Source organism: Cinclus cinclus, chromosome 31 (genome assembly GCF_963662255.1).
Source record: "Cinclus cinclus chromosome 31, bCinCin1.1, whole genome shotgun sequence".
NCBI classification, from domain to species: domain Eukaryota; kingdom Metazoa; phylum Chordata; class Aves; order Passeriformes; family Cinclidae; genus Cinclus; species Cinclus cinclus.
In genome coordinates this window covers 2,383,112-2,444,059 of record NC_085076.1, presented here as the reverse complement: position 1 = coordinate 2,444,059, position 60,948 = coordinate 2,383,112, and the positions used below count along the sequence as shown (strand labels likewise).

At 48.9% G+C, this 60,948-nt stretch overlaps 6 protein-coding genes across 6 annotated transcripts; 2 read left to right on the top strand and 4 right to left on the bottom strand.

The window, feature by feature from the left end:
- The first annotated feature begins 3,487 nt into the window (after positions 1-3,487).
- On the top strand, positions 3,488-4,036 carry LOC134055135 (scale keratin-like). Its single transcript, XM_062511265.1, has one exon. It carries the CDS (start codon positions 3,488-3,490, stop codon positions 4,034-4,036), a length of 549 nt encoding a protein of 182 aa, XP_062367249.1.
- A 1,215-nt stretch (positions 4,037-5,251) lies between these two features.
- LOC134055371 (beta-keratin-related protein-like) lies at positions 5,252-5,866 on the bottom strand. Its single transcript, XM_062511693.1, has 2 exons — positions 5,581-5,866; positions 5,252-5,484 (listed from the first exon to the last, which is right to left on the bottom strand). The coding sequence occupies exons 1-2, from the start codon at positions 5,864-5,866 to the stop codon at positions 5,252-5,254; spliced, it is 519 nt and encodes a 172-aa protein (XP_062367677.1).
- A 20,189-nt stretch (positions 5,867-26,055) lies between these two features.
- Positions 26,056-28,334, bottom strand: LOC134055133 (uncharacterized). Its single transcript, XM_062511264.1, has 3 exons — positions 28,262-28,334; positions 27,736-27,986; positions 26,056-27,585 (listed from the first exon to the last, which is right to left on the bottom strand). The coding sequence occupies exons 1-3, from the start codon at positions 28,332-28,334 to the stop codon at positions 26,056-26,058; spliced, it is 1,854 nt and encodes a 617-aa protein (XP_062367248.1).
- A 12,620-nt stretch (positions 28,335-40,954) lies between these two features.
- On the top strand, positions 40,955-42,534 carry LOC134055132 (uncharacterized). Its single transcript, XM_062511263.1, has 2 exons — positions 40,955-41,558; positions 41,979-42,534. Exons 1-2 carry the CDS (start codon positions 41,290-41,292, stop codon positions 42,532-42,534), a joined length of 825 nt encoding a protein of 274 aa, XP_062367247.1. The 5' UTR covers positions 40,955-41,289.
- Positions 42,535-48,354: 5,820 nt separating this feature from the next.
- LOC134055197 (proline-rich protein 9-like) lies at positions 48,355-49,088 on the bottom strand. The gene has a single exon (XM_062511357.1). It carries the CDS (start codon positions 49,019-49,021, stop codon positions 48,413-48,415), a length of 609 nt encoding a protein of 202 aa, XP_062367341.1. The 5' UTR covers positions 49,022-49,088; the 3' UTR covers positions 48,355-48,412.
- Positions 49,089-51,932: 2,844 nt separating this feature from the next.
- On the bottom strand, positions 51,933-58,236 carry LOC134055131 (keratin-associated protein 16-1-like). The gene is made up of 3 exons (XM_062511262.1): positions 56,813-58,236; positions 54,723-56,188; positions 51,933-52,104 (listed from the first exon to the last, which is right to left on the bottom strand). Exons 1-3 carry the CDS (start codon positions 57,752-57,754, stop codon positions 51,933-51,935), a joined length of 2,580 nt encoding a protein of 859 aa, XP_062367246.1. The 5' UTR covers positions 57,755-58,236.
- Between the last annotated feature and the right edge of the window lie 2,712 nt (positions 58,237-60,948).

Here is a 60,948-nt window from a genome sequence, read left to right as displayed (position 1 = left end):
GGGCTGCACTGGCAAACTCCGTGCCAGGCCTTTCAAGACGTTCTTTTTTTTCCTTCTCTTGGCACAGTGGAAAGAAGGAGCTGGCACTGAAGGGTGATTAACAGAAGCTGTTGCTAATTATGGACGAAGGGGGAATGCAGGGCCCAGTTCCCAGAATTCCTGAGCAAGGATGGCTCCCATTTATGCGTTGTTTTCTTTTCCTCCAAAAAGCCGGTCCCAGCTGCAGATCTGGAAGTTTTATCTCCTGGGCTCACGGGTCTTTGGCTGCCTCAGTATCCCAGGTAGGATCCATGGCTGCTGCTGAGGTAGCAGCCCCCTGGGGAGGAACCCCCACATCCAAAGGAGCCCCTCTTCTGTAACATGCCCCCAGAAGAACCCCCACATCTATTGGAGCCCCCAGATCCATAGGAGCCCCCAGACCCATAGGAGCCCCCAGATCCATGGGAACCCCCAGATCCATAGGAGCCCCCTGACCCATAGGAGCCCCCAGATCCATAGGAACCCCCAGACCCATAGGAACCCCCAGATCCATAGGAGCCCCCAGACCCATAGGAACCCCTAGATCCATAGGAGCCCCCAGACCCATAGGAACCCCCAATTCTTGACAGGCCACGAGAGGAGCCTCTCATCCCCGAGACAGGCTGGGGTATGGAGGATGCCACGATGCTTTCCTGGGGGCAGGAGCTCAGGATGGGTCCGGGGAAGGTGATCCACACGGGTGGGGCGTAGACAAGGGCCGTGGAGTCCCCACATGAGGTCACGCAGGGACCAAGGCCTCTGCTGTAGGCACAGGGCTCGGGACACGCCACCTCACAGCCGGGCAGGCACCGGGAGCTGATGCAGTTCATGGTTCTCAGGGTTGGAGCAGGAGCTGGGGAAGAAAAGATGGAGTCAGGAAATGCCGTGGGTCACATGCATGGGACAGCAAATGAGGTCCTTGTCCTTCCTGCTCACGGGATATCCCTGAGGTTGGAAAACAGCTCTGAGAGGATTGAGTCCAGCATGGGATCAATCCCCACCTGGACACCCAGAGTTCCAGAAATTCCTTGGACACCTCCAGGGATGGACACTTCACACCTCCCCGAGCACCTTCCAAGGTCTGGCTGTTCTTTCCAGGAGGGATTTTCCCAAATTTCCCACCCCGAGCCTCCCACGGCGCTGTTCGAGGCCGTTCCCTCTTCTCCTGTCCCCGTTCCCCGGGATCAGATCCCAAATCCCCCCTGGGAAATCCCAAAATCCCCCCTGGACCCCCCTTTGCTCCAGGCTGAGTCTCCTCTAGCTCCCTCAGGATTTTCCAGACCCTTCTCCAGCTGCTCCAGCCACTCAATGAGCCCCTTCCTGAGTTGGGAGAACTGGACACAGGACTGAGGTGTGGCTTCACCTCCTCCCTCAAATCCTCTTGTCCTGGGACACCATTTCTCCCTCCCCTGTGGAAGACACCTAGGACTCGGGTTTTAGGTAAATTTTAGCTTTAAATTTGCACCTCAAGCTTTGAAAGCCACAAGAAAAATTCAAATAACTCCTAAAATTCTATCTCCAAATATCAAACTGATTTCTTCCAAGCGACTGCAGCGAGACTCCAAGGAAAAGCAGGATTTCACTGCCACATCTCTCAGCTAAAATCCCCAAAATCAAGGAACGAGTCCTTGTTTCAAACTGTGGCTACAGAAAATGAGAGAGAGCAAAGATCAGCTTAAATCCAACTCACCTGGAGTAGCTGGAGAAGTCAGGAGAAGGTTTGAGGAGACTCCTGAGATGTTCCTGCTTTTATACCTCTTTGGAGGCAGCTCCTGGGTTATGAAGCATCCCATAAAATCTCTCACCCTTCCCAAATTCTGATTATTTTTCCTCTGTGTGACTCCTCTAACGCCTGTAATTATTTTCATAGTTTCCAATTAGCAAATCAACCCTCGACATATACAGACTGAGTCTCATATCATAAATTTGGCTTTTTCATTGTGTGGGAATTTTACAGCCAGGTTCCTGTGCAATATGCCGGGGATGACTGGATTTACAATGGAACCTGACCCCTGCCTGTTATTTTTCATTAATGATTTAAGTGAGGCCTGGACAGATCAACCCTGCAAGTCTGCAGTAAAGAACAGCTTGGGTTGATGATGAGATAATTTTGAACGTCAAACCCGTTTGTGAAGAATTCCAGGAGGAGTTTCCTCATGGAAGAGGCTGACCAGGGGGGGTTTGGAGTTGACATCCCTGGAGGTGTCCGAGGAACAACAGGACATTGGTCTGGGTGGCCAGATGGTGGTGGGTCAAATGTTGGACTTGATGACCTTGGAGGGGTTTTCCAGCCAAGATGATTCCAAGGTTGCAGGTTTGGGATCCACCTTGGAGCACAAGATGATCTTGGGCTGTGCCCTCACAGTGGCACCGGTGACATCCCGGGGACAACGCTGAGCTCAGCATCCTCAAAATGAGTTTTGATTAAAATTACTCAGAGGTTTCAGGGCTTAGAGGACCTCGTGCGTCACTTCAACCCCTTTGGAACGTGTTTCGCTGCCTCATCCCCTCAACCCGTGGATGCGGGAAGGGTTGCAAAGAGCCCTGACCCCCATCGGAGATCGGGTGATTCCGTTTGGGAGGGATTGGCCCCAAATCTGAGGCTTACAGCCCAATTGTGTGAGTGACACGTGGGGAGCCACCTTCCTGCGAGTCACTGAAGGAAAATAAACACAGAGATCAACTCCTGTTTCCTTTGGAACCAGAATGATGCCGAAAGGATTTTTTGCCATGAAGTTTGAGACAAAAGGAGACTTTTGGGTGTTGGGTTTGTGTCACTCAAAGCAGGGCTGGAAATGATCAGTAATTATGAGATGAAATGAAAACAGTGGTGAGGCTTAAGAGGATCTTTTTCTTTGTAAGTGACAAGAATTAAGTAAATGATGGGTGACGTCACATCTTCCTTATTGTCTAAAAACAGGATAAAAGGGGAGAGATCTGAGAAATCTTCCATTCTTGCAGCTCCAGTGATTTATTCCCTCCAAGACAACGAGGTAAGTCTGAATTCATTGTACTCCTCAGTACTTTAAAATTTCTCCTGTTTTATCTTGCAAAATTCTGGCAGCTTTGCAAAGTCTGAGGGAGAGAAGAGTGGATTTAGAAAAGCAGGGGGAAAGGGAAGAGCAGAGCAAGGAAGATTTTCCTCCAGGACTTTCTGAAGGCAAATCTTCCTGTAGATCTGCTTGGAAAGGGAATTAATGGGACTTTTAAGGGCAAAGAATTGTTTAAGGGTCAGATAGCTCGGCCCCAGAGAGAAGGCGAATTTTTTTTTTTTTTTGAGAGATCCAGAAGAAAAAGAGATGTGGTGCTAGGAAGGAAATAGCAGAAAAAAATGGGGATCTGTGAGGAAGGGTTGAACTGGGAGCAGCTGGAGAAAGACAAAGCACAACTAGTTCATACTGGGAACCCGTGGCTGCTCCCTTGACCTGCACATTTCCTTTCTCAGCTTGATCCCAAACCCCAAGGGATGATGTCGAACGCGGGCTCCGAGTACCTGCAAGGCTGCGAGGTGACCTGTTCCCAGCCCTGTGCCTACAGCAGGAGCCTGGAGCCCTGTGTTGCATCCTGCGGAGATTCCAGAGCTGTGGTGTTCCCTCCTCCCATCGTCCTCACCTTCCCGGGCCCCACTCTCAGCACCTGCTCCCAGGAGAGCGTTGTGGGAGCGTCCTACCCCTCGGTTCTCGGTGCTCCAAACGTCTCCGATGAGTCCCATGGGATGGGGGGCTCCTTTGGGCCTGGGGGCATGGCAGGGGCAGGAGGCTCCTTTGGATCCGGGGGCTCCTTTGGCTACGGAGGCTCCTCAGGGATCACCTTTGGGCGTGGGGGTTCCTTTGGTTCTGGAATGCAGAATTCCCGCGGGCCCTGTGGGTATGGAAGTGCACTGGGGGCAAAGGGTTCCTTTGGATCCGGGGGTTCCTTTGGCTATGGAGGCTCCTCGGGAATGGGGGGCTCCTGTTATGGCCTGAGGTCCCGCGGCAGCCGCCGTGGATCCTGCCTGGGGAGCTGGGCCTCATCCTAAGGACAAACAACCTTGAAGATGAAAGCCTAGGATCCAGATCCACGGCCAGGCCTGGAATTCCAAGGCAGCTCCCTGGAATCCAAGCCCACGTCTCCTCCTGTTGTGCCTCATCTTCGCTCAAACGTAGTTCCGTGTGATGATTTCTCTCCTGGAACTCTTTAATTAATCTTGTCCCGTGTCCTTTCTGGTGGAGTGGAAATGTTTCAGAATTCCAGGTGGAATCCTGGAAATTTCTTTCTGTAAAGGCTTTGGCTTCACCTTGTGAAGTGGCTTTTGTCACCCATGGGGATGGCCTGGTTGCCCTTGGACCTCCAGTGAATTTCTCTGTTTTATTCTATTTCATTTACTTCAAGCCCTAATAAAAACCTTTCTGAATTGCATTGGCAGCTCCCTTGTTTTCCTTTCTACAGAATCCCAGGATCATTTAGTCTGGAAAAGACCTCCAAGGTCATCAAGTCCAACCTTTGATTCCCCACAAAATGAGGTCACTCCTCAAAGCATCTCAATCCCCCATTACCCTAGCTCCAATGGTAAACTGGTTTTAACTGGGAGCTCCAGTCCCTCCCTGGAGGTTTTTCCAACCTATTGGAAATTATTCTGTGTTATTTATTGGATAATGTGGAAGAGATCAGAAAGGGAAAAGAGTTTACTAAGGAATTTCAGACTAATTATATTTGCATTAAAGCGGAATTAATTCCCCCCTGACGAGAATTAATTACTGCACAAGGATTCCCTTCCTTCAGACTGGTTTGTAACTGAAACTGTGATGAAATAAAAGCCAGAACCCGGGGCTGTGATGCAACAGGGCTTTAATACAAACAAAAAGTGGGATGAGGCAGTGCAGAGACAAAGATCGGAATCTCCATGTCAGAATTCCCATTTCAGCATTCCCAGTTCAGCATTCCCAGTTCAGCCTGGACTCCAGTCCAGCAGTGATTCCAAAACATTCTTTTTCCAGCCAGACACTTTCACAGCCAAGTCCATGACTGGTTTGACTCTTCAGGCTCAGGGAGTACAAAACACAACAGGAGCGAGGGACAAAGGGAGGGAGGGAAGGAACATTGGGATCCTAAGCCTTGGATAAAGCACAACGAGATTCAAACAACCCCGGCTCCGACCGCGTCAGCTGGAGCAGAGACCGCTTGGAATTTTTAGCTGTCAACTATTACTTTGCATCCTATTTTTTTCCTTTGGACATCCCTCAGCTTTAAAGGGTTAAAAAGGCCCGTAGTTCCCGTAGCGATACCTGTAGTACCCTCGGGAAAAATAGGGATAATAATTCCTACCGTAGCCTGAGAAATAGGAGCCGCGGTAGAGGCTCCCCAGCCGGGACATCCCACCCCCGCAGGAGCTGCCCGAGCCCATCCCGTAGGAGCCACCTCCCCCACAGGAGGAGCCCATTCCTCCCCCGCAGGAGCCCATTCCTCCCCCTCCAGATCCCATCCCACCTCCAGATCCCATCCCACCTCCAGATCCCATCCCACCTCCTCCAGATCCCATCCCTCCACCTCCAGATCCCATCCCACCTCCAGATCCCATCCCACCTCCTCCAGATCCCATCCCTCCACCTCCAGACCCCATCCCACCCCCTCCAGATCCCATTCCCCCGCCGATTTCAGGGATGGACGACCCAACGATGCTCTCCGTAGGGCAGGAGCTGATGATGGGCCCCGGGAATGTCACGACCACAGGTGGGGCGTAGACGATGGCTCGGGAATCTCCGCAAGCGGTGACACAGGGCTCGCTGCAGGCATCAACGTAGGGCTGACCACACGTCACCTCGCAAGGCGAAGCACAGCGGGCACTGAGCAGTTGCCCATAGGAGGACATCGTTCCAAATCTGACCTGGAAGGAGGAGAAGATCCCAGCCCAGTGAAGGCACAGCCAGAAGGTTGGAAGGATGGGGAAGAATTCCTCAGTTCTGGAGTTTTCTGTGTGTTTAATTCTTTAATTGCTGCCTTTTAGAGGCAAAAAAAAAAAAAAAAAAAAAAAAAAAAAAGCCCCCAGACTTCTCTGTGAGAGAAGGAATCCGGATGACAAAAAATGCTTTTTGTCCCTAAATTCTTAGGGATGAGACTGAGATATCCAGTGGGAAATGGGAGGTGTACGGGAGATGATTCCCTTCGGGATTTGCTGGAAAGGGAGCTGGGTTATGGGAACGGGGATTTGGTGGGTGGCGTTTGGATGGGCAGGTGCAGATGTCTGGGATTCAATCATCTGAATAAATGAGTTTGTGGTTAAAAAAATTAAAATAATCATTTTTTAAAAAATCATCATTCCCAATCTGCTTTTCCATACATTGAACCAATCAAGGGAAACGAACTGTGGGGAAGTTCTTTTAATTGTGTCTCCACTCCTCTCTAGTGCTCCATGGAATCATGGAATGGACCTTAAAGATCCAGTTCTGAGCCCTGGCAGGGGCAGGGACCCTTTCCACAGACCCCAAACCCCATCCAGTCTGGCCTTGGACAATTCCAGGGATGGGGCAGCCGCAGCTTCTCTGGGAATTCCATTCCAGGGCCTCCCCAGGCTCACGGGGAAGGATTTATCCCTAAAATCCCATCTAAACCTCCTGCCCAGCAGTGTGAACCCATTCCCCCTTTTCCCAGCACTCCATCCCTTGGATATTCTCTCCCCATGTTCCTTTTGGCTCCTTGAAGTCCTGGAAGGTCACAATTGGGTCACCCCCAAAGCTTCTCTGTATTTTTGTCCTGTCTGTATTCCCAGAATGAATTCTGGGAAGAACCTCCCTGTCCTTCTCCCACATCATTCCCTTCCCAGCTCCTTTTGGGAATCAATCCCACCCTGACCACAGGTTTGGAATGACCCTTCTCCATAAATAAATGCTCAATTCCTAAAAATTCCTCCCATCAACATTTTTACCACTCCCATTCCTTTCTCCCCCTTTTTTTATCCACCTAAATCCCAAACCCCACTTCCCACGCAAAGCGGGCTCGGAGAATAAACGCTACCCTAATTTAGGATAGGATATAAAACCTCCGATCAAAGATCCCCATAAACCAAATTACCTCTAATTAGGAGCTGATTCAGTTAAATCCGACTTACCCAGTCAGCGAGGAGAGCGAGTCAGCAGAGACAGCTCCAGGGCCACCAGGCAGGAGCACTTTTATATCCTGTCATGGAGAAAGGAAATTGGGATCCACCTTGACGCAACCCCCTTGTGAAACGGAATGTTTTCCCTGCTCCTGCCTCCCCTTGTCGCAACTGTTTTGATAACGCCTTAGGATTAGGAGATAATTCCCAGTCCCACACAGGGCGCTGCAGGTGCTTCACCCTTCCTGGGCCTTTTTTGGGAATCCCACCATCCACTGAGGGGGATTTTCCCTAAAATATTCATTTTGTCTGTCTGTGGTCACTTTGTGTTCACCCCGTGGGTTTCTATGGAATTTCTGACTTGGGATGTAAATCCCCAGGCCCACATGGGGTTCCCAGGTGCTTCACCCTTCCAGGGCCTTTGCTGGAAATCTCTCCATCCATTGATGGGCATTTTCCCTAAAACGGTTGGATTTTCCCCTAAAATATTTTTGTTGTCACTTTGCGTTCACTCCATGGGTTTTTTTAATGGAATTTCTGCTCTTGGAGCTGTCCTTTGGGCAGCTAATTTCCTTTTCACATTCCAAGTAGGACGTTTGAGGTACCAAAGCAATTCCTGGACAAGAATTTCATCAGAAATTCAGCTAAAAACAAACAAAAAAAAAAAAAAGAAAAAAAAAAGGCCCCTTCCCAGGATTTTATAGCATTTTATATTTTATCAGGAATTTTATAAATTCCTCATCTCAAGGGTCATCCCTTTCAGAATAAACACCAAAAAATTTGCTAAAAATAGGGAAGAAATTGAAATTTCCTTTGGGGGATATGTTTTTGAGTGGCCAAGATGATGAGAGGAATTTAGTTTAGGATTACAAGACTCAGAGAAAACATCACCTGAAGTCCAGTCCCACAAACTCAGCTAAAATAAATCCCCAAGGCCTGGAAAATGCAGATAATGTGATTCCCAAACCCACATTTACATGAAAAAAAAAAAGAAAAAAAACCTCTTCCTCCTCAGTTGTGGTGAATTATTAAAATGAAAGGAAAACACAAAGCCAAAGCACCAAATAAATGATTTTATTTACATTTCATGGCTCTGGAATCAGTCTAATGAGCAGAGGAGACACACGAGCAGCACAGAACAGTCTGACTCACTTAATTTGTGGCAATTAAAAGCTTCTATTAATTACAGTGATTGACAGCTGAGGCAATTCCAAGAGTTACCAAACCAAATATTTGAGAAAAGTCCGTAAGAACCTTGTCCCATTGTCTTGGAAGTTTTTCCAATGGAGAGAAAATTGGTTTAAAACAGAAAACTGCCCAAAAATCCCTGAGGTTTGGTTTCTGGAATTGGGAAGCTTTAATGGGATCTTTTCCTTTGCGTAATTACACGGCCCTGGTATTCCATGGAGATCCTTCCAAAAAAAAAAAAAAAAAAAATCAGATCCCAATTACAAACCCCTGGCACAGACCCAAAACTCCTTTCACAAACCTTGAACCTGCCTCAGATCAAAGAGTTCCTTAGGAGATAAGAGAAAGAGATAAACTCCCTTCCCAGCTGGAAGAGAAATCCTTCTGGAAATAGAAAATAAAACGAACAAACAAACAAACAAACAAAAACCCAACAAGGATTATGGCTTTTTCTACAAAGGATTTGCGTGGGAGGAGGGGGGGAAATAAAAAAAATAAAAGAACCCAACGTATTTTTTTACATTAAAAAAAAAAAAAAATTAAACAGCAGCATTTTGTGCCAAGGAACTCCAGACTCACCTCAAACCAGCCAGCTCGAGATTTATCCAGAAGATTTCTCATCCTGTTTTTTCCTGGCACGCTGTTGTTGTTGTTGTTGTTGTTGTTTTTTTCGTGGCTGGTAAATTGATTTTCTGGCTTTAGGAATTCCAGGGCTCTGCTCTGATCCTTCCCGGCTGCTTTGCATACGGAGATGAAATCAGAGGAAGCTGCTGCAGCTGCTTTGCTCTTCCCTATAATTTTCCAAATTGGGTTCCAAGGCCGCTTGGCAGAGAGGAAATCATCGGTGTCATTATCTCAGATCGGAGCAGAACACCTCAACCCTCATTTTCCCCCACATTTTATCAGGGCAATTCCAGGCTCGGAAAGGAACAACTGACAACAGCGGGCAGGAAAATAAACAGGCTAAAAAAAAAAAAAAAAAAAAAAAAAAAAAGTGGGAATTATGCCTGGTTTGAATCCTGGAATCTCAGTTTTGGAGCAGTTCCTGAGGTGTCCCATGGAATCCGACCTCCAAATAAAGCGATGGTATTTTGGGATGTTTTTTCATTGGATAATTGTGAGATTGAAGGGGAAATGTGGGATTCAATTAAATCACAACCAACTGCTCATTAATTATTTGTGTTTTCAGTGCCACTTAATTGCTCAGACCAGAGCAGGACCTCAGTCCTGTTCATTTCTGATAATTTATGTTAATTCACGTCCACTTATGTTCATTTCTGATAATTTATGTCCATTTCTGTTTGAATCCATAAAAAAATCAAGTATTTGGCAGCCTCCCATTTCCTACTGGACATCTCACCCTTGAGAATTTAAGGGAAAACACATTTTTACTTGGATTTCCTCTCTCATGGAGAGGTCTGGGGAGTTTTTTTTAACCTCCAGCACCACGAAAGGTAGCCATTAAAGAATTAAACACACAAATAACTCTGGAACTGAGGAATTCTTCCCCAGCACCCAACGAGATTTGCTGGCAGCTCGGGAATAATGACAGCACCCCAAATTCCTGGGAATCTTTCATCTTGGAAACAAAACAGAGTTAATGGTCTTTAATTCCCCGGATAAAACTCCTTGTGGGAACGTAGAATTGCAGCCCCGGGGTGGTGGGGGAAGCCTGGAGTTCCTGGGTGTAATTTGGGTCTGCCTAAAAGCTGGGCCAGGTATCCCTCTGGGGCCACCACTCAAATAAATGACTTCTCCAGGTCAGGGTGACCTCCAGAATCTTGGAATATCCCAGAGTGGAAGGGAACCCCAAGGACCATCCCCATGAGTCCCCAAAGTTTTATTTGGGTTGGTTTTTTGAGATGCTGGCTCAACTGGTGCCCCCAGGAGTGGGCAAGGCTGGAGAGGGAGCTCAGGTAAGGCTCAGCCCAACCCCAAACACACAGAAGATTGAGGAGAAGGAGATTTTGACCTTCACTGAGGAGCTGGAGAGCGGCCAGGGATGGGAATGGGGTTGGATCAGCTGGAGAAGGGAATGGAGAATCCTGAGGGGTTCTCAGCCTGGAGAAAACAGGGATCCAGGGGGAATTTTGGGATCTTCCATGGGGAATTTGGGAACTGATTCCAGGGAATGGCACAGGACAAGAGGGAATGGCCTTGAGCTCTGCCAGGTTGGGAATTTTGGGAGAATTCCTCCTGGAAAGGGTAGCCAGGCCTCAGAAGGAGCTCTGGGAGGTTTGGAATGCTCATCCCTGGAGGTGTCCGAGGAATCCCTGGAATTCTGAGCGTCCAGGTGGGAAGCAGGCACAGCTTGGACTGGACCTTGGAATTCTGTCCCAGCCTCCGGGATCCTGGGATTCCAAAGAGCTGCAGGATCTGCTCCTCGGCAGGTGGGTGCTCATGGCTGAACTTTGGGGTTATTTGGGGCATCTGAGAAGTTCCACCCTTGCAAATAATTAATTTTAATACTTCATTAACGCCTGTGGGATGAGCCAATGCCACGGAGCAAATTCTCATTCCTGCATCACCCCATGGCTCACCAAGGCGTGGTGCTAAGATCCAATTTAATCATCCATTAATGAGAAAGATATTAATTAAATCTTCATTTGCCTTTGTTGCCTCATTAAAGCTGCTCATCTCAGCAAGAAAATCTGGCAGCTTCCTCTGAGTTCCTTCAAGGATTAAACCTGGAGCTGGTGGCACAAAATCCCATAAAATTAATTTATAGTTGGATTTATGGAGGGAAAAGGAAATTTTCCCAGGGGAAAAAAAAAAAAAAAAAAGAGCAGAGTTTTGTTATCCAGAGGAAATATCAGAATTGTTTCCAGCTGGGATTATTTGTACAGCGCTGATTAGTCCAGCTCAACAAGGCCAAAGGTTCAGTTTGAATAAAAATAATCTGTGAGAAATTCCAGTGCTCTCCTTGCTCCTGGAATTGAGCAGGAATTGTGGTTATGGGGAAATGGAGATGGATTCAAGCTGAAAAAGGGGAAATTTAAGTTGGGTTTAGGGCAGGAATTGTTCCCTGTGCGGGTGGGGAGGCCCTGGAATGGATTTCCCAGAGAAGCTTTGGCTGCCCCATCCCCAGAATTGTCTAAGGCCAGGTTGGAGCATCCTGGGATAATAGAAAAGAGATTATTTTTTTGAATGAAGTGATTTTTTAGCACCTTCCCAACCCAAACCATTCCACGATTTTGGGATTCTTAGGCCTGAAAAGAGATTTAAGGAGGAAAAGCAGCCCCATCCCTTCCCCAGGGCCTGGGCCCAGCCTTGATCTCCCTGACCTCATCCCGAATTTTGCTGCAGTGCAATATTGGGAATATAATGACAGGTTATCGGGAATAACCCGATTAACACCTGGGTGTGCCCCAGCCTCAGATCCTCCCTCCCCTGGATGGAGAATCCTTGGGCAGGTTGGGTCACTCTTGGACACCACTTTTTCCTTCCTAAAGGAGAAATTTATTGGGCCGGGAGAGGGGAAAGAGAAAGGAGGAGGAGTTGTGGGATGGGATATAGGAAAGGGAAGGATGGATCTGGATCATCCTGGAGGGCCCTTCCATCCCAAACTCTCCTGGGATTCCCTGAAAATCGGCCAAGCTCTCCATGCAAGGCCATAAAAAATACGGGAATGCTGGGAGAGAAACAGGTGGGATGGGTTTGTGGGAGGCTGGAAAAGGGGGGGGGAAAAGCAGGGGAAAAAAGGCGAATTGGCAGGAAAAAATCCTGGATTTCATGATGCAGTTTTGGTTTCCAGGCTAATAATAATAATAATAATAATAATAATAATAATAATAATAATAATAATAACCTTATGCAGATGAGTGGAGAATATTGAAGGTTGTTTGAAAGACAGATGGGGAAAAAGAAATATGGAATGAACCCAAACAGGATCTGTGGGGTTGAGGCAGAGCAAAAAATTTGGATCAGCTGGACCCAAAAAAGGATCAGATTGATCCAAGAAAGGATCAGATCGATCTGAAAGGAATCCAGCTCAGTTCTTGCTGGAGAAGCAGGTGGTTCTTCTCCAAAAAGCCTCAGTGAGGAGGTTCCAGAGGGAATTTTGAGATCTTCCAGGGGGGATTTGAGATCTGATCCCAGGGAATGGCCTCAAGCTCTGCCAGGGGAGGCTCTGTGTGGGAAATTTGGGAAAATCTCTTCTGGAAAAGGGGAAAAAAATCCCCTTGGAATGGGCTTAGGGAGGTTTGGAGAGGCCACCCCTGGAGGTGTCCGAGGAATCCCTGGACATTGATCTGGGATCGGTCACAACTTGGACTCAACCTCGGAGATCTTTTCCAACTTCAGCAATTCTGGGATCTTCCTTTTTAAAAAGCCAAAAAAACAACAACCTAAAAGAACTAAAAAAAAAAAAAAAAAAAAGAATAATTCCAATTCCTCCTCTTCCCGAGCCTGGAAACTGGAAATTTTCCAACTCCTGGAACTGGATGGGGTGGAGCCCATGAGTCAATCCTGAGGTCTTGGGGTCCACCCTGCCCGTGACCTCGTTGCCGGAATTTTTTTTCCCAACCTTTTCCTCCAAGAGCCAAACAAGAAACGCGGGATCCGTGAGGCTCAGGGGCTGATCCTACAAGATATCGGGATCGTTACATCACCGTTGGGATCGTTACGGGGAAAGTGGGGCACACGTAAATGGGACGGACAAAAGGATTTATGGGAGCTCCCGAAATGCAAAGGGAAATATTTTCAACGTGGACGGGGAGGGAATGTTTGAGGGGGTTGTTCCAGCAGGAAGAGGTCTGCAGGGATTTGGGATTGTGGAAAAAAGTTCTTGTTTTGATGCCCAGGTGAGGTGGGTGGGCACGGGGAAAGTGAAATTAAAAAAAAAATAATAATAAAAAAAAAAAGCACGGAGAAAGCGCCCTCAGAGGTTGGAATTCTTCCTTCCGGAGAGTTTAACGCCCCTGAAAAATTTTGCACGATCCTTTGTCCCTCTGAAGGGAACCCCTGGATTTGGGCTGGTCCCAGAAGGAGGAGTCCACCCTGAGGCTGGTGAGGAATTCCAAAATTCCAATCGTTCAAGCACAGCGCTCAGACCTCCCCCAGCCCCCCCCACCACCCCCCGAAAAAAAAAAAAACATTCAGGGATTTGGAATTTATCCAGATTTCCCATTAAGGAGAATTTCCCTGGAAAAGAAAATCAGGAAACCACTGTGATAATGCAGAATAATTTTAATGGCAAAGGAAAGAAGGAGGAAAATAAAATAAAATAAAATAAAATAAAATAAAATAAAATAAAATAAAATAAAATGTAAAGGGTACAGGGGACCAGGTGAAGATTCTTCACTTTTATCCTGGAATTTTGGAATGGTTTTGGTGGGATCATCTATGGGCAAAGGACATCTCCCACCAACCCAAGTTATTCCAAACCCATCCAAACCAGCTCTGGACACTTCCAAGATGCAAAATTCACATTTTTGTGGCCAAACTTTCCCACTGGGTTAATTTTGTATAAAAAAAAAATCATTTCCACAACTATTTTTTCCCTTTTTATTAAAATTAAATATAAGGAGATTGGTTTATTCCCCTTCCTGGCTTTCCTGTGGTGAAAGTGAAAGCTGGGAAACAGTGACGGGATCGTGTTCGTGTTTATCCCAAGGAAAAGGGAATTTCCTGGTGAGTAATTCCCATAAAAGCTAAGCCAGGCTTAATTAGGCCTGGTAGGGAAAGGCTTTGTCAGATCTGACCACATCCGGGGTTTTCCCCAATCCCAATTCCTCTGGAAAACCAGGGGGAAAAAAACCCCAACAAATTGATCCCACAAACCAAGAGTCAGGTTGTCCCAAAATTTGGAGAAAATGGAATTTAACGGCTTTGTTCTTCCGCTTGGGAATGTCTGAGGGGTGGGGGACAAAACCCAACTTAAAAAAAAAACCTCAAACTGCTTAAACTGAACTTAAATTCCCAAATCTGCTTCGGACGAGCCTTTGGATCAGGCTCGGATCCTCATCACACTTCCAAGGCCTCTTTTTCTTCCTTTGCCGCATCCGCGTTTTCCGTTCCCGGCTTTTCCGGCTCTGGAGTTGGCACCTGGCTCCCGTTCCCGAGCGGCTGCCGGCTCCCGCAGCCGCTCCTCCGGCAGGGATGGATCCAACGGGAATTAAAGATGTAGGAGCAGCGCGACGCTCGCCGGGGGCCGGATTTTGGGATGAAAAGCCCGGAACGTGGGATTTGAGGTCCGTGGGACCGCAGGGAGCTTCCCGCTGTTCCCTCCGGCATTCCCAAGGATCCCAAGGCCATTCCCGAAGATCCCGGGATCATTCCCGAAAATCCCAGCACGGCCTCCTGCGGGTCCACCCCGAGGATGGGCCTGGAGGTGAATTTTGGGATGAACTCTCCGTTACGCGGGATTTGAGCTCCGCGGGATCTCAGGGAGCTTCCCGCTGTTCCCTCCGGCATTCCCGAGGATTCCGAGACCATTCCCGAGGATTCCGAGACCATTCCCGAGGATCCCAGCACGGTCTCCTGAGGGCAGGTGCTGAGGATGGGGCCCGGGAAGGTGATGGCCACGGGAGGAGGGAAGATGATGACGCGGGAAGCGCCGCAGGAAACGACGCAGGGTTGGCTGGAGCCGGAGGCCGCCGGCCGAGGGAATTCCGAGCACATCTGGGAGAAACCAGGCAGAACCTGCAGCTGGAGCGGATTTTTAATTCAATATTTTTGATTTTATTTATTAATTTTTTTAAATTTCTTTTTTTTTTTTTTAATTATTTAATTTTCATTGTTGCTTTCAATTTTCATCCTGGTTTATAATCTTATTTTTTTTTTAATTCCATTTTTAATTTTTTTTTTTTTTTTGCAAAAATTCTATTTAGTTTTCATTTTTATTCTTAAAATCTCATTTGTCTTCTAATTTTATTTTTTTAAAAATTAGATTTAATTTTCATGGTTATCTCAAAAATTCTAACCAGTTCTTAAATACAATTTTTTAAAAATTCTGTTCAATTTTTTAGTGTCATTTAAAAAGAAATTGCTCACATTTAATGTTACTTGTACATTTTAATTTAATTTTTTTTAAATTTGGCCTTTTAAATTTTTATTTAATTTGCAACGCTATTTTTTAAAAAAAAAAAATATTTAATTTTTATTTTAATTTTTTTTCCCCCACCCAGCTCAACCTTCCCAGGAAACCACACCCTGGCTTTATCCACACCAGGATTCCAGGATTTTCCATCCCACCCCTTCCCAATTTGTTTATCTCCGCATGCCCAGCCCTCACTGGGATAATTACCTGCAGCAGAGGGTAATTAACCTGATTAATTATTAATTCCAAAGCCTGGGATCCCTCCTGGAGCACTCCCTTCACCCTGACAGCTCCGAAATCCGCGGAATTCTAGAAAAAATCCTTTCTCCGGATCAGATTTTTTTTCCCCCTGGAGCCTGAATCCACATTCTTGTGGAATTTATTCCAGGATATTAATTCCAGGATATCTCCCGGGATTTACCTGTGGGGTGAGGGCAGTTCCCGACAAAAATTCCTGAAATTTTTATCCCTGGAGGAATCAGGGCTCTTCCAGAGGCTCCTTCGGAGGTAGGTGTTGGGTTAATCCATCAAATTCCTGTTTTTTCTCCAAAGATTCTGCTGGAAAATCCCAGGGGGATCCCATTATTTGTCTCACAGGGATTCCCATGGAGATCAAATTCTCTTTTTGGAGAATTCCCGAAGTTTTTGGGTGGGAAAACAGCAGAATTGGAGTTTCTTTTTCCCAAAAGTGGGGTTTTGCTCCATAGAAATTCCCTTGGCCAGTTGGAAATTGGGGAGAAAGAACTTTTTAGGGAAAATGGACTCAGTTTGGATAATTCGGGCAGGAAAATAAGGAGGAAAAAAAAAATATTTTCCTCTCTTTTTATCCCATAGGAAAAAAAAAATATATAATTGAAAAATAATACAATTTTGGAAGGTAAAAATGAGAAAATCCCATGTTTCCTCTGATTTTTTAAAATGGAAAAATACGGATAAAAGGTTGCTGAGCATCCTGACCTTTAAAATCCCAAAACATTTCATGATTTTTATCACAAACTCCTCCGAATCCCGACGGAATTAAAATTAAAGCGACTCCTGTTGCTATTGGCAGTTAATTGGCAAAAACAACATTCCAGCAGGATTTCTGGGGATTTTAACGAGAATTCCATTTTCAAGGCTGGACTCACCCCGGGTATCCACCAAAACCATCCCCAGCATGGAATCTCGCTGGGAATTTTTGGAGCCACGGAATCCCCGTGAAACCCAAACTATTTATTTCGCTTTCCCCAAATTCCGGAACGGGAGGGAGAGGAACTCACCGAAATTCCAGGAAAGAATCGCCGGGAATGTCCGGGGGAGCCCCAAATCCCAGGAGTTTTATAAGAACTCCCAAACTTCCAGGAAGCTGAGGCACCCTTTGGGCGCGAGGTTTTAATTGCCCTCCCCTCATGTGTAATAATCTTAATTACTGGCAATTATTTTGGGCTTGTTTACCCGCGTTGTTCCCTTTTCCATGGGAATTCCTGGTGGGTTTTTGCAGGAAAAGTGAATTCTGGAGGGGATTTTGTCATTTCTGGCTGGATTTTCCAACCCTGGGATGAGAAGGGAATTCAGTCTCATTCCAACCCTTTCCCTCTTCCTGCTATCCCAGCTGGCTCCAAGCCTCATCCCAATTTTTCCTCGTGTTAAAAATTCCTAGAGGGAGGCTTAAATACGAGAAAAAAAAAAGAAATTTAATCAATCCAGTGGAAGCTGAAAAAAATTATGGATTTCCTGGAGTTTTGCTGATTTCTCCAAGGATTTGGGTGGAAATTCAGAACTGAGAGAATCCCAGAATTCCAGAATGGATATTTCACCGGATTCACTGGGGTTTTTTTATGGAATTCTTTGGCTATTTTATGGAATTTTCTGGGGAATCTGGGGATTCTTCAGGCGGGAAAGGGATCCCGTTCAAACCTGGATTTTCGGAATATCCCCACTAAGGGAAATCCCGACATTCCCTGGACAATCTGTTCCAGTGGAAATTCCTGGGATCTAACCCCTGCCCCTGGAAAATTCCCCCAGGCTGAGCTGGGGCTCCTCCCGAGCTGCTTTTGGGGTGATTTTTGAGGAGAAATCTATTATTTTACTTCATGAAAATGCAAAATACCCGGAGCTGGGCTGGAGAGCAACATCCTGTTTATTTGTGGAAGAGGCACTTCCATCCAGGTGGAACATTCCAGGGCTGCTCCGAGCCCCGAGGTTTTTTTGGTTTTTCTTTTTTTTTTTTTTTTTCTGGGATAATTTGTTATTTATATTACAAATTTGTTATTTATATTTATATATTTATATTACTTTGCATGCATAAATCACCCGCGAATATTTCCTGATGTGTTTTGACATCCCCCTCGTTGTGTGGGAACCTCGTTATCAGGATTATCCTGACCCGAAAAACAATTCCAGAGTTTTCCAAAGTATTTGGGGTTTGGATTCCTCCTTCCCAAGAGAGGTCCATCCCATCGAGCTCTGTTATTGCAGATTTCTGGGAATACGAGGGAAATGTTATTTAATGTCCTTCGCTAATTCCAAATTATCGTGGATCTCTTGGAGGGTCCTGAACCAATCCCTGCTCGGAGCCTTCCTCCTTAAAAACAGCCAAAATCTCCGGAAAAAATCGGAATTTTTATTCAGATGCCGCTTCACCTGCAGAGCATCCAACCCCTCCCGGAGTGGGAACTCATTTTAACCTCCCGGTTTTTCACCGTGCGAGGAAAAACCCGGCAAAAATTCCCCTCGGAATTCTGGAAGTGAGAACTTTGGGGATGGGATTTTTGATTTTTTTTTTTGGGATGGGGACGGAATTCCCTGCGCAGTTCGCCGCTGTCGCCACCAGGCGGCGGCACCGCCGCGAGGCGCTCTTGGGTTTCCAATTTTATTTTTTTTTATTTTATTTTTTTTTTTATTTTATTTTTTTCCCCCAGGTCTCGTGAATTTTCCAAGGGAAAATCGTACCCGGAAAACCTCGGGATGAGGGAGGGAAAGGGGAGGAAAGAGAGCCCGAGGATCGTCCTCGTGTGGACACGCTGGAATTATGGCAAAATTTCGCGGCTGCTTCGAGACCCCGGGTTTTTATTTTGTCCTCTCAACACGGCTCCATTATCAGCAGCAAATCCACAGAATCAGATTTTTACAATTAAACCTTTTCCTGCTGATCCATCCCCTCTTCCTCATTTTTTCCCCTCTTCCTTCTGGGAGGAAAAGCGAAGGAAATTGAGAATATTCAGCCTGGAGAAGCTTTGGGGTGACCCGGCAGGGACTGCAGGGAACATGAGGAGAGAATTTTTTTTTTTTTTTCCCCCCAAGGACCTGGAGTGCCAGGGAAAGGGGGAATTGGGTTCAGATTGTCAGGGGAAAACTTTAATTTGGATACTGGGAAGGAACATCATCCCCTCCCCACAGTAAATTCGCGGTAGTGAGCCCAGCCCTAAAATTGTGAATATTTTCTTTATTTTACACAAAAGGAGTGGTGTGACCACAGGGAAAGGTCGGGTTTTTTTGTCGGTTTGGGTTTTTTTTCAGGAGTAGGAATTAGAAACTCTTTTAAAAGACGGAAAATAAATCAGGCAGGGAGCATGAATCAGCCGCAACCTGAGTTTAATGCGAGTGGCACAACCAGAGTAGAATTGACCCCACAACAATAAAAACAGGGCGCAAAACGTTGTCACCGAGGCGCTCAGTTGAGGTTCCGAGAGGGTCAGAGCTCCTCAACCTCACCCCGACACCTTCCCGCTGCTGGAAAATCCGAATTTGGGGTCAAATAAAACGGGGGGGGGGTCGTCGTTCTGTGAGCTTAACGTGGGCACGATACGGGTTAGAACCAGGCTTGGGGGGCAGGACAGGGAATGGAGGGGGGATCACCCCAACACTGGGCTCAAAGGAGCAGGGAATCGCCCCAAACTTCGGCTCAAAGGAGGGGGGGGGGGAAATCACCCCAAACTTTGGTTCAGTGAGGGGGATCACCCCAAATTTCGGCTCCAATGAGGGGGTAATCCCCCCCAGTTCTGGGCTCCATCCCCCGCGGGATCCCCAGCTGTCCCCTCCTCTCCCTCACCAGAGCCACCTGGACGCGCTGCGACTTTTTTTGGGGTGACCGGAGCGCTTGGCCGGGGCCGGGGTCAGGCGGGAGGGGCGCGGGGTCCCGCGGGGACGATGCTGGTGACCACAGCGGGACTTGCTCAGGTTCTGTGCGGAGCAGCTCTTGCCCTTGGCCACCTCCCTGAGCTGGGGACACTCCTTGGTGCCCTTGGCCACCTCCCTGAGCTGGGGACACTCCTTGGTGGCCTTGGCCACTTCCCTGAGCTGGGGACACTCCTTGGTGCCCTTGGCCACTTCCCTGAGCTGGGGACACTCCTTGGTGCCCTTGGCCACCTCCCTGAGCTGGGGACACTCCTTGGTGCCACCGCTGCTCAAGCGCTGCTCCGAGCACGAGCAGGTGACCAATTCCTGCGTCGGGTACCCCTTGGAGCACCTGTGAGGGGCCAGGTACTCCTGCAGGAAGGAACGAGCCACGCTCTGCTGCGGGGGACACTCGGTGACCCCTCGGAGAGGCAACGAGTAGCCACCGGTCATCTCCGGGCACCGCCAGGTGCACTTGGCTACCTTGTGCGAGCGGCACTCGCCCCTGCAGGATGCCGAGGAGGAGCAGCGGATGCCGCACGGGGGAAAGCGCAGCCGGCCGGGCTCGGGGCAGCGCGGAGCGCAGGGTGGGAGGCTCCTGGCCACGCGTTTCTTGTCGCCACGAGGGCTCTCGGTAGCCGGCAGGGGCCGGTGGCCACCGGAACACCTGAGTCCGGGCTCAGGGAGAGGCAGCAGCCGCGTGGTCTCGCAGGGCTCGGGGCAGAGCAGGAGACATTTCTGCACCAGAGGCTGGCACGGCAGCAGCGACAGCGCGGGGGCACCTTGGGGACAGCTCTGCCAGCGTGGCACGGGGCTCTTGGTGATGCTCAGGGGGTGGCAAGTGTTGGCGAAGGGCTGGGAGTGAGGGGGGCAAGGAAGGAGCAGCTCGGGGATGAATTTGGGAGCCGGCAGGAGGAGCGGAGGGCAGCGCTCGCCGGGGTAGTGCATGATGGTGGAGAGGGGAGGGTAGGGGGGCGTCAAACCTGCGAAAACAGCGGAAAAAACAAAAAAAAAAAGAAAAAAAAAAGAAATTTTTTTTGTTGTTTTGTGTTTTTTTTTTTTTTGTTTTTTTTTTTTTTTTTTTTTTGGTGATTCAGCTCCCAAACTCGCCCGTCACGCCCCGCTCCCCTCGCGGCCCCGTGATTCAACCCGGGGTGTGTTTGGGAGGGGAGAGAAAATTCTGTCCGAATTTCCGGATTGTTGCTCTGAAAAGGTTACAGAAAAAAAAAAAAAAAAAAAAAAAATCCGGAATTTCAGCCGGGGGTTGGTTCGGGCCACTCCTCGAACCGCAGAGCTCGCCCGTGACTCGACGAGCACCTCCCTGGGTCGCCCTTTTCAAGTTGAGCTCCCCTGCGAGATGAAAGAGGAGCCCAAAAAATGACGGGCTTGGCTACCTGGTAACAGCCGGGGTTGGCCACAAACCGCGCCGAGGGGCAGGAGGGGTTTGGGGCTCTCCGGATCCCACAGGGATTTGGGGTCTGGAATGGGGCAGGGCTCCCTGTCAGGCCAAATCCCGGCTTTTTTAGGAACTGCAGGATTGATTTATGTATATATAAATATATCCTGCTGCGTACATTTAGTGGAGGGAAGGCAAAAATCAAATTGAAATCCCAGCCAGATAAATGGATTAAATATTCCAGAATCCCAGATTTGGGATTGGAAGGGAGTTCCTGCCAGGGAGGTGTCACCGGGCTGGGAACGGCTCCAGCTTCTCTGATTTTTGGGAGAATTGCACCCAATAAATCAGATCCACTTTTCTCCTCCGGAAAAGTCTCCCTTTTCCTTGGAAATCGCATGGAAAACCATCCCACTCCTGAAAAAAACCTCCACTTTTAAGGAGATTTCCCAGGTTTAAACAGGATTATTTTGGCTAAAATTAGTTTCAAGCCTGTATTTTTTTTTTCTGAGAGTAAAGCATGGGATTTTTTTTTTTTTTTAAACTACATTTTAGGTACTGGGGGAAAAAAAAAAAAATCAAATTCTACATTTTCTGAGCACCCCGAATTCTGATTATTCCAGGATTTAAAGTTTCCTCCTCCCAAATCCTAAAGCAGGACAGAGTCACGTGTCCGGCTCATTAAGAAAACTCGTTATCTCCACAATTAAAACAATAATTGTCAATAAAAACAGCGCCGGGAAAACAATGGCAGCAATTATCGCAAAGGCTGAAGCTCATTAGTACAATGCGCCTCTTAATTAGGGGGATTATTTGCTCCTCCCACTCATTTTTAGGGGGTTTAGCCGGGAATTTTTAGGAATCGGGGATTTTTCCAGTCTGGAATTCTGTCGGCTCCTCGCTGTGAAGGAGGGGAAAAAGAAAAAAAAAAAAAAAAAGAAAAAAAACCCAAAATTGATTGTTGAAAATTCCATGGAATTCCTGCGCTTCCTTCGGGGGAGCTGCCTGGGCTCTTCCAATCCCACACCCCATTCCCACCGGGATCCCACCCTTCATGGAGCCAAATCCTACAGGGAAAAAAAAAAAAAAAAAAAAAAAAGGCAGGAAAACCCCCTCAAAAAATCCCACTCCTGCCTCACGAGAGGAAAGGTTTAAAAAACTCCTAAAACCAGGAATTAATTTTTTTTTTTTTTTTTTTAAGTAGTTAAAGTTCTCCTCAGCGCCTTCATGGGATGTTTTTCCCGTTTTTCTTCAGCGCAGCTCCAGCTGGAAGAGCCGCGCATCCCAAATAAAAAATAAAACAAAACAAAACAAAACAAAAAAAAAAAATAGAGGGTGGAGGAGAATTTGGGAATAAAAAGCGGGATTTTGGGAGTTCCTTTGGACTTACCCAGGTCATGAGGGAGAAGAGCTGGAGAGAAGTGTCCGGGAAAGGCCCGGCCTGGGTCGGGTTTTTATGGAGCTCGGGAATGCCCCAGGGAATTGGGGAGGTTGGGTTTGGCCTGGGTGATGCTTTAATTGCGCCCCAAATCCCAAATCCCGGCCACGTGCAGCTCCGGCTCCCAGGGATGTCCTGGATCTCCAGGATCCAAAAGGTTGGACCAGCAAAAAAAACAAAACAAACAAACAAAAAAATACCAAACCCAAAAACAAACAAACAAACAAACAAAAAACACAAAAAACCCACCGCAAAACAAAACAAAAAAACCTGGAAAACCAAGGATGCTCAGAGCTCTTCCCGAAATTCCAGCCTAAACAGCGGTCTTCGCTCCCCCTCCAAAAATATAAAAATAAAATAAATGGCGGTGGAGCCCCGAAAAAAAAAAAAATAAAATAAATGGTGATGGAGCAGCAAAAAAAATAAAAAAATAAATAAAAATCCTTAAAATAAATCGAGGTGGAGCCCAGCCAAGGGAATGAAGAAGGAATTCCTCATTCCCATGGGAGCTCCGGGCAGGAATCCCTTTGAAAATCCATCCAGGAAGGACTCGGGCATCCCATAATTAGTGGGACACGCGGGTTCCTTCCCGAGAATCCAGGGAAGACAGGAGGGATCATTAGGAGCCCTGGGGACAGCTCCCAAAAATTCGCTGTCACACAAAGGGGGCCGGTGCTGCCCTTTTTTGGCTCATCCCAAAAAAAAAAAAAAAAAAAAAAAACAACACCAAAATTCCCATTTCCTGCTCCGTGCCTCCCTCTGTTCCCCGTTTATCCCACCAAAAAAAAAAAAAAAAAAAAAAAAAAAAGAAAAACAAACAAACAAAACAAACAAAACAAAACCAAAAAACCCAGGGAAAACCGGGAAGGATTTTCTGTTCCCTGTTTATCCCATGGGAAAAAAAAAAAAAAAAAAAAAAAAAAAAAAAAAAAAAAAAAAAAACCAGGGAAAATTGGGAATGCAAGTTTTGGGAGAGTCAATTCTGCACGAGGGAAGAGCCTGGAATTCTTCTTTTTTTTTATATATATATATTTTTGGGTTTGGTTTTTTTTTTTTTTTTTCGTCCCTGGAATATTTTTTTTTTTTTTAAATCTTTTTAATATGAATCCGACACTCTTGAGTTGCAGGGATTCAGGTGAGATGCCTGAAAAAGGGGGGAATTATCATGGAATTGTCATGGAATGTCCTTCTTGGAAGGGATCAAATCCAGCTCCAGGCCCTGCTCAGAATTCCCAAAATCCCACCCGGCTCCTGGGAAATTTTTTCTGGGACCTTGGGAATGTCACCATTCCATTGGTCAGCGCCAGGGCTTGAAAATTCCAAAAATTTGGAGCATTTTGAGTATTGGAATGTTGAAATATTGGAATATTTCGAGTACTTGAACATTGGAATATTGGAATTTTGTAGTATTTGGATATCTGAATATTTGAATATTGGAGTTTTGAGGTGTTTCAATATTAAATTATTTGAGTATTGGAATATTGGATTTTTTTTTTAAATATTTGGATATTTGAATGTCGGAATATTTGAGTATTGGAATATTGCAATATTAGAATTTTGGAATTTTGGAATATTGGAATATTCGGAATATTGAGCTCCAAATTGCGGCCCACAACCCAAATTCCCATGTTTATTTCCTGCTTTCCCAGGAGCACGGAGCCCACCCCGTGATTTCCATTTAAATTCCCCAGCTTCCCCTGGCTCCAGAGGAAATAAATCCCAGGGACACGGCTCCGGTTTTCCCAACCGGATCCCAAAATTCCGAGGGCTCCAGGGAGGAACCCGAAGGCAAATTCCCGACTCTAGCCCCGGATTCCTCTCACTTTTATGGATTTTCCCTCCCCTGAACAACAACAGCAACATCAACAAGGAACTTTTAAACTCCTTAAATTCCCTGACCTAAATTTTCAGGGATAAACAAGCGTCGGAGCGTGGATTAAGCCGGGTTTTATGGGAATTCCTTGGGAAGCTCGGGATCAAGGAGAGCTGCTAATTCCTGGTTGTGAGCGTTAAGGTGGTGACCTGGCATTAAAAACGTCCTTAATTAGCACCCAAATGTCCTTAATGAACATTTGCGAGGCCCTTTCATCTCCAGGAGGCTCCTGGGATATTGAGGAGGGATCATTATTCCAAATTAAACACTGGGGAAACTGAGGCACGGCTGAGTCAGGGCCGTCCTAAACATCCCCAAACCCCGGTGAACCCAAAAAAAAAAAAAAAAATCTGGAATCCTCCCAGGAGGATTTTCTGGAAGATTCTGAGGAGGGGGGGTGGGGGGTGGGGGGAGGGGGGGAAGCCAAGAGGCCGTCCCGGAGATGGGACAAAAAAGGTTATGGAAGGGCTGGGAAAATTGGGGATGTTTGGAATATTTGGAATATTGGGAATGTGGAGACCTCAGAGTCCCTGCCAGGATCTCCAGGGAAGATGGAGAGGGATTTTTCCTCAGGAACTGCAGGGACAGGACACAGGGAATGGGGTCAGGGGCACAGAGCGGGAATTTGGGTGGGATTTTGGGCAGGAATTGTTCCCTGGGAGGAATTCCTGGCCCAGGGAATTCCATGGATTTCCCATCTCTGGAAGTGTCTCAGGCCAGGTCAGATCCACCTGGCAGAGTGGGAGGTGTCCCTTGGATCTTCCGGGATCTTCAAGGTCCTTCCAACCCAAACCTCTCCAGGATTCCCCGGGCTGCTTTGGATGGGATATTTGGGATAAATCCTTCCCTGGCCCAGGTGATTCCATGGATTCCCCATCCCTGGAAGTGCCAAATTCCAGCCTGGAGCCGCCTGGGATAGGGGGAGGTCTCTGCCCATGGAATGGGATGGTTTTGGCATCCATGAAACTCAGATTATTCCAGGATTTTATCCCGATTTTCCATGGATCCAACAAGTCCTGGCAACCCAAAACATTCTATTAAAGAAATATTTCACATTAAGTAAAGATGTTGAGTTAAAGAAATACAATAATAACAACTATTTATAGTATCATTAGCAAAATAATAATAACAATGTTAAACAAACATTTTTAAATTATAAAAGAAGAAATTGTTTTTAAAATTTTAATTTATTTTTTAAAATAAAAACTCACCAAGAGGCGGAAACCCAAGATTTTAATCCAAGGTCAGACAAGAATTTTTATTTAAATTTATATATGTATGTAAAATGCTTGTATATTTCTGTAAATAAAATTTCTTTTCAGTGCACATCCAGTCCCGAATGTTCCGGAAAACTCCGAGCTTTTTGGGATCCAGCTCAACCAGAACATTCCATCCAGATTCTGGGAATAAACCTGGAGCTGGGATCTGGCCCGGTCCTCTCAAAGACCTGGGCTCCTCAGATCATTCTATTCTTTCTTCTATTATTTTTTACTTTTTTTATTTTTATTTTTATTTTTATTTTTATTTTTATTTTTATTTTTATTTTTATTTTTATTTTTATTTTTATTTTTATTTTTATTTATTTTTATTTATTTTTATTTTTACTTGCTTAAAAGTCATGATTTCTTGAGCTGGGATCTGGATCAGTCCTCTCAACGATCTGGACTCCTCAGATCTTTCTATTCCTTCTTTTCTAATTATTATTTTATTATTATTTTCATTTTTATTGCCTGAAAAACACAATTTCTTGGAATTCTCTCGGAACTCAATCCCATGACACCAACACCTTGCAGCAGATCAAGGAAGGATCCAGCGGCACCTGGAATGTCACCACGGGAAGGGAGGGAAGCGTCGGAAAAACCGGGATCACGCGGGTGGGAACAGGAGGAGATAAAGAAATCCCGATTTCCCGGGGATTGTCCTCGTCACGCTCCTGTCACCAGGGCCACCTGGGGGCCGAGCAGTATTTCTTGGAGTGGCTGGAGATCTTCACCCCTCCAGGCTGCTGGGGGACAGCCTTGGTGGCACTTTGCTGGGGGACACATTTGGTGACACTTTGCTGTGGGACACAAACTGTCCCATAGTGCTGGGGGACACACTTGGTGGCACTTTGCTGTGGGACACATTTGGTGACACTTTGCTGGGGGACACATTTGGTGGCACTTTGCTGGGGGACACATTTGGTGACACTTTGCTGAGGGACACAAACTGTCCCATAGTGCTGTGGGACACATTTGGTGGCACTTTGCTGGGGGACACACTTGGTGACACTTTGCTGAGGGACACAAACTGTCCCATAGTGCTGGGGGACACATTTGGTGGCACTTTGCTGGGGGACACAAACTGTCCCATAGTGCTGGGGGACACACTTGGTGGCACTCTGACGAGTGACACTCTTGGTCACACACTGCTGTGGGACACATTTGGCCACACCTTGCTGGGGGACACATTTGGTGGCACTTTGCTGAGGGACACTCTTGGTTACGCTCTGCTGAGGGACACAGATTGTCCCATAGTGCTGGGGGACACACTTGGTGACACTCTGATGAGTGACACTCTTGGTCACACACTGCTGTGGGACACAGATTGTCCCATATTGCTGGGGGACACATTTAGTGGCACTTTGCTGGGGGACACAAATTGTCCCATAGTGCTGAGGGACACACTTGGTGACACTCTGGTGAGTGACACCCTTGGTGGCACTTTGCTGAGGGACACACTTGGTGACACTCTGGTGAGTGACACCCTTGGTGGCACTTTGCTGAGGGACACACTGGGTGACACTCTGGTGAGTGACACCCTTGGTGGCACTTTGCTGAGGGACACACTTGGTGACACTCTGGTGAGTGACACCCTTGGTGGCACTTTGCTGAGGGACACACTGGGTGACACTCTGGTGAGTGACACCCTTGGTGGCACTTTGCTGAGGGACACACTGGGTGACACTCTGGTGAGTGACACCCTTGGTGGCACTTTGCTGAGGGACACAAATTGTCCCACTCTGCTGCGGGACACAAACGCTGGCCCCGCCGGTGTCACACTGCTGCGGGACACACTTGGTGACACATCTGCTGTGCCACTGCTGGGGGACAGCGGCGGTGACGCTCTGCTGCTGCTGGGGGACAGGCGCTGTCACCCACTGGTACGAGATGCGCTGGGCCGCGCGCTGCTGGGGGACACAGGCGGTGACGCACCTGGGGACACCCTGTTGGGGACACACGGCGGTCACACACTGCTGGGGGACGCACCTGGTGGCACTCTGCTGCTGAGGGACGCCCGCGGTGACGTACGGCGGCCGCGGCACGCAGGTGGTGACACACCTGGGGACCACCTGCTGCTGCTGGGGGACGCGCTCAGGCGGTGGCACCTGCAGCTGCTGCGGCACGCACCGGGTGACACCGGTGACGCCCGTCACGCTCTGCTGTGGCACGCACGTGGTGACGCACCTGGGGACGATCTTCTGCTGCTGGGGGACGGGCGGGCACGGCTGTGGCACCCGCAGCTGCTGCGGCACGCACTGGGTCACCCCCACCCGGTGTGGCACGCACCGGGTGACACCCGCGCCGCCGGTCACCCGCTGCTGCGGTGGCACGCCCGTTGTCACCCGCATGGGGACAATCTGCTGTTGATGGGGCACGCAGAGGAGCTGGCGGGGCACGGCCCGGGTGACATTTTGCTGGTGGCACACGCTGGAGGACATCGCCTGCTGCGGGGGGACCTGGCCGGGCGCGGCCTGGGCGATGCAGGTCGTGGAGTGCCACCGCTGAGCCGGGAAGGGGACACCAGGGGACAGCGCCACGGGGTCCTGGTGGAGAGGAGGGAGGTGCTGGTGGAGGTAGCAGGACATCTTGGGGACACGTGGCAGGACTGGAAGGACACAAAGGGGTTGGAATGAGGTGAAGTCTGAGGTCGCTCCTAAACCCAACCCATTTGGGGACACCCGAGGAAGCCTCTGGTCCCCAAATCTCGGGGACATGTCCCAGCTGTTGGGATTTTGGGACTGGGATTTGTGCAGGAGGCACTGGTGGAGGCCTCAGGGACATCTTGGGGACACAGGAAGGACATGATGGGGTTGGATTTTAGGGTCCCTCCCCAACCTGCTGGCTGACACCTGACAGGTAAGTGCCTCGCGGTCCCCTCACCTGGGGGACACGTCCCACCTGTGCCACCATCCCAGTAGGGCCCCAGCAGCACCCGAGGGACCCAACCCCTCATTTTTAACTCTGAGCCACGTCCTGAAGCCAAGCTGGGGACATTTGGGGACACTCAGCACTGAATGTCATGCAAAAAAAACCCCAATTAATTAATTTAATTAATTAAAACAAATGTCCCTCATCCCTTAACTCCCCTTTTTTCAGGGGCAAATCTGGGATTCAGACACTCAGCAGCAAACACCGAGAGTCCTCTCCCACTTCAGCGCAGAAATTCCAACCAATCCATTTTAAAAACCTCTCCCAAATAGATTTTTTTAATATGGAAAAATCAGGAATAAACGGGAAAACTGTGATTCCAGAATCCCAGAGTGCTTTGGGTTGGAAGGGACATTAAAGATCAACTCAACCAATGCCATGGGACACCTGCCACCATCCCAGGTGGCCCCAACCTGGCCTGGGACATTTCCAGGGATGGGAAATCCGTGGAATCATCTGTGCCAGGCTCTCCTTGCTCTCACAGGGAACAATTCCTCCCCAAATCCAACCTAAATTTCTTCTCTTTCTCTTGTACCCCGTTCCCCCTTCTCCTGTCACTCCAGTTCCTGATGGAAATTCCCTCCCACCATCCTTTCTTCAGGGAATATTCTCCCCGTAATCCACCAATCCCACACCAAAATGAGCTGGAATTCTTTCTAAAACCAACCTGGATTTCTCCCTGGAATCCACCAATCCCACCCCAAAATGAGCTGGAATTTTTTCTAAAACCACCCTGAATCTCTGCTTGGAATCCACCAGTCCTACCCCAAAACGAGCTGGAATTTTTTCTCAAACTACCCCAGAAAACACCAATCCCACCCCAAACCACGTTTTTACTTTTCTAAAACCGCCCTGGATCTCTCCGTGGAATCCACCAATCCCACCCCGAACTGAGGTGTTATTTTTCTAAAACCACCTCGGAAAACACCAATCCCACCCCAAAACAAGCTGGTATTTCCCAAAAACCACCCTGGAATCTCCCAATTCCAAACCCTTTCCAGCCTGGCCTCGGACACTTCCTGGAGAACAGGACCCTTCTCTGAGCCACCCAACCCATCCCATCCCCACTCTGGGAATTAAGAATTCCCTCGGAATTCCCCATCCCAGCATCTCCAGAGGTTCAGGGAATCCGACTCACCCAGCTCCCGGGGGTGGGAAGAACTTCCAGAGGTGACCAGCGCGTCTCAGCTCCGGGACAGCTTTTATAGGGCCGCCAGGTCCCCGTAATCTCCCGGAGTGAGTCGGAGGCTCCGACTCATCCCGGACAATGAGTGGTTCCGTGTCAGCTTCCCAGAGTAATTACCTCGGGATAATTAATCCTCCGCGGCATTTGCAGCAGCGGCCCCAGCCCCGGGGTTGTTTTTGCACATTGAACCCCTGGACGTGTAGGAATGGTTTTTCCAGGGGTTTTTCCATACCTGGGGGTCTCACAGGGATGGGGTTTTGCTGATTGTTGTTGGATTTGGGATGGGTTTTCCATGGGGTTTCTCCAGCCCTGTGGTTCACCCGGCAATTCCCGGATTTTGGGGTTGTTGGGCCAAGTTTTGGGCTTGGATTTCGATCTTCCAAGGGAAAACAGGAAAACAAATCCTTCCTTGTGGTGGGTGCAGCTCATTATTCATCAAAATCTTCACTTTTTAATTAAAAAATTCCAATTCTCCAAGACTTGATGCCACTGGGGCTGGGCACTGTTTTGTCCTGGTCCCTCTGAGCTCTCCTCGGGATCATCCGGAAGGAATTCCACAGCACCAAGCAGGAAGGGTCTGGGTTCCTTCCTGGATTTGTTCCTGATGGAGAATTCCCTAATTAAAGGAGGATTTCACCCTCTCTGCTTCTTCCCCCACGTGGGGCACAATTACCCAAGAGCTCCCAAACTTCCTGATTCATTTTCATGCCTGAATTATTCGGGGCCCTTTCTCCTGGCCACAAAAACCACCAGGGTGGGGCCGTTTCTCCCAGTTCATAAGAAACCACATTTTTTAATAAAAAAAGATAAATTAAAGCACTCAGGCCCCTCCCTGTGGCTTTGGGCTCCGTGTTGGTGTCACCGGAGCTGGGGCTTTGTTTTGTCCGGGTCCCTCTCTGCTCTGCTGGAGCCACCAGGGGCAAATTGGCCTTTTTTGGGGGTTAATTTTTTCAAAATGAACACATAATAGCACTGAGCAGATCTTTTGTGACTTTAAAAAATTCGTCGTCTGGTTTTTGGGGTTACTTTTTTTCAGAATGAACCCATGAAAACACAGAGCAGATTTTTAGCGACTTCAAAAAAATTATCTTCTGGTTTTTTGGGGTTATTTTTTTTGTCACAATGAACCCATCAAAGCGCTGAGCAGATTTTTAGTGACTTAAAAAATTATCTTCTGTTTTTTTGGGGTAATTTTTTGTCACAATGAACCTAGGAAGGTGCTGAGCAAATTTTTAGTGACCAAAAATAACCCTGAATTCTTGGTTCGATTAGTTTTTTAATCTCTGTGAGACAAGGAGGTGAATGACAGGGGAAATCACGCGGGGCTGGAGGAAGTTTATCAGCTCCTGGAGCTTTTTGTCACCTCTGGCTCCGGGTGTCCCCACGAGGATCCCGAGGCCGTCACCTGTCGCGGAGCAGCGGGAATTTGGCACCTGGTGACTCTCAGGTGACCGGGAGAGCTGAGGCATGGCCAGGTTGGGTGGCAGCCCTTGCACAACCAGCTCGGCTGTCACCCAAAAATAAACGTCCTCCAGAAATCACGTGGGACTTTCTCACTGATTCAGCTCCTTATCTCACACAGACTGAAAAAAAAAAAAAAAATCCTCATCAAACCAGGAGATGAATTCTTTAGTCACTAAAAATCTGCTCAGCACCTTCCTGGGTTCATTGTGACAAAAAATAACCTAAAAGAACCCCAAAAGATGAATTTTTTAAAGTCACAAAAGATCTGCTCAGTGCTATTATGTGTTCATTTTGAAAAAATTAACCCCCAAAAAGGCCAATTTGCCCCTGGTGGCTCCAGCAGAGCAGAGAGGGACCCGGACAAAACAAAGCCCCAGCTCCGGTGACACCAACACGGAGCCCAAAGCCACAGGGAGGGGCCTGAGTGCTTTAATTTATCTTTTTTTATTAAAAAATGTGGTTTCTTATGAACTGGGAGAAACGGCCCCACCCTGGTGGTTTTTGTGGCCAGGAGAAAGGGCCCCGAATAATTCAGGCATGAAAATGAATCAGGAAGTTTGGGAGCTCTTGGGTAATTGTGCCCCACGTGGGGGAAGAAGCAGAGAGGGTGATTTTTTTTTTTTTCCTCCATTTTTCAGGGATTTCTCCATCAGGAACAAATCCAGACTTCTCCTGGTCAGCTCTGGGTGTCCGGCTCCACCCGGACCACAAGAACTTGGTTTTGTTGTGGCTTCTCCCCTGCAGGAATTTTTGCTCTGAAGCCACGATTCCTCCGTGGCTTTCACCTCCGATGGTTGGAGGTTTGAACCTCCCCGTGACCAAAATGAGCAGCTCACATCTATATAAATATAAATTATAAACATATATTATTCCTAAAAATTTATATCTATTTATCTGGCGGCAGGTGGGACACCAGCAGGAATTTCCACCTGGAAAAAGTGTTCAGGTATTCCCGGGTAGGATTCATGGAGATTTTCTTTTTGATTTTCTATCACTTGAACTTTCAACACAGATCACACCTTGAAATTATTTTTTTTTTGTTTTTATTTTTTTAATTATTTTTTTCTTCTCCTTTTGTTCTGCTGCCAGAGTTTCTATTTTCGGAGCAGGGAGGGAGCTCTGCATTCCTGGGGCCTTGGCTCACCCTCCAAAACCCGTGGAGTTCCTGGATTATTAAAGGTGAGGTGGAGAATGCCCGAGGTCCTGCCTGGCTCCTCCTCCTGGGTTTTTTTGGGATCTTTTCCCTCCTTCAACCCCTCCTTTCATCCCCCTTCACCTGGAGGAGGCTTCCTGGTGGAGCCAGGTGGGGTGAAAAGGGCAGAAATCCCAAAATCCCTGAGGATGGGAAAGAGCTCCGAGGTTGTTGAGTCCCAGCTGTGCCCAATCCCCACCTGGACACCCAGAATTCCAGGAATTCCCTCCAGGGACGGGGATCCAACCCTCCCTGAGCCCCTTCTGATGCTTCCCAACCCGTTTTTCCGTTGAAAAATCATTTCAAATTTCCCACCCTGGCACAGCTCAAGGTCGTTCCCTCTCGTCCTGTCCCATTCCCTGGGATCAGATCCCAAATTCCCCCTGGCAGATCCCCAAATCCCCCCTGGATCCCCCTTTTCTCCAGGCTGAGCCCACCCCCCCTGATCCCTCAGGATTTTCCAGACCCTTCTCCAGCTGCTCCAGCCCGGTTCCCATCCCTGGCCATGAAGATCCAGCCCTTCCATGTCCCTTTTCCATCAGGGGACCCAGGACCAGGTGTCCCCAACCAGCAGAGCGCAGCATTGGCCCGTGCAGGTGGATCCCGGCACCTGGAAAATCCCTTGGGATCCTCCCTCTCTCTCTCTGTGTCCAGGAGAAAAAAAATATTAGATTTTGGATTCGGCTCAGCCCAACCCCTTTTTGCGGCCGGGATTGTCCTGCTGGAAATGAGCCCTGTTGGGAATGAACTGGGGGTCCTGGTGGGAACAACTCATCCCAGGCCTGGGGACATCAGGGCCAGCATTCCCAGAGATCAGGGCCAGCATTCCCAGGGATCAAAGGAGAGCATTCCCAGGAGATCAGGATCCCCTGCTCACCCCTCTGCTCAGCCTCCTGTTCCCACTGCTGGAAAAGATGGGAATGTTGGGAATGGCTGAGTCTGTGGAGACCCCAGAGCCCCTGCCAGGATCTCCAGGGAAGATGGAGAGGGATTTTTCCGCAGGAACTGCAGGGACAGGACACAGGGAATGGGGTCAGGGGCACAGAGCGGGAATTTAGGTGGGATTTTGGGCAGGAATTGTTCCCTGGCAGGGCCTGGTCCAGGGAATTCCATGGATTTCCCATCTCTGGGAATGTCCCAGGCCAGGCTGGACAGGGCTTGGATGGGGGAAGGTGTCCCTGACCCTGGATTGGGACTAGATGGGCTTTAAGGTCCCTTCCAACCCAAACCATTCCAGGGCCCCAAACCATTCCAGGGCCCCAAACCATTCCACAATCCCAAACAATTCCAGGACCCAAAACCATTCCAGGGCCCCAAACCATCCCACAATGCCAAACCATTTCACAATTCCAAACCATTCCAGGACCCCAAACCATTCCAGGATCCAGGGCACAGGGCAGGGAGGGAAGGGCAGGGACCAAAGGAAACGTGTGAGGGGACGAGCAGGGACCGTGCTCGGAGTAATTTTACGAATTTAATTAATTCATAATTAAAGAGCTGCAAACGAGCCACAGACAAGAAAACTTCCCTCATTAGGAGTCCGAGTCCAGCGAGGAGCAAATTCGCGATTTGGGCGATTTAACAGCGCTCAGGGCAAAATCAGAATGCAACTCCTGACCTGGGTCCCTCTTGCTTCACCCTAAAAGGGTTTTATTACTTAATTAACTCTCGGTTTCTCTAATTAGGAGCTCTTTGTTCTGAGCCAGACTCGGGGGAGGTTAAGCCTGGCTTTAGGGTTGGAATAACCCTGGTGACTTCTCAAAGCTCAGCTTTTTGTGGGGTTTCAGAGCCAATTTTCCTTCTCCCAGCACCTCCATCCATCGGCTCCATCCCTCTGCTGGAATTCCAAGGGGAGCAAAACCCCTGGGATTTGGGGTTTGGACTCGTGCAGGTGTTGGGATGGAGCAAATGGTGAGGCCAAGCTTGTAATTTTAGTTATTTTAATTATTAACTCACCCTGGCTCCTGGAACTCACGAAAAGGAGGAAATCCAAGATAAATCCCTTTTTTTGTTTGTTTGTTTGTTTTTTGGTTTTATTTTTTTAGCTCAAAGACCAAAAAAATCACTTTTCCCAGTGGCACCAGGAGCACCACGGAGCTGATATCCCAGAAAAATCCTTCTCCAAGAGGTCAGGGAAGGCTGAACCCCATCCCTGTGTCCCAATTCCTCCTTGGGTGACCCCAGCAGGTCCTGGAAAAACCTGGGAAAGGCTGAACTCCAAGGAGTTCATTCCCGAGCTCCAGAGGGGGAATGAAGCAATTGGGAATTGGTTCTTTGATGGGATGGCTGCTGGAAAAGTTGTGGGGTTTCTGTGAGGCAATGAGAGCCCGGTGGGGGAAATTAGGGATAAATTTAGGCTGGGAATTAGCAGGAGGTTTTCAAGGAGAAGGGAAGAAATGAGGGATTAATTTAGGCTGGGAATTAGCAGGAGGATTTCACGGAGCAGCCCAGGAACAGGCTGGGAAATCCGAAAGTGGGACACAAACCAGGGACCAAGCTTTGGGCTGGAGTTTGGGGGATTTATTGGGAAGTTTTACAGGAGAGTCTCAGACCTGAGCCTGTGACTCAGCTGGGAAACTCAGTTTTATAGGAATTGTCTGGATCCTGGGAAGCTCAGGAATTGTGGAATTATGGAATGGTTTGGGGTTGGAAGGGATCTTAAAAATTATCTGGTTTCAACCTCTGCCGTGGGAATCCTTCTGCTGTCCCTGGTGGCTCCAGGCTGGAATTAGGCACTTCCAGGGATGGGAAATCCATGGAATACCCTGGGCCAGGAATTCCTCCCAGGAAACAATTCCTGCCCAAAATCCCACCCAAATTCCCGCTCTGTGCCCCTGACCCCATTCCCTGTGTCCTGCCCCTGCAGTTCCTGAGGAAAAATCCCTCTCCAGCTTCCCTGGAGATCCTGGCAGGGCTCTGGGATCTCCACATTCCCAACATTCCCAGCCCGACAGCAAAAAAAACAACCAGGAAACAAAGCATGGATATTCTAGGTCAAAACCTTAGATCCTGCAGCACTTGGGGGTGTCCAGATTTTGTTGTTGTTTTTGTTTTTGGGACCTCAAATCCCACCCTGATCCACGAGCAAGGACAATTCCCACCCTCCCAGGTAGCTCCAAGCTCCATCCAGCCTGGCCTTGGACACTTCCAGGGAAGCCACGAAGGTCCGGGAGTCTCCAGGATGAGCCCCAGACCGATACCAGGAGATGCTGTAGGTGTTAATTAAGCCATCCAGCAGGTGCTAATTAAGTTTTTCTCCTGTGCGTGAGTTCACGGAGGTGTCCAGGCTGGACACAACAATGAGGAACGAGAAGGGCGTGAGATGAACCCTCCTGAGAGCCCCGGGCCCGGCTGGGCCGGTTCGGCAGCTCCTGAGTCACGGCTGAAATCCAGCGGGGCCAAAGTTCCCGTGGATCCTCCCCTCTGCACACAAAGGTGCTGAATCCTTGGAGGAAAAAAAACCCAGGGAGAATCCATGAAACCATGAGGGAAGGTTCCTCGCTTCCCTCGCACAAAAAAAAAAAGAAAAAAAAAAAATAATCTGATCCCCAAAATCCTTAAATCCTGCGTGGCAAAAAATCGGGGAGTATCTGTGGAGTATTGAAGGAGAGCGCTTCACTTCCCCCCCAAAAAATAGGATTGTTTCCCCAAATCCTGAATGGAAAAAAGATCAATGAGCATCCACGGATTTCTGAGCGAGGGGGTCTGCACTTCCCAAAAATTTCTGATCCTTGCAGAAAAATTCCCAAATCTGGGGAGGCAGAAAAGGTCAAGGAGCATCCATGAAGTCCTGAGTGAGGGGTCTGCACTTCCCAAAATTCAGATCCTTTTTTTTTTTTTTTTTTTTTTGGCAGAGTGAAGCGAAAGAGCTCCGGGACCATTGGAGACACAGAGATGCCTCGGTGACATCCCAGATGGAGCTGCTGGAATAACCCCTGGGAACCACCTGGAAGGTCCCTGAGAAACTCAGGATTTTTGGGATCTGGAGCAGGAATTCCCATCCAGGAAAGCCAGGCTGGGAATTTCCTTCCCCTGGAATTGGTGGCGCGTTTGGGAGCTCCATGTCCCCTCCGCTCCCTCATGTTTCTCCCGTCGTTTTCCTGAAGGTTTCGCTGCGGCGGATTTCACTAAAATCTAAAAATAGATTTTTTGTGCCATTCCCAAGGATGGGAAGAGCAACTCCACCTTTCCTCCGGGAAAAAAACGTTCCCTCCCTTTCCAGGGGCTGACTCCGGAGACTCTTTGGGCAATATCCATAATTTTTATGCTGAGCTTGCTGCCCAGTGACCTCCGGAGCATTCCCAGACTGGATCCAAACCAGTTTAAGGTCAGGCCACATCTCCTGATCTCCAGACAGGGTTTAGGATTCAGTTTAGGATTAGGTTTAGGTCTCTCCCTCGCAGCCATGGGAAGAGTTTGCCTTTAATCCCTGGATGTTGCAAGTTCAGGGGTTAAATTTGGCACCAGAAATATTCCAGAAATATTTTATTTATTGCTTAAATTAAAACGTCCCTTGTGGATGGACTGCACTGAGCTCCGACCTGAGCAGGAGAATTCCCTCAGGAATATTGCACAAAAATTCGGGTGGAAGGTCCGAGGTGGTGAAATTCCCTGCCTGCTCTCAAACTTGGCCACTCCAGCCTTGGTGGGGCAAAAACCAGCATCAGGGAATCAGAAAATTATGGGAAAATGGAATCAGGGAATCATGGGATATCAGAGAATCGTAAAAATGTGAAATTAGAGAATTGTGCAAGCAGAAAATCATGGAAAAATAGAATCAGAGAATCGTGGAATCATGAACTGAGAGAATGAGGAAATAATGGAATCAGAGGATCATGGAATCATAAAAATCACAAAACGGGGGAATTAGAGGATCAGAGAATCAGAAAATAATGGGCAAATAGAATCAGGGAGTCATGGGATATCAGAGAATTGTAAAATCATGGAATTAGAGAGTTGTGGAAGCAGAAAATGCTGGAAAAATGCAATCTGGGAATCGTGGAATAAGAGGATCAGATAATCATGGATTTGTGGGATAACTGGAGCATAAATCATGGAATACTAAAACCAGAGGGTCAGAGAAAATCGGAGGATCATGGAATGGTTTGGGTTGGAAAGGACCTTCAGGATTATCCCGTTCCAAGCCCTGGGACAATTCCCATTATCCCAGGTTTCTCCAAGCCCCATCCAGCCTTTCCTGGGACACCTCCAGGAACGGGGCAGTGCCGATCCCCATGGTTTTAACAACTCCAATCTCCTGCCCTGCATCTCCTGGTGGGAAGGGCAGAATTCCAGGAGCTTATCTCGGCTCCCGAGCCCTGACTGCCTCGAAAGCAGCCGGGCAGGTCTGGGAAGTGCCTTAATTCCAGCCTGGAATCGGCTCCGACAAGGCCTGGGTCAGGCTTTGTGCTTGGGCTGGGGTATTCCCAAAGCTGGAGTTTAAACCGAGTCTATCCCAGAGGGAACAAGACACAGGGAAAAACGGGAATTGCATGGATGCGAGGAAATTCCGGAATTTTCTGGCCTTGTGCTGCCGAAGGATTGTTGAGAGAGGGAGCAGCGCTGCCCAGGAATTCCGGGAGGTGATGTGGGACCAGCTCAGCCTGTTGGAAGTGATCTCGTCGGGATCTCAATCCGATAAAACTCCGGAAAAGCCACGGAGAGACCCGGCATGACCAAAGGTGACGAAATTCCCGTCCAGGTGGGACCCGGCGTCTCCAGGCCGGGAAATCGCCCTCCCCTCACAGCTCCGGGGCCATGTCCCGATGGATCCCGGAGATTTGGGGGATTTGGGTTGGATTTCTGAATTTTCCCAATCCATACATTTTATTTTTTTTCCCACCTGGAATAATCCTCAGGGAATGGACTGCGCACGCAGAGCTCCCTTTATTTCACATCCAGGCTGAAACGCATTTTTTAAATTCCGTTCTGGAATTCCGTGGGGGCCGCTCCCCGCAAATTCCATTTGGGTGGGAAAAATCCTGGATATTGTTAAAAAAAATTCCTGGAGATAATCTCAGTTCCCTGCTCCATCACATTTGGATGGGTGAGAGCTCGGTGGAAAATGAGATTTATCCAGAGAATTCCAGGATTATTGAGGTTGGGAAAGGCCTCCAAGATCATCGAGTCCAACTTCTGATGGATCAACACCTTTCCAGAGCAATGAGGGGTGTCCCGGAATTCCTTGGAAAGCCTCCCTGGGCAGCCCCTGACTTCCCTTTCCAAAAAAAAAAATAAAAAAATCCTGGAATTTCCAGGAAATCCATCCTGATGATTCCAAACTGAAATAGAGGTTGATGGAAATCCACAAAGTTCTTCCCAGGAAAACGCATCCCTGCTTTTTACCATCCCAATAAATCCACATCAGAGGATTCATTGATGAAGAGCAGAGGAGAGAAGCAAAAATTATCCCAAATTCCCAATAAATCCCGGGAATTTCGGACATCGAGGGATGCAGTTTTAACTCTGGAATGACCCCGAGATGGGCTGAGATGGGAATTCCCAACAAATCCCAGGAATTTCAGATACTGGGGTGAGGTTTAGCTCTGGAATGACCCCGAGATGGGCTGAGATGGGAATTCCCGATAAATCCCAGGAATTTCAGACATCGGGGTGAGGTTTTTAACACCGGAATGACCCCGGGATGTTGTCCAAACCCCACCAAGCCCCCAAAACTCCAACGGGGTCATCAATAACTCCATGAACCTGAGGGCCTGACATTTTTACAGGGGAAAAATTCCACGTTTCACCAGGATTAGCCATGGGAAGGAACTGGGAATCCTCTCTGGAAAGCGCCTACGTGTAAAACCCGGCCGGGCAAGGTTCTTGTGAAAGAATGAGCTCATCAGCCAGGAGGACTCATTCCCAGAAGGCAGGGCTCCCAAACCCTATAAAAGATCCCAAATCTCCACGCTCCGACATCCACTCGGCTCCCACTGCTCCCTCGGCACCGGCTGGGTGAGTCCGGCGTTCCCGGGAGTTCCTCGAGGGGTTTTTGGGATTGGGAATCCTGAGATTATGGGGGAGGATTCTGAGATTATTATTTATTTATTTATTTATTTTTTTAGGGGAGGTTTGGAGTTGAGAATTCTGAGATTTTGGGGGGATGTTTGGGATTGAGAATCTCAAGATTTTTGGGGAGGTTTGGGATACAAGATTGTGAGATTTTGGGGGGATATTTAGGATTGAGAATCCCGGGATTTTGGGGGGATATTTGGGATAGAGAATCCCCGGATTTTGGGGTGATATTTGGGATTGACTGTCCCGGGATTTTCGGGGGATACTTGGGATAGAGAATCCCGAGATTTTTGGGGGATATTTGGGATAGAGAATCCCGAGATTTCTGGGGGATATTTGGGATAGCGGTTCCTAGGATTTTGCGGTGATATTTGGGATTGACAATCCGGGGATTTTTGGGTGATATTTGGGATTGACAATCCCGGGATTTTTGGGGGATATTTGGGATAGAGGTTCCTAGGATTTTGCGGTGATATTTGGGATTGACAATCCGGGGATTTTTGGGTGATATTTGGGATTGACAATCCCTGGATTTTTTGGGGGATATTTGGAGTTCTGCTCCTGGGCTCTGCTGAGGGCACAGCCCTTCAGGAAAGGTTGGATTTGATGCCTTGGGATACGTAGAGAGTTCCTGGAAAGGAGGGAATTTGTGGGCGTTTTGGGGTGGCCTGGAAATGGCTCTGGGAGGCAAATTAAAACCGAGTCTAAATCTGAGGGTAATTAAGTCTTAAATTAGACCCTTCCTGAGGCACGGATCAGGTGGAGTTCCGTTTGTTCCCTCCAGGGAAGGACACCAAACCCTCTCCTGCCAAATCGGTTTTCATGTGATTTTAGAACCAAGATATTCTTAAAATTTCCATTTCACCCATTTTCCTTGGGAAAAGGGCAAATCTGGGAGCACGAGGGCGCACAGCAGGGGAGACAAGGAATGAAAATATTCCCCGTGTGCCTCCCCTCGTCCATGTCAGGAGCAAGACATCAATTGATTAATTAATTAGTTAAGGTTTTATCAGATTAAAAAAAATAAATTAAAAAAAAAAAAAAGGGAAGAGGGGAGGGAATTGGTTGCGAGAGGAGCTGGGAGCCCCCCAGGGAAGAGAGGAGGAATTTTCCCCCTCTCTGCCTCGGCCAGGAGTTCAAATCCCTTCCAAGCCCAATTTTGGAATTCTCACCTTTCACTCCTGCCCTTGGGTTCCGAAAAGCGGCAGCGCAGGAATTCCCGAGGTCCGGGTGGAGCCTTCAGCGGCCACAAAATTGTCCCCAAATTGTCGGGGACGCGCGGTGGCCCCGGGAGGAGAAAGAAATCCGGAGCTCTGACTCAGGAGGGGACAGTCCCGGAGCTCGGGGACGTTTTATCCCTGAGAATTCCCTTCCAAGGACCGAGCCAGGGTCACCCCAAATCCTCGGCATCGTCACCTGAGCGAGAGGTGGAGCTGCCTCCTGTGAATTTAACCCTCAGCTCGCCGGAGCCTCGAGATACCTCCCCTGGCGTTCCGAATTCCAAGGAAAAGCTGAGAATCGAGGGGCAAAAAAAGCAGGAATTTTGTCGGGTTTATCAGTCCAAAAAAAAAACCCGTTGGACCCATATATATACATATATGTATATATATGTATATATATGTATATATATGTATATATAAATTTTTTTTTTTTGGCACGCCAAACGTCCTGAAATGTTTATCCTATTTAATTTTTTTTTTTTTGCGTGTTGTTATTTTGAGTTTTGCCAGCTCCCGTCCGCAATTCCCCAGGACAGAAATCAAAGGGATTTAGGACTTTGGGAAGAGCAGGAGGAGGAGCTGTGGAGCAGAAATCGGCTGCGGGTTCAGAGGGGCGGCTCTGCCTCCTCAGAAAGGAGGGATCAGGGCAGGAGCTGGGAGGGAGGATGGAAAAGGAGGAATAAATCACGATTCCTTAGTGAAAAACTTCGGGAAGCCACAAGGGCTGAGGAGGAAAACTCGGCTTTTTGGGTTTTGCTTTTTTGTTTTAATTTATTTATTTCTTTTTTTAACCCTTTTTTTTTTTTTTTTAATAATCGTGTCACCACCCTCGTGCCGGTAACGCAAGAAATTCCAACTTTCCCCCCCCCACCCCCCAGGTGATCCCGTTTTTCCCGCAGAGATGTCTCTGAACCAGATGCAAATCAAGCAGGAGCTCACGCTCCCTCCCGGTTTGGGTAAAACCACCCCAAAACAGAACCCGGAGCTGTCGCAGCATCCCCAAATCCCGGTGCCCGCCCCATGCCCCGAGCCGCTCCCAGCGATGCCAAAATGCCCGGAAAAAGCGATTCCAGCGCCGGGCGTGGAACCGGGACAAGGGGAAGCTCCGGTGCCGCAGTGCCCGCCCCAGGAGCAGCAGCAGCAGCAAAGCGAATTCCCTCCAAAATTCCCGAAATTCGAAGAGAAATCCAGCTCGGAACCGACGGCGGCAGCGCTGGAGGAGCAGAAGGAGATCCCGGTTCCCGGGGCTGCTCCCGGTGCCGCTCCCTGCTCCGAGGATGCTGCGTGCGCCCAGGAGAAGCAGCAGTGCCGGGAAATCCCGGTGTCCATCCCAGAAAAACAGGAATGCAAGGAAATCCCGGTGTCCGTCCCAGAAAAACAGGAATGCAAGGAAATCCCGGTGTCCGTCCCAGAAAAACAGGAATGCAAGGAAATCCCGGTGTCCGTCCCAGAAAAACAGGAATGCAAGGAAATCCCGGTGTCCGTCCCAGAAAAACAGGAATGCAAGGAAATCCCGGTGTCCGTCCCAGAAAAACAGGAGTGCAAAGAAATCCCGGTGTCCGTCCCAGAAAAACAGGAGTGCAAAGAAATCCCGGTGTCCATCCCTGACCCTGTCCAGTGCGCCCAGGAAAAACAGGAATGCAAGGAAATCCCGGTGTCCATCCCAGAAAAACAGGAATGCAAGGAAATCCCGGTGTCCGTCCCAGAAAAACAGGAATGCAAGGAAATCCCGGTGTCCGTCCCAGAAAAACAGGAATGCAAGGACACCCCTGTTCCCATCCCAGTTTCATGCCCTGAACCCATTCCATGTGTCCAGGAAAAGCAGGAATGCCACGAAACTCCGGTGCCAATCCCGATTTCGTGCCCTGAACCCGTCCCGCATTCCCAGGAAAAACAGGAATGCAAGGAAATCCCGGTGTCCATCCCAGAAAAACAGGAATGCAAGGAAATCCCGGTGTCCATCCCAGAAAAACAGGAATGCAAGGAAATCCCGATCCCAGTCCCACTCCCAGACCCCACCCCGTGCTCCCAGGAAAAGCAGGAATTCCAGGAGATCCCTGTTCCCATCCCGGAGCAGCGCTCCCTTCCCGAGAAATTCCCTCCCCTGGAGCAGCAGCTGGAGCAGCCCAGCCTGTGGCAGAAGTAGAGGGAAAATCCCGATCCCGGAGATTTTTCTCCCCGAATCCAGATTATTTTTTTTTCCCAACTTTTTGTTTTCTTTTCATTTTTTTTTTTTCCTTTATTTCCCCCCCCCCCCCTATTTTTTTTTTAAATCCCTGGAGAGCTTTGGTTTTTTTTTAGGAATTCTTTCTAGCCTTCCCTCCCGCTAACGCCTTGTCCTTTACTAACAGCAGGGAATTCCCGTCGGGAATGGCTTCCAGCAGGGTTGTGGTTCCCAAATTCCTGACCTTTTTTTCCCCAATCCCACGGATTTGGAATGCCCAGAAACCTCCTCCCCCGCCCAAAAAAAAAAAAAAAAAAAAATAAAAATCAAGGAGCAAGGCGGGTTCATGATCCAAAATCCAGGGAAGAGCTCTTCCCCTTTTTCCTGCCTTTCACTCCCGGACTGCAGCTCCCACCTGGAATTTGTGAAGTTTTTCCCTATAAATAACCAGATTTTTGCGTAATCTGCCCCCAAAACGCTCAAAGCTTCCCAAATCGGGAATTTGCGCTGAATATTTCATGGCATTAAAAAAAAATAATTCTTTGGGATTGAGGGGGGAAAAAAATGAAGATTTTTAGGGTATTTCCGATTTTGGTGGGATTTAAAAGAATCCTTTGGGATTGAGGGGGGGAAAAGAAGATTTTTAGGATAGATCCGAGCGCTCTCTCCCCTTGAATTTCCTCGGAGGTGTCAAAGAACATCTCAGGCCGAGAATATCCCATAATTATCCCAATTTATTGGTAATTAACTCCACTCCAGACATGTTTGGGAAGGGATTAACCGCGGGCGTGGCGCAGACGGGATAAAGGAGGAATTCCAGCCGGGAATGTTTCGCCATCCGTCGGTGTTTGGGATTTAGTCCCGGAATTATCTTCGGCTGCTGCTGGATCCAGGATTGATTTCACTGAGAAAATTCCACAATAAAAGCGACTTTGAGAACCGAGTTTTGGGAATTTTTAATTCCTGGCCGTGGGGATTTTTGTATGAGATTGTGGGGGTTTTGGTATCAAATTTTGGGGGTTTTTCTATCAGGTTTTGAGGATTTTTGTACCATGGCTTCGGGGGTGTTTGTAACAAATTTTGGGGATTTTTATACCAGACTTTGGGGATTTTTTATATCATGTTTTGGGGAATCTTGTACCAAGTTTTTGGGTTTTTATACCCAAATCCTGGGAATTTAAAAATCAAGTTGTGGGGATTTTTATTCCAAGTTGGTTTTTTTTGTTGTTCTTTTTTTTGGGGGGGGGGGGGGGGGGTTTATACCAAGTTTTGGGAACTTTTTTTTTTAAATCAAGTTGTGGGGATTTTTATTCCAAGTTTTGGGGATTTTTATACCAAATTCTTGGAATTTTTTACCATGTCCTGGAGATTTCTTTTTCTCAAATTTTGAGGATCTTCAGCAGCTTCTCCTGATAAAGATGGAGAGGAGGCCGAGCTTGCAAAAGCCGGTGTCTGTGTGTGCTTAAAATTGATTTTTTTTGGGGGGGAGGAAAATAAAAAAGAAAGGGAAGAAAAGGTGGGAGAAAAAACACAGGGAAGAAACAACGAGGTCATTCCACCATTTTATTGCGCCAGACCCCAAATTAAATTCGGAATTAAAACCAGCCCCGCGATTCGTTGATTAAATTTTTTATTTTTTTTTTTTTTCCGAGCTAATTAAGCACATCTCATTATGAGGTAATTTCTGCTGGTGAGCAAAGCAGGCGGCTGCAGGTCCGGAGATGTTCCCGGGAGGCAGGAGAAGGTGGGAAAAGCGAGATTTTTTTTTTTTTGGGATTTGGGGTTTGGGATGGCTCCTACTTCTGCTTGGAGCACTGCTGCTGCTGCTGGGGGAGGCTCTTCACGGCCTGGCCTTTGGAGGCCTGGCCTTTGGAGGCCTGGCTTTGTTGGGCCTGGCTTTGTTGGGCTCCCTTGGGCATGGCCCCGCACTTCTGCTGGCACTGGGGAGGGATCACCTGCTGCTGCTTCTGCTGCTGGGACATCCTGGATGAGCCTGGAATCCAAAACCAGGGAGAGAACCGAGCGGATCTCAAGATGGAATTCGCCTTTTTTTTTTTTTTTTTTTTTTTTTGAGCTCCCAGATCGACCCCGCAGGTTTAAACTTAATCCCAGGACTAAACCAAGCAGGTTTTGAAATTAAATCCTGCAGGATGCTGCAGTTCAGATGGAATTTTGGGGAGTTCAGTTTCCCTTGTTGGGTTTTGGTTTTTGGTTGGGTTTTTTGGTTTTTTTTTGTTTTTTTTTTTTTGTTTTTTTTTTGTTTTATTTTTTTTTTTTGGATCTCATCCCATTCCCTGCAGGATCAGGGAATAGCTGCGCCTAAAACCAGGAGCAGAGGCAAAGCCCAGCCTAACAAAGCCGGGGAAAGGCTGCAGAGCTGGAGAGGAGACAAACGGCGCCAGGGATTCTCCTTCCTTCCTTCCCTCTGCTCGTTGTTTTTCCTGGGAATCTCGAATTTAAAAAGCTTGGGGGGAAAAAAATGTGGAACTCGAGGAGAAGCTCCAAGAAAAGCAGCCAAAGAGGAAAACTGGGAAAATCTCAGGATTGGGAGTTTTGAGAGGGAGAAGTCCTTTGATAACATCCCAATACTGGATACCAATCCCAATATTTGATACCAATCCCAATATTTGATACAATTCCCAATATACGATAATATTCCCAAAATCTGATAATATTCCCAATATTTGATACCTATCCCAATATTTGATAATATACCCAATATTTGATGATGTTCCCAAAATCTGATAATATTCGCAATATTTGATACCAATCCCAATATTTGATTTTTGGAACCACCGTGTCTCTGCCCAGTTCTTTGAGACCCCCCCAGAGCAGGATCCACACCCAGGGCCACAAAATTCAGGTGGATTGAGGATTTTATCCGAGGAAACGGAGCCGGGATACCCAGAAATCTGGGAAGCTGCTCCATCATCTGCTCATGGATGCCAACCTTTGGTTACCCACGGGATTCTTATCAGTCCGGGGAAAAAAATATCACAGAGTTCTGATATCCCAAAAATGTCCCAAACCACCCGCTGGAGCCTCAAAACCCCCAAAATTCCATAATAGGGTTTTCCACCCATTGCAGGTGGAACTTTTTGGGGGGGAAACAACCCCAGTTTGGGAAAGGAAATGGTGAAAAATCCCATTTTTCCAACCATGTGAAAAACCCCATTTTCCAACCCCGTGAAAAAAAATCCCATTTTTCCGACCCTGGGGCACCAAAACCCCTCACCTGGGCAGGAAAAGGGGCAGGGAAGGACTCACCTGACACGTCCTGCTCGAGGAGGGATCTCAGGAGGAGCCGCTCCGGGTGTGGATCTTCCCAAAGGAGCAGCTTTTATATCCCCACGGAAGAAGCCGATGACTCCGGATTAAACTCGGTGACCAGAATCTTTCACAACCGGAACCAGCTCCGCTCCCACCTCCTGGACCTCAGTCAAAGTCTGGCAGAGATTCCCTCCTCTCCCAGCTGGGTGTTTTTCACCGAGGGCACACCCAGAGCTGCTCATCAAGGGGTGATTTGTTAATAATTCATTAATAATTCATTGATAATTTGTCCCCCGTCACCGTCTCTGGGTTGAGATCCCACAAGGTTGGGACTCGCATCCACTCGGGAATGAGTTTTCGGGATTATTTTGTCTGGGGAGCACCTGGAGGGATCTCCAGAAACCCTGAAAGTCCAGAAATCCAGAATGTCTCCAAAATCCCAGTTTGGAACAGGATTTTGCTTGTTCCCTTCTCTAATTCCCCTCCCCAAAACCAGGAATGAAATATAAATATTCCTTTTTTTTTTTCCCTTCTTTTTTTTTTCTTCACTTCCTGATGAAATATCCCTGATTTATTGCAAATATCCGGGGAATTCCAGCAATTCCCGGTGCTGACCACATCTGGTGTGTCAGGACTTGGCCACAGGGACAGCAGGTCCCTCCGGACATTTCCTCTGGATTTTCCAGGCGTTCTCATGATCCCAGAGAAAAATGGAAAAATTCCAGTGACTCACAAGTGATGGATGGGGATGAGGATGCTCCAGAACCTGGAATGGGATTGGAGGAGCTCCACGTGATTCCTGATTTAAATCTTTTCCATAATTCCTGTTTTAAACCTTTCCCATCATTCCTAATTTAAACTTTTCCCATCATTCCTAATTTAAACTTTTCCCATAATTCCTGTTTTAAACCTTTCCCATAATTCCTGATTTAAACCTCTCCCAGGCCTCCAAGAGGACGCAAAATTCACATTCCCAGAGCCTGGATCCCCAAAAGTTTGGGGTAATTTGAGGCTCAAACTCCTCATTTCCCTGTCCATTTTCCTGGGAATATCCAGTCCAGGCAAGTTCAGGTTCTTTTTTTTTTTCTTCCATGATTCCCAACTAAAACTTCTTCCATGCCCCCACGATGTCACAGAAGTGGCACCTCCGAGGCAGGGCTTGTATCCTCACAGATTTGGCTTCCTTGGGAAGAGTTTGAGGCGTAAATTCCTCATTTTCCTGGGAATTCCTGCTCCAAGTGTGGGGTTGTTCTCCCTGATCCCTAAAACCTTTTCCACGCCCCCAGTGGCACCTCCAAGGCCAAGCCTGGACCCCCAAATTCCACGGGGGAATTCGAGGTGCTAATTCCTCCTTTCCCAACCCCTTTTTTTTTTTTTTTCCTTTTCCTTTTTTTTTTTTTTTTTTGTGAAATTCCTGCTCCTGCTTTTCCTTTCCCAGTCGCGTTTTTTCCACCTCTCACATCTGAGAGTGTCACCTTTTGGTGTCACCTCTTGGTGTCACCTCCTGGTGTCGACAGCAAGGGCCGCAGAGAAGAACCTGCTCCTCACCTCCCCACCTGCACATTAAAAAGGTGATTTGGAAACAATGTTGGCACACCCCTGAATAAAAATATCTTTCTTTTCTTCTCCAGATTAGAGATTCCCCACCCTTCCTGTAATGAGGGGGTAGGTGGGGAGCAATTTCAGCATTCCCAGACGTGGAAACGGCGTGGCCAGCACGGAGCCGGAGGTGAAGAAAGCCACAGGACACAGTGGGAGGTTTATCTCTGAAATTTGGTTGTTTTTTTTTTTTTTTTTTTTTAATGGGTTTCACTCCCTCCAGACAATGGGGTCGCCTTCAGCTTCAAACTTATCCAGAATAAAGATGTGTTTTTATTATTTAAAATTGCACCTTCCAGGTGTTTGACACCTTCTTTATGAATTTAAGACTTTCTTCCACTTAAATTTGCCTCTTTTTTTGTGGTTTCTAAGATTTGCCTCTAAAATGCCAAGCTGTGAAGACCAAAATTCTGTCTGAAAATCAAATTTCTATCAATAATTTCAAGAATGTCTCAGAGAAGAATTGACAAGACAATTATTTCCCTGTATAATTAGAAGGAATTCCTCCCTATTAAAACTTTTAAATTTTTTTTTATTTCAGGCACAAAACCCTCCCCAACCCCTTTTGAAAACGGAAATTAAGGGAGATATTTTAGGGTTTGAAGATGTGGAAATGGGGAGAAAAAAGACAAAAGACAGCTGTTGCCATCGATGGTCATTTTTTTAATGCTGCACAGAGGGTTTACAAGACTGAAAAGAGACAAGAGGAGAAGGGGAGGGGGAAAAAAGCATGGACATCTTCCACCACCAGCTGCTGGCAGCACTTCCCGAGATTCCCAACACTAAAATATTGGGAATTCACCAAGAGAAAAATGCTGGCATGGCAGGAGCAGAAGTGAAAACACCGGGAACACTCAGACAGGAAAAGTTTTCCAAGATGAATAAACCGTGGGACGATCAGAGCAGGAGAGGCCTCGTTGAGTCGCTGATGGGTCTGCGCCGCGTTCTTCATCCCGGAACCGCGTGGCTCCGGCTCCTCAGCGGCTCCGGATCAGCAGGGACGGGAGCAGGGCTCCAGGCACACGGTCTCGCACTTCTCCACGCACTTGGTGCTGCAAACCTCGGCCTGGCACTGCTCCACGCACTTGGTGACACAAGGCTCGGGGCACTGGGCGGGGCAGACGTCCACGCACTGGGGGACGCAACTGGTGGCACATTGGGTGGCACAAGGGGTGGCACAGACGTCCACGCACTGCGGGGCGCAGCCGGTGGCACACTGGGCGGGGCAGACGTCCACGCACTGCGGGACGCAAACGTCCGCGCACTGCGGGGCGCAGCCGGTGGCACACTGGGCGGGGCAGACGTCCACGCACTGAGGGACGCAGCTGGTGGCACACTGGGTGGCACAGGGCTCCACGCACTGGGTGGCACAGCCGGTGGCACAGGGGGCCTGGCAGACCTCGACGCATTGGGTGGCGCAGGGCTCGGGGCACTTGGCGCATTTCTGCAGGCAGATGGGAGGGGGCAGGCAGGGCTGCTTGCACTGCTCGTAGTAGTAGGACATCCTTGGAGAGGTGTTGGGGGAAAAGCTGGGAAAAAAGCTGGGAAAAAGCTGGGAAAGAGACCAAAAAAAAAACCAAAAAAAAAAACAGGTTATCATCCCGTGCTCAACGCGATGTGAGGTGTCACTGGGTTTGTGTCTGGCTGAGGAAAGGAATGCCTGAGTTCAGGATTCCTGGATTCTGGAGTTGGAAGGAACCCACAGGGGTCATCAAGTCCAACTCCTCAGGGAACGGCCCCTGCTGGGATCAAATGTGTGAGCTCGGCATTGCGAGCAGCACGGTCTGGGCTGATCCCAGTGTGTTTATGGAATTAACATTGCCAGAGGATCCCTTCCTTCGTTGGGAACTCATCAGGAAGCCTCAAGCCATAAATCCTAAATTTTACAGGATTGCCCAGAGTCCAACTTGGCAGAAGCCATGACACAAAAACACTTCCACTCCTTCTGCTCTCAGCTCCTCAGCAGGTGTTCCAGGGCTTTTCTCTTCCTTATCAGATCCTCACGCCCACACTGGGAATTCCCAACCACAAAGTCCAGAGGACAATCCCACCATTATCCCTTGGAATCATGGGGCGGTTTGGCTTGGGAGGGATCTCAAAGATCATCTCGTTCCAACCCAAGTTGCTGCAAGACCTGTCCAGCCTGGCCTTGGACACTTCCAGGGATGAGGAACCTACGGAATAACCCAGGCCAGGGCCTCCCCACCCTCGGTTTCTTCCCAATATCCAACCTAAACTTCCCATATTTCAGTGTAAACCCATTCCCCCTTTTCCTGTCCCTGTAGTTCTTGAGGAAAAATCCCTCTCCCGCTTCCCTGGAGCTCCTGCAGATCCTGGACCTGAGGTCTCCAGAGGCTCAGCATTCCCAGCTCTCCCATCCTGATGATCCACAGGATCCTGGGATGCCACTGGAATTTTTCCGGGAGGATTGATGGGACTCATCCATCCATGAGGGAAGGGTTGGCCCAGAGGCTGCAGCTCCCATTTCCAACTCCTTTCCTCCTCTTGGCTTCTCCCAGAGGTCTCCCCCGGCTTTGCCCGCAGGAATCCTGCAGCTCCCTCCTTCTGGATAAAGCCTCTTCCCACCCATCCCGTTTGAAGTCGCAGGAGCTGCTCCACAGCATCCATTAATTTATTTAATTTCCAGCCTTAATGAGGCAGGAACAGGAGGGAGCAAGAGAGGCAGCCACACTTTTGGAGGAGGTGACTTCCCCAAGCTCCTCCAGGCAGAGCAAACCCTAAATAAAAAAATCCCCAATTCCAGGACAAATCCCGGATGAGAAGCAGAGGAGCGAAGCTCTCCCGGGACCAGGAATCAACTCTCTTTTCCACGAGATATCTTGATTAAAAATTCCCTGATAAAGCCCAGGAGGACTTACCGGGTCACCGGTCTTGGCGAGCGACGGAGAAGCCAAAGGAACTGGGGGGGAGCCTCCGAATCCAAACCTTTTATACGGCCGGAGTGGCGTCAGCTCCGGAAACGCGGGAGCCCAGGGGGATGGACAGCTGACCACAAACTGCCCCGGCAGGCTCCACCTCCACATGCTTTGCATGTTTGCTTGCATCCTAATTTTTGGTGGAAGCCCTCTTCCAGGAAAGCAGGTGATGCTGAGCCAGCCCTGGTCTCTGATCCCGGTCATGCGGTTCCCAACGGGAATGGTGGGGTCATTAAAAAAAAAAAAAAAACAAAAACAAAAAACAAAAAACAAACCAGCGGGTGTTGAATTAATTGGTTTTCAGAAAGGGATTTAATGCGCCGGGACGTTTCCGTGGCCTTATTTCCATAAATGTTGGGTTTTGATACTTGGGGTTTTTCCAACATGGGATGGCTGTTATTAGGGAAGATGGATAATTAATTGGATTTACTATGAGAAATACCCTGTCCTAATTCTCATGGAAAGGCACAGCCAATCCTCCAGCGTTCCCACAAAATCTTAAGATCCTTTTTTTTCCCCCAAAAATTAAATGATTCCATTCATCTAATCCATTCCTCTCCATGGATTAACACCGTCCATGCTTGGAAATTCCAACGGGGACACAACTCCAGCTCCTTTGAGGAACATTTCAAGCCACTCAAGGCCGAATAATCCTCAGTTTAAAGATTTTTTTTTTTCCTCCTCCCAGAAAAGTGCAAAAGGCTCCGGTTTAATTGAGATTTAGGCACAGGATACAATTTTTTTAAAAAAAGTTTTGCTGATTACGGAAAATCCCAATCACAGAGGTGGGAACGTGGCCATCACAAAAATGCTAAATAAGGAAAAAAAAAAAATAAAAAATAAAACACCAACCCCAAACCAACCAGCCCAGCACGATGAGCACGTCCTGGAAAATTCCAGGTGTCAGCACTGGTTCCTTCACCAGGAATTCCACCTGAAGCTGACGGATCTCCACGGGTTTTTTGCCACCTCATGGGTGGCTCAGATTTTCCACAGACTCAGCTGCTCACGTGCAGCTTCTCCCCCCTCTCCGGAGGCTCTGCGGCCCCAGAGGCTTTTCCGGGGATAAATTTGGATTTGCAGAGTGTGGTTTGCTCATTTTTTTTGCCTCGGGAGGAGAGGCTGCACGCAGCAGAGCTCAGGTTTGGGTGCTGAGTTTTAAATGAGGTAAATCCCTCCTGATTTTCTCCTCCTCAAGCTGCCCGGGTGTGGAAATTTTCCCCCCAGAGCAGCTTCCAGCTCTTATCTTCCCGAGGAAAATCCCAAATTCCGGTTGGAACAGCTCGTCATTATCTCCTCAGGCTCCAGGCTCACCTCAAAACCACCCCTGAGCACCCGTCCTGCACCTCCCTTTCTACCCCGAGTTCTTTCACACCCTGTGGTTAACTTTGATTAGCACGAAATTGGGGCCTTCCGAAACTGGATTATTTCGGGAGACGTAAATGGATCCGCACTCCCAACAAGCTGGAACATCACGGGGTTGGATCCTTATCCCTAATTGGCACTTATTTGGGAATCTCCATTACATTTATGGGCAATTGGAGTCGTTGTAGTTGTCACGTTGGTCTCAGTGAGTCAGGACTCCACAGCGATGTCCTTTGGTGGCTCTGGTGACTCCTCCCGGAGCGGGTTGGACATTTTGGAGGGAATTCCATGAGGGAATTCCACGAGGGCAGCACTGCCAGCTCTGAGGGTCCAGTTTCGTCTCGTGCTGAAGAGCCAAAGATTTTCCAGGATCCCAAAATCCCTGAGGTTGGGAAAGATCTCCCAGAGCAGCGATTCCAAGCTGTGTCCGACCCCCAGAATTCCAGGAATTCCTTGGACACCTCCAGGGACAGGGATCCAACCCTCCCTGAGTCCCTTCCAATGCTTCCCAACCCATTTTTCCATGGAAAAGTCATCCCAAATATCCAGCCCTGGCACAGCTCGAGGCCATTCACTCTTGTCCTGTCCCATTCCCTGGGATCAGATCCCAAATCCCCCCTGGAAGATCTCGATATTCCCCCTGGATCCCCCTTTTCTCCAGCCTGAGCTCCCTCAGGATTTTCCATTCCCTTTTCCAGCTGCTCCAGCTCCGTTCCCATCCCTGGAGTTCCCATTCCCGGCCCTGCTCCAGCCCCTCCATGCCCCTCTTTCCATGATTATCCAGAACCGAACACGGGGTCAAGGCCCAATCCTTGTGCACGATTCCCATTTTCCCAAGCAAAAAATTGATATTTTTTTTTCCCCCCTGTGTGTTTCACTCAATTCTCACAGAAATCAGGGATTCTCCCATTTTCCAGCCCAAACCCTCCACACCTGGTGGCAATTAAAACCTCCAGGGCCTTCATCAAACCCAACTTTCCCCTCTCCTCATTCCCACAAGGTCCCAGGGAAGGTTCTGAGCCGGCTCCAGGTGGCTCCGAGAATCCCGGAATTTTTGGGATGCCAGGAGGGTGAGAGAAGAAGACACCAAACCTCACATGGACATGAGTGGTTCCTTCAGGCCATGCCCGAGGGACAATTTGGGACAATTTGGATCCAGCCACGACGGGGAACCCAAATCCCACTGTTCCAGCCTCTTTTCCTGTTTACTCCGGAAGGTGAGCGCTCAGGGAAGAATGACAATTAGCACCTGAGTAATTAAATCTGGGAAGGAGGAACCGGCTGTGGTTAGGGGATAAAAAACTCCTCACCTCTTTTATCTCTTTGCCTTCTTTGCTTTGATTTTCTCAATTTTTGCAGGAGAAAAAGTCTGGATTTCCTTCTGTTTTTTTTTTTTTTTTTTTTTTTTTTTTTAATTTAGTGTATAAAATTGTTTTGCTCCCTGTTTAAATTTTAGAGCTTGGAAAACTTCACCTGACAGAGGAACCGGGGGGATTCCACAACATTTCCTTGTAGTGAGCTGCGATTTTTAATTTCACAGGTGTGGAATAAACATCCAGGTGATCACACAGGAAGAATTCCTGTTTTGTTCTTTTTTGTTGCTTTTTTTTTTTCCTGGATTTTTTTTTTTTCCTGCTCTCTGCTGCTCTGAGATGACTTGAATCTGAATTTCACGGACACATGAAGGATTAAATACTCTGCCAGAAGAGAAAAATTAATCCAAAAGCCATTTTTTTCCCCCTGCCTACATTATATTTCCCAGAAAACCAAGGGATTTGGGAGTGGGAGGGAAGGAAATAGTTGCTTGCTGGGAATTTTAAGGAATTTTGGAGGAGTTTTGGAAACCCCGGAGAAGCTTCGAGGTCTCTCAGGTTGTCACCAAGCCCGGGCCTTGGGGCATCTTTGGAGGAGCCGGTGGCTGCTGCCAGACGGTTCCACCCCGTCTGCCACCGCCCCCGCTCCTCCCGCCCGCATTCCAACCGGGATTTGCTCCTCCAAACCCTCCCCAGGCCCAGCTCAACCTCGGGAGCCTCCCAGGACGATCCCAAACCCCGTTTGGGGATTTGGGATCGAGGAAGGAGCGATGGAGGGGATGGAGGAACTCTTGGAAAACTCAGTTTCTTGGGGTTTCCAGGTGCTTTTGCAGCCCGTGGGATTGAGCTGGGATTTGGGATATTTATCTGGGATTTCAGACATTTATTTGGGATTTCAGACATTTACGTGGGATAGCTGATGTTTATCTTGGATTTCAGATATTCATTTGGGATTTCAGACATTTATATGGGATTTCAGACATTTATATGGGATTTCAGGCCACTGTCAGGATTGAGGGAAGGGCTGGAGATATTCCAGGAGGTGGGAATTGGGGTGGATTTCGGGAAAAGTTCTTCCCACCAGAGCATGGGAACGTTGACCCCATGGAATGGCCACCATCCCAAACCCACCAGAGCTCCAGGACAACGCTCCCAGGGACATGGTGGGATGTTGGGAAGTCCTGAGCAGGGCCACCAGTTGGATTTGATGACCCCTGTGTGTTCCTACCATCTCAGGGGCATTCCACAATCCCAGTGAGACTTCCCCAATTTTTATTTTTTTTTTCCTACAAAAACCAGGATTTTCAGAGAAAGGGCGAGAAGCGAAGGAAAGGCGCGAGGCCAATGCCGAGATCGTTTATTTTATTGCTTCAGACACAGAAAGGAAAAGGATCAGGGGAATTTCTCCACCCGCACTCCCAGCGCGAGGGGGAACTGGGGAATTCTTTCTCCCGGGGAGCGACCCCAGGGGCACAAAATCGCTCGGTGACATCCCGCGAGGAACGGCGCTTTCTTGAGGTTCAGGACAGCAGGAACGAGGCAGAACGCGAGGAAAAAAAAAAAAAAAAAAAAACGAGGATTTATTTTCTTTCAAAGATTCCAAGGGGAATCCTTCAGATCCCAGCCCGGAACCCCTCAGGGAGCCTGGAATTTTGGGCAGGAGGACACAGAGCAGAGCTGGCCGCACACTGGGCAGGTCTGGGTGACGCAGGTGGTGGCGCAGGAGTCGGCGCACCTGGTGACAACCTGGACACCGCCGCGGCACTGCGGGGTGGCACGGCAGGGAGGGGCGCAGCTGGGGACACAGCGCGGGGCTGGGCACGTGGCGGGCACTCCCTGGCAGCAGGGGTCCTGGCACGTGGTGACACATTTGGTGACGTCCTGGCAGCAAGGATCCTGGCACGTGGACACTCCCTGACAGCAGGGATCAACACATCTGGTGGCACATGTGGTCACCCCCTGGCAGCAGGGATCAACACATCTGGTGGCACATCTGGTCACACAGCAGGGGTCTTGGCACGTGGTGACGCACTTGGTGACCTCCTGGCAGCATGGATCCACGCATCTGGTGACACATTTGGTGACGTCCTGGCAGCAGGGATCTTGGCACGTGGTGACGCATTTAGTGACGTCCTGGCAGCAGGGATCAACACATCTGGTGGCACATCTGGTGGCACAGCAGGGATCTTGGCACGTGGTGACACACTTGGTGACCTCCTGACAGCATGGATCAACACATCTGGTGGTGCACTTGGTCACGCTGCCACAGCAGGGATCAACACATCTGGTGGCACATCTGGTGGCACAGCAGGGATCCTGACACGTGGTGACACACTTGGTGACCTCCTGACAGCATGGATCAACACACCTGGTGACACACCTGGTGACCTCCTTGCAGCAGGGATCTTGGCACGTGGTGACACACTTGGTGACCCCCTGGCAGCAGGGATCCACACACCTGGTGACACATTTGGTGACCTCCTGGCAGCACGGATCTTGACACGTGGTGACACACTTGGTGACCCCCTGGCAGCAGGGATCCACACACCTGGTGACACATTTGGTGACCTCCTGGCAGCAGGGATCTTGACACGTGGTGACACACTTGGTGACATCCTGACAGCACGGATCAACACATCTGGTGACACACTTGGTGACATCCTGACAGCATGGATCAACACACCTGGTGGTGCACTTGGTGACCTCTTGACAACAAGGATCCTGACACGTGGTGACACACTTGGTGACATCCTGACAGCATGGATCAACACATCTGGTGGTGCACTTGGTGACCTCCTTGCAGCAGGGATCTTGGCACGTGGTGACACACTTGGTGACCCCCTGGCAGCAGGGATCCACACACCTGGTGACACATTTGGTGACCTCCTGGCAGCACGGATCTTGACACGTGGTGACACACTTGGTGACATCCTGACAACACGGATCAACACATCTAGTTCTGCACTTGGTGACCTCCTTGCAACATGGATCCACACACCTGGTGACACACCTGGTGACCTCCTTGCAGCAGGGATCTTGGCATGTCGTGACACACTTGGTGAACTCCTGGCAGCAGGGATCCACGCACCTGGTGACACATTTGGTGACATCCTGACAGCAGGGATCCACACACCTTGTTCTGCACTTGCTGACCTCCTGACAACACAGGTCCACACACCTGGGGTCACACCTGGCCACACAACATGGATCTTGGCATGTGGTGGAGCACTTGGGTGCCTTCTTGTAGCATGGATCCACACATCTGGAGCTGCACTTGTTCCCCTTCTTGGAGCAGGGATCTGCACATCTGGTGCTGGACTTGGTCCCCTTCCTGCACCACGGAATCACCCACGGGCTGCTCCACTTGGTCACCTTCTTGCAGCAGGGATCGTAACAGGGCGTGAGGCCCCTGGCGGCTTTCTTGCCACACGGGTCCACAAACGTGGTGACACGCTTGGTGACCTCCTGGCAGCATGGGTCCACACACGTGGTGACACGCTTGGTGACCACCTGACAACATGGATCCACACACGTGGTGCACTCGGTCACCTCCTTGCAGCAGGGATCTTGGCACGTTGTGGTGACACATTTGGTGACCTCCTTACCACATGGGTCCTGGCACGTGGTAACGCACTTGGTGACCTCCTGACAACATGGATCCACACACGTGGTGCACGTGGTCACCTCCTTGCAGCAGGGATCTTGGCACGTTGTGGTGACACATTTGGTGACCTCCTTACAACATGGATCTTGGCATGTTGTGACACACGTGGTGACTTCCTTGCAGCAGGGGTCCTGGCATGTGGTGACACACTTGGTGACCTCCTGGCAACATGGATCCTGACATGTGGTGACACACTTGGTCACTTCCTTACAACATGGATCCTGGCACGTTGTGACACATGTGGTGACCTCCTTGCAGCAGGGATCCTGGCACGTTGTGGTGCACTTGGTGACCTCTTGACAACACGGATCCTGGCACGTTGTGGTGCACTTGGTGACCTCTTGACAACACGGATCCTGGCACGTTGTGGTGCACTTGGTGACCTCCTTACAACACGGATCCTGGCACGTTGTGGTGCACTTGGTGACCTCCTTACAACACGGATCCTGGCACGTTGTGGTGCACTTGGTGACCTCCTTACAACACGGATCCTGGCACGTTGTGGTGCACTTGGTGACCTCCTTACAACACGGATCCTGGCACGTTGTGGTGCACTTGGTGACCTCCTGGCAGCACGGATCCTGACATGTGGTTGTGAAGCACTTGGTGACATCCTGGCAGCAATCCCGGCTCGTGGTGCTGCACTCGGTGACACGGCAGCAGCAGCAGCAGGGCTTCCTACACGTCGTGGCGCACCCAGTCACCCCCTGGCAGTGCGGGGGGACGCACGTGGTGGCCACAAGCCCACAGGCGGCCTGGGCCGCTCCCAGGTTGCCTAGGTTGACGTAGGTGGTGGTGCCGGGGTAGCAGCAGGGGGTCCCGCGTTGGGAAAGGCCCTGGAAGCTGCTGGAGGTGCCGCAGGGATCCAGGCTGGGTCTCACCGGGAAGCTCCTCGCCAGCATGGCGGGAGGGGGGATGCAGATCTGGCTCAGCGGGCAGCCGGTCGGGTGACGCATTTTTTGGGGGGGGGAGGTGGGGAGGCTGGAAGCATGAAAGGGATAAAATTTTAAAAGGTGTGAAAAAGAAAAAAAAAAAAACCAAACAAAAAACAACATTCCAGGCTGTTCTATACACCAAATTAAATCATCCTTTTCCCCACAGAATCCAGAACTGGGAAAACAGCCGTGGCCAGGAAGTGACTCCACATGAAAGCGTTTCAGACAAATTTGTAGCTATTTTTCAACCAGCTTCCTCTCAAAACAGGAAGCTGAAATTATTTGGGCTCCTTTAGGTTTTCTGTAAGGTCTGAAGCCTCCACCTGCCCACACCTCCCCTTGGCTCAGGATGAATCTTTGCCATTCCTTGCCCAATTTCACCCAAAAAGGCATCAAATCACCCTGCCCTCATCCAGAGGACACCAGGGGAGGCTCTGTGCTGGAAAACCTCCCCAAGGGAAGGCTCTGTTTTCCCACAAAATCTGCCCGGCTCTTCCCACCCCGATTTGATTTTTCCTCCCAGGCATGGCCTTGCCTGGCAGCCTGAGAGGCTCCACTCCTTATCACCCCTCCCACTTCTCCCCTTTGAAGTCCCAACCTGGCCTTTTGATCTCTCCCTACGCCATCATTTCCCTGGGTGAAACAGCAGCAAAGACGGTGAGGAGAGAGGGAATTTTGTCTTCCTCGATGGAGGAAGAGCAAAACCCACAGCAAATAAACCCCAGAGAATTCGGAATTAAAATCTGGGGGAATCCCAACCCCAACATCCCCGAGCAGAAACGCTTTTAAGTATTTTAGTTTGCTTCTGCACGGCTCTGAAATGAGAAAAAGAAAACCCCAACCACGAGATGACTTCCCAGGGAATCGAGCTGGACTTACCTAATTCTCCACCAGCGAGCACCAAATGAAACCAAAAATGGCTTGAGGAACAGGACAATAGGAATCCTTTTATAGGATTTCGGTGTCTGCGGCTCCGGAAGTGAGACACCTCAGGGGTATGGAAATCAAATATTTAATAATCCAGACCTGCTCCGCTCCAATCCTTCAATTACTCTGCTCGACGTTATAATTTTTAATGCTGCCGAGGTGGGACATGAGACTCTCATGACTGCGAGGAATTCCCTGTCCACGTATTTCCTACGGGCTGGGAAATGAGGAGCGGGTGAGACAGCCTGGAAACAATCCCCCCTCGCAATTAAATTCTGGGGGGGAAAAAAAAATAAAGAAAGAAAAAATAAAAACCACAAAAAGCTGTTTTGGTGCATTTCCTTGCGGAGCAGGGGAATGGAGGTGGGGATGGGATCCTGGAAGGGGCTTGGCTCCTTCCGCTGGGAATTTTATTCCCGATAATTTAGGCACTGTTTTGCCTCCGTGCCTCAATGGGAAGACCCTCTCCAGGAATATTTTGGAGGGCTCAAAGAGGACCTAGGGTCACCCCCAAGTCCTTTCCAGGGTGGGCAAATCCTTGAGCGTCTCCCAGTCCACATTTTCCTCAAGGTCTCTGGAACATCTGGGTGGCCTTGGTTGGTCTTGAGCTGATCTGATTGGATGCAGCTCCAGATGTGGTCCAAGAATTCCTCAAAGACCTCCAGGAATGGGGATCCAACCATCCCTGAGCTCCTTCCAAGGCCTTTTTTTCCTTTTCCAGGAGGGATTTTCCCAAATTTCCCACCCGGGCTCACCTCGAGCCCATTCCCTCTTTTCTTGTCCCATTCCCAGAGATCAGATCCTAAATTCCCCCTGGCAGATCCCAAAATTCCCCCTGGATCCCCCTTTTCTCCAGGCTGAGACCTCCCCCCAGCTCCCCCAGGATTTTCCAGACCCTTCCCCAGCTCCGTTCCCATTCCTGGCCATGCTCCAGCCATTCCATGTCCCTCTTCCCATGATTGCCCAGAACTGGACACAACCCTGGACATTGCCCACCCCAAACCCAGCCCAGGGAACCATCCCTGGTCATTTTGGCCACAATTCTTTGATTTTCTTTTGAATACAAATTTGATTTGTTTGGTTTGTTGGGATTTTTGGCTGTTGGCCTCCAGGGAAATCTTCACATTTCAAGGATCTCCAGGATATTCCAGGACCTCACCTGAGTGTCTAAGCTCCACCAGGTGACACCCAGGGCGGTGAGGGATGAACTCCTCAGTCTCGGTGGCCTTTGGGCCAGTTTTTGTGCCCAATTCTGGTGCCAGGAGGTCACACCCAGCCCGAGAAGGCGACAAACTTCACGCGGCCATCACAGCTCGGAGCTGCTGCTCTCTCCCTGCGGAAAAATCGTCCCTGCCTGGAAAAGAAGGGAAGAGAAACCCAACCAGCTCCCCTGGAGACATCAAAGGATCTGAAATTCCCCCTCGGCTGCTGCCATCCAGCCCGAAGTCACCCGGTGACACAACTAGGGACAGCAGTGACTCTCACCAGAGGCGAGGCCAGGACACCAAGGGGGGGTTTGGCTCTTCTCCCTCCAAATTTGGATGCCCAATGTGATGTTTCTTTGGTTATTTCCTGGAAATAAAGTTGGGATTTGTGACCCCTTGGGTTGGGACTTTACTGCTGACCTCAGGAAAAATTTCCTCTTTTATGTTTTTTTTTTTTTAATTTTGCTTTCTGTTCAAACTTCCCCCAAATAGAGTTTTTCTTGCTCAAATCTGTTCTCAGCCAAACAATTCCAATGACTTGCCAACATTTCTTGGCAAAGGGGGGGATGGGAACAGATTTGATTCACGTTTTTGGGTTTAGGAATTTCCAGCTGGGTGGAATTCAGGTTGTTTTGGGTAAAATGAAGGGGGAAAGGGTGGTGGTCACTCCTCTGGTCACCTGCCTGCTCCTGGAGGACAGTGCCACCGTCACGACAATGGAGACAGGATTTGAGTCAGAACTTCAGGAGCGGACGGAAAACGTCATGAGGCGAGCGGTGAGCAAAGAGTTTCCAGCAGCTCCACGGAAAAACAGGACACAAAAAAAGGCCAGAGGTGGCTAAAAATAAAAGAATCCCCCAAATCCCACATCCCATCCTGCCCCTAATGGAGCTCACGAGGTGTTGGGCTTGAGGATGTTGGAGCATCCCAAAAAACCTGCCCCGTCACTGGGAATCCACTCATTTCCCAAATTCCTCCTTGGCGTCTGCGGGGCCATGTGAATTCCTGAGCTCCAGGTCCGGCTCCAGCCACGGAAATAGGCGTTTTCCATTAAAAATAATTAGGCAAATCATCCCTGTCGAGGCAGAGGCGGAGCGAGGCCCTGGGGAGCTCCAGGGTGCCGGGAACATCCCGGGATCACACCAGGAACATCCCGGGATAACGCGGCCGCGTCTGCCCTGC

Bases quoted from the DNA above. Each gene is read 5' to 3' on its own strand.
- LOC134055135 (XM_062511265.1), top strand. From the start codon at position 3,488: ATGTCGAACGCGGGCTCCGAGTACCTGCAAGGCTGCGAGGTGACCTGT.
- LOC134055371 (XM_062511693.1), bottom strand. From the start codon at position 5,866: ATGTCCTCCTATGGGCAACTGCTCAGTGCCCGCTGTGCTTCGCCTTGC. The intron at 5,485-5,580 runs GTGGGATGGGAT...TGGGATCTGGAG, and splicing joins AGGGATGGGATCTGGAGGAG to GTGGGATGGGATCTGGAGGG.
- LOC134055133 (XM_062511264.1), bottom strand. From the start codon at position 28,334: ATGAGGGGTTGGGTCCCTCGGGTGCTGCTGGGGCCCTACTGGGATGGT. The intron at 27,987-28,261 runs GTGAGGGGACCG...GTGTCCTTCCAG, and splicing joins AGGTGGGACGTGTCCCCCAG to TCCTGCCACGTGTCCCCAAG. The intron at 27,586-27,735 runs GTCCCCATGCGG...CCCGTCCCCCAG, and splicing joins TGCCCCATCAACAGCAGATT to CAGCAGAAGATCGTCCCCAG.
- LOC134055132 (XM_062511263.1), top strand. From the start codon at position 41,290: ATGTCTCTGAACCAGATGCAAATCAAGCAGGAGCTCACGCTCCCTCCC. The intron at 41,559-41,978 runs GAAATTCGAAGA...GTGCAAAGAAAT, and splicing joins GAATTCCCTCCAAAATTCCC to CCCGGTGTCCATCCCTGACC.
- LOC134055197 (XM_062511357.1), bottom strand. From the start codon at position 49,021: ATGATAACCTGTTTTTTTTTTTGGTTTTTTTTTTGGTCTCTTTCCCAG.
- LOC134055131 (XM_062511262.1), bottom strand. From the start codon at position 57,754: ATGTTGTTTTTTGTTTGGTTTTTTTTTTTTTCTTTTTCACACCTTTTA. The intron at 56,189-56,812 runs GTCACCACGTGT...TGTTGTCAGGAG, and splicing joins AGGACCCCTGCTGCAAGGAA to GTCAGCAAGTGCAGAACAAG. The intron at 52,105-54,722 runs GTGCGGCCAGCT...TCCCAACCTCAG, and splicing joins GTCACCCAGACCTGCCCAGT to GGATTTTGGGATCCTGGAAA.